The sequence below is a fragment of the Canis lupus genome, chromosome 24 (genome assembly GCF_011100685.1).
Source record: "Canis lupus familiaris isolate Mischka breed German Shepherd chromosome 24, alternate assembly UU_Cfam_GSD_1.0, whole genome shotgun sequence".
Taxonomy (NCBI): Eukaryota; Metazoa; Chordata; class Mammalia; order Carnivora; family Canidae; genus Canis; species Canis lupus.
In genome coordinates this window covers 33116152-33186967 of record NC_049245.1, presented here as the reverse complement: position 1 = coordinate 33186967, position 70816 = coordinate 33116152, and the positions used below count along the sequence as shown (strand labels likewise).

The window sequence follows — 70816 nt, the reverse complement described above, 5'->3', positions numbered from 1 at the left end:
TTAAAGTTATAAGAATTGAAAAGGAAAAAGAAATAAAACTGCCACTATCCAAAAGGATAATGAAAAAAATACCTACAGGTACATTATTATAATTAACAGGAAAGTTTATCAGGGGCCCTGAGTACAAAATCAGTATTTTTTAAAAATCAAGGATTGAAAAATTAATTATATTTCTATATTCCAGCAAGAAAAAAATTGAAGATAAAACATCTTACAGTAACAGGGAAAAAATCGAATTAATAGAGAATAAAACTAAGAAAAGATGTGCATGATCTCTATGTAGAAAACTTTATTGAGAAAAATTAAAGATCTAAGTAGAAAGAGAGATACATAGATTGGAAACCCTAATACTGTAAAGATGTACTTTCTCCCCACACGTTTATTTATAGAGTTAATGCAATCCCAGTCAAAATCCCAACAGATTGTTATTGTTTTGTTTGCTTGCATGTGTATGTATCTTGCAGAAGCTATTTTAAAAATTCATTTGGAAAAGTGAAAGGACAAGAATAGCAAAGACATATCCTTGAAGAAGAATATAAGAGTAAGGCAGAAATATTTACTTTACAAGTTATTAAGATTTTTATAAAGTTAGAATAAGTAAAATATTGTGATACTGGCCAAGGTTAGACTCATAGACCAATGGTGTATTAGCATCCAGTGAGAAGAGAGAAAGAACACAGTAATGTGAACAGAGCACATTTAATATGACTATTATTAACAGTTACAGGAAATTAACTAGAAGGAAATGAAAGAGTAGGCTAAAGAAAACCCTAGAGCTGAGGAAGGGTAGTCGAGGAAGGAATTAACTTTCAGGAGAGTAAATCCTCTCCACAGTTAGGAGACTCACTGAAGAGGGTGTGGTGGCAGCCTGTTGGTTGGCGGACAAGTTGGCTGGGTTGTCCCACACCAGAGCTGGTGCATGGTCCCTGGGCAGAGGCTAGCTGGAGTGCTGGAGAAAGCTCTGAGAAGCTGCCTACTAGGGGTGCTGTTAAACTAACTAGGAAACCATAACCAGGAAGTCACCAGGAAGCAAGCTGGGGTACCTGCAGGACTCACGCTTGGGAAGTCTGCCGGGTTATCTTAGGAACTCTTCTAGGAGTTGCCTGTGTGGGGTTCCACTGAATGCACCTGCTGGGTGGGCTCCACGGGTGGGGCTGTAACAGCACTCCAATGGGTCTGCGGGGTTAACTGGCTTCAAGCTTATGCACCTGCTGCTTGACCTAAGTCTCTCAGTCTGTTGCAGAACTAATTTTCCTTGAGATTTGCAGACCACTGGCCTTGAGAAGTGAAGGACCAAACTTTCCCAGAAGATAAGGCCTGACCACATTCAAAAGCAGCTGCTGCCCATGCCCAAAGTCTGTTCAGGGTCCTGTTCACAGCCAACTAACCACCCAAGCACCTGTTTTTCCACCCCTTTCCATGCCTTCCCCTTTACAACCCTCCGGCTTCCCCTGGACAGGAAAAATGGTCTTTGAGATGTTAGCCCACCATCTTCCTAGGTTGCCAGCTTCCTGGTTAAAACAACCTCTCCCTTTGCACCAGCACTTGTCTCTCAAGTATTGATTTTTGAGTGGTGAGCAGCTGAACCTGAGTTCAGAACCTGTTCTCTGTCTGGTAACAGTCACACACCAGGGCAGCAGTGCAGGAGGGAGAAAAAGGAAAGCATATCTGGAGCAGAAGAGAAGCCCTATCCTCCTCCAGTGCCTGTCCTGCACCCACTACTGACAAAGATTAACTACGCATCAGCTAGCGAGGGAGAAACGTTCCCATATTTCAAGCCAGCAATGAAGGATGGATTTGCAACTGAGAGTCAATAAATTGGAAAGCAGCAAAAACAGAATAGGATAAAGAACCCCCTGGTGCACCTGGGTGGCTCAGTGGTTGAGCATCTGCCTTTGGCTCAGGGTGTGATCCCAGGGTCCAGGATCGAGTCCCACATCAGGCTCCCCTTAGGGAGCCTGCTTCTCCCTCTTCCTATGTCTCTGCCTCTGTGTGTGTGTGTCTCTCATGGAAAAATAAATAAAGTCTTAAAAAAAAAAAAGACCCCCTCGGAGTTTCCCAAATATATACAGGAAGTTGATTGATGTCACAGGTTGTCTTGCAAGCCAGTAGGGGAAAGAGAGTCTTTTCAATAAATGCCACTGGGACAAATATCCATATCCATATTTTTATTTTTTTAAAGTGGGTGTGGAGCCCAACACAGGGCTTGAACTCATGATCCTGAGCTCAAGACCTGAACTGAGATCAAGAGTTAGACACTTATGTGACTGAGCCCCATATCTGTATTTTTAAAAAAAGAAAAAGGGAAACTTTTTATTTTTTTTTATTTTTATTTATTTTTTTTTTCATTTTTTAAATTTTTATTTTTTTTTATTATTATTATTATTTTTTATGATAGTCACAGAGAGAGAGAGAGGCAGAGACACAGGCAGAGGGAGAAGCAGGCTCCACGCACCGGGAGCCCGACGTGGGATTCGATCCCAGGTCTCCAGGATCGTGCCAAAGGCCAAAGGCAGGCACCAAGCCGCTGCGCCACCCAGGGATGGGAAACTTTTTTAAAAAGATTTTATTTATTTATTCATAAGAGACACAGAGAGAGGGGCAGAGACACAGGCAAAGAGAGAAGCAGGCTCCATGCAGGGAGCCCGACACGGGACTCGATCCTGGGACTCCAGGATCACGCCCTGGGCCGAAGGGAGGCACTCAACTGCTGAGCCACCCAGGTATCCCAAGAAGAGAAACTTGATCACTAGTTCTCATCTCATGTAAAATCAATTCCAACTGGTTGTAGACTTAATATAAAAAGCAAAACCAAAAAGATTTTAGAATGTCATAGAGGATATTTTCATGACTTCAGTCTAGAGAAAGTTTTCTTATTTCAAGTTTTTATTTAAATTCTAGTTAGTTAATAAATATGGCAAAATCGGTTTCAGGGATAGAATTTAGTGATTCATCACTTACATGTAACACCCAGTGCTCATCACAAGTGCCTTCCTCAATACTCGTCACTCATCTAGCCCATCCCTCCACACCTCCTACCATCAATCCTGTTCGTTCTCTGTCATTGAGAGTCTCTTATGGTTTCTGTCCCCCCCCTCTTTTTCCCCTTCCCCTATGTTCATCTGTTCTTTTTCTTAAGTTCCACATGTAAGTGAAATCATATGGTATTTGTCGTTCTCTGACTGGTTTATTTTACTTAGCATAAAATACTCTAGTTTCAACCACGTTATTGCAAATGGGAAGATTTCACTCTTTTTGATGGCTGAGTAATATTCCATTATATATATATTTCCATTATATATGTATGTGTGTATATATATATATATATATATATATATACACACACACATATATATGTATACATGCCATACTATCTTTATCCATTTATCAGCTGATGGGCATTTTGGCTCTTTCCATAATTTGCTATTTTTGATAATGCTGCCATAAGCATCAGGGTTCACGTGCCCCTTCGAATCTGTATTTCTGTATCCTTTGGATAAATACTTAGTAGTAAAATAGCTGAGTGGTAGGGTACTTCTATTTTTAACTTTTTGAGGAACCTCCACACTGTTTCCTTGAGTGGCTATACCAGTTTGCATTCCCACCAACAGTAGAAGAGGGTTCCCCCCTTTAGAGAAAGATTATTTAAAGAGAACACAAAAATGCTAATTATAAAGAAGTTTGATAAGTTTAACAATAATAAATTTTAAATTTCTGTTTAACAGAAGATACTGTTAAGAAAATAAAAAGGCAAACCACAGATGGGGGCATATATTTGGAAGCAGAATATATAGAAATAACTCCTATAAATAAATGTCAAGAATAATTGGTCTGGTAGAAAGATCTACTAAATACACAAATAACTTCCTCACACACAAAAATGAAATGCAAATATCCAATAAACATATTAGAAGCATGCAGCTTCATTACTACTCAGGGAAATGCAAATAAGAACCAAAAAGGAGACACTGCTATGTATCCACCAAATTGGCAAACATTGAATTGTTTGGCAACACTGAGTTGTTTCTTATAAGGATGAGGAACAATTGGAACACCCATCTACTGTTGGTGAGAGAGTGAGAGAGTGAGTTGGGGGCAATTCTTTGGAAAACGATTGGTTGTGATAGAATGAATTTGAGAAAATACATAGTTTCTGATGCAACAAGCCCCCAAATGAATACATTTACATGTGTACAAGAGAAGGTACGGAAATGTTCATAGGAACATCATTCAAAATAGCCCAAATCTGGAAACAACCTAGTTGTCCATCAGTATACACTAGGATGACGGGAAAAGTATGATGTATTCATACAGTTGGATATAAATGTAAATGGACAGTACACAGCTACATTCAACAGTTTGGATGGACTTCAAAGCATACTGGTAAGTGAAAGCATACAAATGACTTGAAAACATTTATATAAAGTTCAGCATATAACTAAAAGCGAAGTAGTGATGACAACAAAAATCAACTTACTGGATCCCTTTTCCTAAGGGAGGGAATTACGGCTGGAAAAGGCATATCTTGATCTGCGTGGGGCTCACATGGGGTTTGCTTTATAACAAATCATACCTTTACATATTTAGTTTTAGGCACTTTTCTTCCTGTACTGTATTTTACAACAGGTTATTTAAAATTAAAATTAAAATGTACTTAGGTAGGGACGCCGGGTGGTTCAACGGTTGAGCGTCTGCCTTCGGCTCAGGGCGGGATCCCAGGGTCCAGGAATCGAGTCCTGAGTCCCACATCGGGCCCCCTTTGGGGAACCTGCTTCTCCCTCTGCCAATGTCTCTGCCTCTCTCTCTGTGTCTCTCATGAATAAATAAATAAAATCATATATATATATGATATATATATATATATACACTTAGGTATTATGAGTATACTGGCAAATTATATGTCAAGTTTGTACATTGGAAGGATTAGAAATAAGAAGTTACATCAGACAGTGAAAAAATTGAAGAAATACAGAAAAATCTCAGAAGCAGGCATACACCACCCCCCACCCCCACCCCCCTTAAAGAGAACGCAGACATTCTCTCAGGCTCCTGAATGTACTCTGTCACATGAGAAGTTGTCCCAGTGCCATAAGCTGGAGCTGGACCTGGAGCTGGCTTCTTAGACAAACTCTCCTTAGAGGAATTCACTGATTGGGGCTGCACGGTCAACTGAAAAGAAGGACATAGGTTCCAAAAATGTAGACCAGCACTTTCTCCTTTAAGGGCCTCAGTTTCCCTGTGAATATACTGTGGAGACTGGATTACATGATCCCTGGAATAGCAACTGAACAAAACACAGAGGTGCAGAGTGTCTGAGTTGGGGGCGGCAGAAAGGAAGTAAGAAATGGGTAAGGGATGGTGATGGGTCACACCCTGGTGCAGAGGTGGAGAGATCGGTCTTGGAAAGGGCAAGATCTTGCCCACCCGTTCACAGGACATCAAGAGTGGGACAGAACCAGAGCCACAGTGCCAGGTGCCCCTTTTTCCTGACTCCACCAGCCTATCTGACGTGGGGAAGCTGAGGAGCTTGTTGTTGTCTAAGGCATGGTCCTGAGGAGGAGAAGGCTGCCAGGTTCCCAAGAGGTCAGATCCAAGATTTCAGGAGGAATCCAAGCCCCATTTTGTGGGAGCAGCACTTACTTCGGGGAAGGATGTCCCGACTGCCCTGTCCTTCTCTGTCCCACCCCGCCCTGGCACTACCTGACCATTGCTTTATCTGTCCCCTCCATTCTTGGTGAGGATCTGTAGATGTTTCAGTGCAGTCCTAATGAACTCACAGAGGTTCTAGGTAGGTGCTAACAGATTGTTTCCATCAAGCGTGGATCCCTGCCCTTGGAAGTCTGACTCCTCTTTCCCACCATATGTCTGAGAAGCTATAAATTCATGCTCATGTGGGGGTTTTTACTTATGCCTATAAGTGTGTTTCTATGTACCTGTTGTGTCTTTGTGGCATACCTGCTTGTCACCCCAGGGGTGGCCCCCAGGCCAGCAGCACCAGCATACCTGAGAGCTTAAGAAATATGGCAGCTCAGTCCCCATCCAAGACACACTGACTCAGAATCTGCATTTTATGGTTTTTGTGCATATTAGTATTCGACAAGCCTGGCATTCTTCTTTGCAGATGCCCAGGAGAGCATATGTTTCATGTGGGTGAGAAGGTCAGTACCTAGAGGTTGGGTGCAATTGTATTACACATCTGTACATTTACAGCCACACTTGTGGGCCTCTGTACGTAAGTGTTATGTGTCTCTTGTTCAAAGGTGGGCAGCGTTTCCTGAGGGCTGACTATGTGCCAAGCACCCTGTAAGTTCCTAACATGATCATTTATATCCTCTGCCTCTTTTGATTTTCATAAAGGCCGTGCAGGGAGCAGAAAGCGGGAATGATTTGTGTTGAAAGCCTTAAAAACATCCAAAGGCTTTGACCCAGTATATTCTACTTCTAGACATCTGTCCTAGCAGAAATACCTGAAATAAAGAAAAAATGATTCATGTACAAAAATTTACATATGCATGTAATCCACAATATAAACCAAGAACTGGGAACAACTGGTTTGCCCAGTGGAATTACAGAAATGATGACATAGCCTTGAAATGAGCAACAACGTGGCCATTAGCTGAGTTTAGCTGAGCCATACTTTCCTGTCCATGCCAAGTGCATGCTGTGCAAAAGGTTCATAGAGCAAATCATCATGTTCCCTGCTGTCACGAATATCAAGATATTTATGAAGTTTGTATAACACTGGGATATTGTGTTGTAATGCAAACCAAAATGTGTATCAGAGGCACCTGGCTGGTTCAGTCTGTTAAGCATACGATTCTTGATTTTGGCTCAGGTCATGATCTCAGGTTCATGAGACTGTGCTCCCCCCTCACTGGGCTCATGCGCTGGGTGTGGAACCTGCTTGAGATACTCTTTCTCTCCCTCTACCCTTCCCTCTAAAAAATTTTAAAGAAATATTTGAAATTGTGTATCAGGTGTAATCGCAATCAAGGAAAAAAAACTTGCTTGAATCAGAAAGAACAAGCCATATGCCTTCCCACCAGCCAGGAAGCAGAGAGGAGGCAGGTGAGCTGCCCGTCTGTACACATAGTCCTGTGAAAGCCTTGGCTTGTTTTCTGTCTTAACTATTTTCTTTTATTTTTTTCTTTAAAGATTTTATTCATTTATTTGACAAAAAGAGAGCACAAGCAGGGGGAGTGCCAGGCAGAGAGAGAAGCTGAGCAGAAGCCCAACAGGAGACTCAATCCAGGACCGTGGGATCATGACCTGAGCCAAAGGCAGGCCTTAACCCACTGAATCCCCCAGGCACTCACGTACAAACTGGGTTTTTTTTGGTGTGTTTTAAAATATTTTATTTATTTACTTATGAGACACACACACACACACACACACACACACACACACATACAGAGGCAGAGACACAGGAAGAGGGAGAAGCAGGCTCCTTTCAGGGAGCCTGATGTGGGACTTGATCCCAGGACCCTGGGATCATGACCTGAGCCAAAGGCAGGCACTCAACCACTGAGCCACCCAGGTGCCCCGGTACAAACGGTTTTTGATTCCCCATAGATTGCAAAAGTCATGATTTGAAAGGAACCAAAGGAATGCTTTGTGAAGTAATACCAATACTAGCTCCTTTGTAGAGAGGATGGCTTTGCAAATTACGGGAAAACTTTTAGGAAAATCTTTCTTTCTCTGCATAGATTTAGACTGTACATTATCTGTGAATTGTTTACACTTCAGGGGGTGTGTGTTGTTAAGTCTGTCATCCGATCCAGCCAATACTCACTGGATGCTTGGAAAGTAAAGATCACCTGCAAGTCATAGCAGGTGGAGTGCTCAAAAGGACTAACCATGTTATGTCAATGCCCACTCTGAATTGTTTGGGAACTTGGAATGCCAAAGACCTCCCTAGACCATCCTGCTGCACCCTTTCTTCACCTCCAGCAGGGGTTGCTCCAGACTGAGGAGCCCAGATGCAGGGAAATACAGTGCAGTGCCACGGTGTGCCCATGCATTATCCTGTAGGAGGGGGAGGCTGAGCCCTGAAAGGAGAGGAAGTTCTGGGCTGCACACAGAACACGTGCTATATAAGTGGTAATTGGCTCTTCTTTTTGTCTTTCTACTTCTCCAATTGTTTGGATAATGATTACTTTTTTTAAAAAATGAAACTCTTACCAATGAATTAAAAAATATTGAAAGAGTTGAGAAATTATATTTGATTCCCTGATTTTTTTAACAACAGTTTTTAAAAAGCAGTTTCAGAGTCCCAGCAAAATTAAGAGATAGAGATTTCCTGTATACTTCCTTCCCCCACACATGCATAGCTTCCCCCACTATCAACATCCCCCACTAGAGTGGTACATTTGTTGTAATCCACGGACCTGGGCTGATACATCACAATCATTCCGAGTCCATACCTTTACATCAGGATTCACTCTTGGTGTTGTACATTCCGTGGGTTTGGATAAATGTATAATGACATATATCAATCATTATGGTACTATATAGAGTATTTTCAGTGCCCTAAAAATCCTCCACCTATTTATTCCCTCCCCCCACCCGTAACCTCTGATTTTTTACTGTCTCCATAGTCTTGCCTTTTATGGAATGTCACACAGTTGGAATCATATAAGATGTAGCCTTTTCAGACTGGCTTCTGTCACTTAGTGATATGCATTGAAGTTTCTTCCCTATCTTTCCATGACTTGATAGCTCATTTCTTCTGAAAAATATACTATTGCTTGGATGTACCACAATTTATTTATCCATTCACCTACTAAAGAACATCTTGTTGCTTGCAGATTTGGGCAATTATGAATACAGCTACTATAAATATCCTTGTGCAGTTCTTTTGTAAGGACGTAATTTTTCTGCTCTTTTGGGTAAATACCAAGGAGCATGATTGTTTAATCATATGGTAAAAGTATGTTTAGTTTTGTAACAAATTGCCAAATTGTCTTCCAAAGTGGTTGCACCACTTCGTATTCCCATCAGCAACATATGACAGAGTTCCTGTTGCTCCACATCCTCACCAGCATTTGATGTTGTCAGTGTTCCAGATTTCAGGCACTCTAATATGTATCTAGAGTATCTTGCATTTCCCTGATAGCATATGAAGTGGAGCATCTTTTCATTCACTTATTTATTTGCCATCTATATATCCTTTTATAAAAAGATATTTATTTATTTATTTATTTGAGAGCGAGAGAGAGAGACCAAGCAGGGAGAGGGGCAAAGGGAGAGGGAGAGGAGGGAGAAGCAGGCTGCCTGCTCAGCAGGTAGCCTGGTGTGGGACTCCATCTGGATCATGACCTGAGCCAAAGGCAGACGCTTAACAGACTGAGCCACCCAGGTGCCCCACTATCTGCATACCTTCTTTGGTGAGGTGTCTGTTCAGGTCTTTGGCCTATTTTTTAATTGAGTTGTTTTCTTGTTGTTGACTTTTAAAGAGTTCTTTGTCTATTTTGGGTAATTGTCTTTATCGGATATGTCTTTTTATAATCTTCCTTAGGTCAGATGCTCTGGAAAATGGGTCAGAGGCAGAGATTTATGTGCAGGAGGTTTCCTGGGGAGTATTCTGAGAGCAAAATCTGTGAGAGGTAAAAGAAGCAGGACTGCATAGAAGGACAAGTGGATGTGCTATGCAGTTACAACAGAGGCTCAGCCGAGGCCCCCGTGAGCTCAGGAGCTGCAGGGACCCTTCAGAGGCATCCCTAATCAAACGAGGGAGGTACGCCTTTGTGCCCCAACACTGACCAGTCAGCAGAGACAGGTTGCCCCAGGAATGGGGTGTACCCTTGGATGTAGCTGCTCACTTTGGCCAGGGAAATTCCCAGGGAGAGACTCAGCTATGAGCATCAGCAGCCAATCTTCCCAGTGCCTGAAGGCATCGGCACCTCTGTCCTGTGGGAGGATCTGGACAGCACACCACAGCAACCACTATATCATCTGAAAAACAATAAACTTGAAAATAAAGAAAAAGAATGCAGGGCTTCAAGTTCCACAACTGACTTGCTGTATTGTCTTTTTGGGCCTCAGTTTCCCCATCTGTACCCTAAGAAGGTGTTACTAGACAGACAGTCCCTGACTTTCTAGTTGTGGCTAACTGGGACACTCATAAGTCACAATCACCAGGCAAGCAGGTGCCCTGAAAGCTGGCCACAGCCCCCAGGGAAGATGAGGCTAAGGTGAGGCCAAGAGGTTGAGGGAGTTCATGGATCTCAGGGAGTTCTTAGAAGAAGATGAGGTAGCCTATCCTGCTGGGGCTTTCCTTCAAAAGTAATCGATGAATCATTAGTTTGTCATTAGCAGAACAAAGTGGGACATTGAAAGTGGGCTGAACCATCCCTTCATTACACAAATGAGAGGTCATGCCCAATGTCAACACTGAGTCAACAGCCCAGCTGGGGACAACCTCTGTTCCTAAAGCCTGGCCAGGTGATTTCTCAATGCCCCTGCTGCCTGTATCTTGAGAGACTGAGTCAAGGTGTGTTTCAGCTGGAAGAAAGAGATACCCCATCAAGCTAACTTTCACAAAAGATCTATTTGAAAAGAGTCTGGATGAGAGAAGATTTTCTCCATCCTCTTGTTAAGAATGGGAAAAAAGGACCTGGAAAGAAGTGACTTGAGTACAGAGTTGTCAATCAGTGTAGGGCAAGTTCAAAATGTATCCAGAGTGCTGGAGGGCCAGACGCTCTCTTAGCACAATAAGGTCAGAATTAATAGACCCCATGTCATAAGATCAGATCCCTTCAGATGAATTTTGAGGGACTTTCAGGGAAAAATTAATCTTGTGGTTCAGATATTTGATTTTAGAGGAACTGGTTGAGAATGAGCTTGAAACAGGGTGGAAGACTGCAACTTTTTCCCCTCCTCCACCCCAAAAGATTGGTTTCTCCCTCCCCTCTTCCAGATCATCACTGCTCCACCACACAGAGTCAAGACCCTGAAATCTGAGTCCCTCACTTCCCCACCAAACACCAGAAGCATATATGTGAAAGTTGCTTGCTATTTAGTGGACTGGGGAGTGTAGATAATGTATTGATACATGGTATTCCTGTAGTGAGGGCTGACACCTTCAAGGAAAGAGGATTTAGTGACGCAGAGAAAGGAACTGCAAAAGAAAGGAAAAGGATTTGAAGAGAAGGAGGGAGATCTGAGGAGGAAGAAACAGTTGGGGAATCCTCCAGAGTTCTGAGGATGATCCAAAGGGATACTCCAAAAGGCCTGGAACCCAAAGCAGGGGCCAGGGACATCACAGTGCAGTCTCAGAGAGCAAGGAGGTGAACACCTGACTCTCCTCCAGCAGCTCTGCATGGCTGCAGATGGAAACGCCTAGGTGAGAATGTTCAGCCCTGGTCAGGGTTTATCGTGCATAAACTTGCATCAGGAACATTCTGCACCTGCAACTGACAATCTGGCCAGAGAGAGCAAAACTGAGGTTTCAGATTCTCCTCACTTCATTCCCCACCCCCAACCTCTCCCAGAGATGGACTAGAAACACCTTCATATGGGATCCATGATGAAATGAGGCATCATGAAGCCCTCAAAGGCAGAAAATGGAGCAAGGCCATCCAGTGGGCTGACATTGGACTCCAAACAGTGGTCAGTAACTGTACTACGCAGGTAGTACAAATTCCAAATTTCAGTGCCTTAGTCCCTTGGACATGCATTGCTTGCTCATGTCATAGTCCCAAGCAAGTGGAGAGGAAAGGCTGTGACCCACTAAGGAATTCAGAATCCTGGACTCCTTCCTCCAGGTCCTTGACATCCTTTCCATGGCACCAGCAGGTGGTTGAGAGAGTTTTATGGGCCAGGTCCAGAATTGGAACACATCACTCCCGCTCCCATTTCACTGACCAGAGTGTACAACTAGCTACATTCAGTTGAAAAAGGAGGTGAAAAACTCAGCCTAGCCCTGTGCCCAGGGAAAAGCGGACACCATCGATACTGGCGATTGTTAAGGTTAGTTATCTTTAGCGCCATCTGTCACTTGCTACGCTATCTTTCCTCTGGACTAATTCAGTTTTTCCAGATAAGGATCCTCTTGTTCTCTGCCTGATGGCTTTTCACCTCTTCCTGTCATTCGTGACAGTCGTTGGGCTACTCATTTCACATATTATACCACTCATCCTCAGCTTTATGGAACTGGCACTATTATTCTCCCATGTTACAGATGACAGAACTGAGGCTCAGTGGGACAAAGCCCCACAAATTTGCCCAAAATTACAAACCCAGTAATTGACAGACACAGAATTAAAAACCATATCTGCTTGGCTCTGAAATGCTCTCTTTTTTCCATTTCCTAGTTTAGGGGAGAAACCCTACACATGCAGACACATCATTCTTCACCTCACCCCTCATATCCTAGACCAGATGCAATGAGTCAAGGATAATGGAAATGCAGGGAAAATCTTATATATTTATTTATTCACTAACCAGCAGTCATTTAATCTCATGTGCCAAACCTCACGCCAGGTGCCAAGCACACACAGATAAAACAGGCCCAACTTTAGCCCCCTGGAAGTATCAGTCATGAAGACACACCTTCATCAAGACACTTTCATTTTTCCCAGGCTTGGGAAAAAAAGGAATACTCAAACCACACACGGACCAACAAGTCTTAATCTTATTGAACTGGCAAGAATACATCTGTGGAGAGAAAATAAAACAGAGCTTTAGCACAGGAACAATCCCAGTGACCCTTACATTCCTCCCACCCAAAGGGTCCTCTTGTCAGTGGGCCCTACATCCCTTGGGATAAGAGTTTTCAATTAGCAATAATCGCGCCTTGGATAAACTTCATTGGCTACGATACTGCCACTGCTCAAAGCTCCCTTGGGATAAGAAGAGAGAGAATATGGTGCTGGAATAGTCAAAACAGCACTGGTCTTCGATCTAGGAATCAAGAACAAATCCAGGTTGTTCATTGACAGCTTCTGTCTTCATTCTGGTAAAATCTGGGCATTGGGCCTCTCCATCGGGGCATCACACTGGGGTTTCTTGTGGTTCCAGGAAACCCAGCCAATCGAGGTCATAACCATAGCAATACTCTCTCATCACACACAGACCTCTGAGTTTTAAAAGTGTACTTTTACATTTAGTATCTCAGAGGATATGCTTGTGTCCATTTTACAGCTGGGAGCACTGAGGCTAAAAAGATATAGTCAGTTGCTCATAGTCACACAGCCAGTCAGAGGCAGAGGTGGTGTGAAAAGATATAATTCTCGCCTCTTGTATCATGGGTCCTTTCTCCTGGCTCATTTTGAGAAGCCTTCCTTCCCAGGACCCAGCACTACCAGTCACAGGTGACCCTGGGGATTGCTTGCTTAGAAAACTGGGGGTGCAAGGTGTTGAGGGGCAGTGGATCTACTTGGGGGGTGGGTAGTGAATGCATAGGGAGATACCAAGTACCCTCCTTCACATGGTAAGAGGGTTAAGGCTGTAGTAGGATCCTGGGGATGTGGATCTGAGCCAGATCTTACCTTTCACTGGCTTAACACAGGAATTCCCACACACTCCCTTGCAGCACTTGAGACTGTTCAGGCAGTGGCTGTCATTCAGGCATTTGTCTGTGGGGTTGGGCCTCTTGCACTGGTCAGTGACCAGGGGACACTTCCCAGGATTGACCTTAACTGGTGAGAACGGAGTCACAACTCAGAGGCTTGCCCTCCTAGACATCACCCTAGCTCCTACCCCATCTCTACCCCGGTGTGCCAATCACTTCTTCTCTACCTCGGCACCCAAACTGAGGCCAGTGCATGTCCTGTTGGAGTCCCCTTTCCACCGAGGGGGCTGCAATTAGGGTTGCAAGTGTCTGACAGAGTGACTTATTAGCTGAATGAGTGGCTAACTCCTGGACTTAGCATAAGCATAAGCATAGCAGTGAGCCCTGGCTCTGCCTCACCTTCCAGCTCAGTTCCCAGGAGCCCCCACCACTTCTCCCAGATGTGTGTCCTTAAGCTGAAATCTCCCTGGTCCCCTCTTCCAGGGCTTTGTTTCCTCACCAGGCTTTGATGGGTCTACAGGATCCACGCATTTGATGCCACAATATTCACGACAGCATTTCTGCTCCTTCGGACAATCCCAGTCACTCTGGCATTGAGGGGGTTCAAACACAAGGCACATCACACGAGGTGTGAAGGGGCAGGCTCCGTGCTTAGCTTTCTCTAAAGAGTAAGAACAAAGGAGGAAGAGGGAGCTGATTCTGAGTCATGACCACAATCCAGGACAAGGAACTGGCTTGGGGGGAGGGGCGGGGAGCGGAGAAACCTAACCCAGGCAACCGACCCCAAAGGAAAAGAGAGTGTTATTAGGATTCCTGTTTGAAGGCAGGTGTGGGGTTGTGCCAGGCTGAGCCAACCACTCAACCAAGAGGGAGTTGATGGCACAGAAAAGAAGGTATAGAGATGGTGGTGTGCAGGTAAATGTTTTAAAAGAGGCCTTTTTGGCATTAGCCAATTTCCATGGTGTAAAGAAGGCCACCATGGCTGATTTCAAGCTACCACATGATGTCAACTAGCTTGCAAAAGTCTTAAAAGTGTAACCTCCCGCTGTCGTGAGCCAGTATAAGCCAGCTCCAGCACACAGCTGGACAGAGCTCATGGTCAGGTGCGCCTTCCCCGGGGGGTTGACTGGGAGGGAAGCCAAGAAGGACCCCGGATAGTAGGAGAGGCAGCTCATCAGAGCCTGAAGGAAAGATTCCAGATCCACTGAGAGCAAATTGACCATTAAAAAGGAAACAGTAAGAGAAGAGAACATTTTGGAAAATTAAACAGAGAGCAAAATAATGCGACAGAGCAAAAGAGCAAACAGTAGAGAAGTTGCTGTAGAGAGGGAACAATAAGGAATACAGGGGCTGGGGTCACTGGGTCCATCTGGTGGAAGATGGGTCTCTGGACACTTCAGAAACTCTTAGCTGAAATCCTCAGAGGGACACTTGAAATTAGGGTCCTTGGGCCAGACCACTGGAGAGGTGGCTTCAAGGTCAGCTGCTGGACTAAGAGGAAGAAGCTACTCCCAAGCTGAACTTTCATGGACTCTGGCACCTGGATACCACCTGAGAGACTCCAACTCACCTTTGCTAGCACCTTCCACAGTCCAGGTCGTGAGGATTTCCAGGGCAAGGAGCATCATGAGAGGGATGACGCTGCCGGGTTTCATAGTGACGGCCCTGGTGCTGTGGTGGCTAGGGCCAGGCTCTCCCTTTATGCCTCCCCCAGAGGGTGTGGTCACCCCAGAAGTGCCCAGGCCCTCCCACCTGCTCTGTCCTAAGCCGGAAATTGGGAGGAGGACAGTAACTCCACTACTCAGAATATTGGTGGCAGGAGCCCAAGGCCTAGCAAGGGACATGTAGAAATCAGAGGAGCAGGAGGTGTCAGCAGACTGGTCGGGAAGCCATATGGAAGCACCTGCCTTGGGCCTTTGGCCTGGAGCAGGGGAGGGGCTCAGAAGGGAAGGTACAGGGCAGAACAGGAGGACATTTCAAAGGAATCTCTCTGCTTGCCTTGACTTTCCCTCACATGGTCTTGCTACCAATTCCCTGGGGTCATTCCCTTTCCCAGACTTCACGTGACGCCTCCGCCTGCGCCCTCTAGAACTTGTTTCCACCTAATACCTGCAGTTCCAGGCACTCTGCCAATCCCATGGAGCTTCTCAAAGAGCCCATGTGTCATGACTGGTGAAGAAGGGACAGCAACCCAAACCACGGCTTTGGGCCCCAGTCTTCCCAGCTGTGAGGTGGGGTAGTCATGTCTGCTTGGGCCACCCAGCAGGATTGGAGGTAAAGAGTGGGGGGATAGAAGGGCATTGCAGGGAGTGAGCACTCTGCCCCTGAGCACCAGGTGGAAGTGAAGTTGATGGGAAGCCCATTTTGAGTCCCTTTCCCTGAGATGAACCGATAAAACTCTTCCCAGCAGTCAACTGGGCAGGTGAGCCAGGAGTGCCGCTTGATGTGCTCAAAAAGTTTTCCCACACCCCAAATTATCCCCACTGCGCTCTCATAACTATAATGAAGGTTCTTATTTACTGAGCATTGGCTATGTGGCAAGCAGTTCATGGGGAACATTTCTAAATATCAAAAGGAAGCCTATTACAGCGTAACCAAGAAATAAAATGCAGGGGATAGAGAAGCCAGAATGTAGGGGAGGAAAGAAGGGAGCCCCCACGATGGTGTGACAAAAGATCCCGGTGACAGCTGAGTGCGGGAAACACAGGGCCACCAGTCCAGACTGGAAAGGGTCAGAGGCCTCCAGGAAATTCATCTTTGGGAGGTGAAGTGAATAGCATTTGGCGCATATGAACACAGAGAGGAGATTTTGGCAACCAGTGAAGAGTTTGTGGTTGAAAAGTGTTATGTGCCTACAAAACCAAGCAAACACAAACTTGACAATTTTTCATGTCAAAGAAAATAAGAAGTTGTGCCAGAAAGGAAAAGTAGTTGGTTTACTATCTACTTCAGCTGTGACGAGTGTTCACATAGTCACAGTAATGTAAACAACAGTGCTGAGCTCATCAGATTGTCACATAACTCTCTCTCTCTCTCTCTCTCTCAAATAAATAAACACATTTTTTTAAAAATGGGGTGCCTGGGTGACTCAGTCTCTTGATTTTGGCTCAGGTCATGATCTCAGGGTCCTGGGACTGAGCCCCACATTGGGCTCCCTGGTCAGTTGGGAGTCTGCTTCTCCCTCTCTCCCTGCCCTTCCCCCTACTTGCTCTCTCTCAAATAAATAAATAAATCTTAAAAAAAAAAAAAAAAAAAGCCCTGTCATGTAACTAATGGAAGGAAGGGGATGGAAGGGTGAGTCTGTATATTTTGCATAGGGAGCAGAGCAGTGATCCAAAATCTCATTTCCAGTCATGGGAAGTCAATAGATTATATCTAAGACTTTGAAGTCATGTGTAATAAAACATGAATATTACTTAGGGACAGGGGAATAAGTGACAATGCCTTATCTAAACTAAAAGTGATTTCCTCTGGGGGCAGGGGGTTGTGGTCAGCACCTGCTGTTTGTCACAACAACCTTTGTGAGATTATGTGACTCTCGAATCTCTCCACATGTATAACTTTGATAAAAATACAGAAAAATATGTAAAAAGAAAGCCCATTTTCTCACTTAGCTTACCACAAAGAGCTACAATCATCCAGGTAAAGCACTAAGTGTTATTCTTCTTCCAGTAGGGCTCCCCTTTGGACATAAGACTCTCTCTGAGTTGGGAGACCCTCCTCTGCTCCCCATCTTGCCCTGTACTTAGTGGTCTCTTGATGAGATCTAATGGTCAGTGCCAGTTTACAAGGATACTTTTCTGTGAGAAGATAAGGTCCTAAAGAGGAGAGACTGTGTGTCTGTTGTCTGTAAAATTCATCCGATTTAGTGTGTGGTTCTGAGTCATGACAAAGGCCTGCAAGTCCTGTAACCACCACCACAAAACCAAGGGAGAGAACGGTTCCTTTGCCCTTTTGAAATTCTCGTGCATCCTTTGGAGTCAATCTTGTATTCCAGCATCTTCAACTCTTGGCAACAATTGATGTGTCTTCTGTCCCTATAGTTTTGCCTTTTTTGAGGGTATTATATGAGTGGACTTGAACAGGCCTTAACCAGTTGAATCTGCTGCCTTTTTAAAACGATTTTATTTATTTGAGAGAGAGAGAGAGAGCAAAAACATGAACAAAGGAAGGGGCAGAGGAAAAAGCAGGATTTCTGCTGAGCCAGGAGTCTGATGCTGGGTCTATCCCAGGACCCTGGGATCATGACCTGAGCCAAAGACAGATGCTTAGCCAACTGAGCCACCCAGGTGCCCCTTGAATCTGCCTTATTATGCTTAGCAGAATGTCTGTATTCCCAGTTTGTTACTTTCTACAGCTAAGTAATATTGTGTTGGATGTAGGTTGTGGTGTCTATGTGGGGGTGTCTCTCGATCAGATGCAGGTCCCCAAATGTGGGGCAAAAATCAGGTGGAAGCTAATGGAGCGGGCATCAAAAGAATTCACCCATGGTGGAACAAAGAAGATAAAAGCGTAGTGAATACACTGCAAGGGAGCGGCGGGTAGGATAACAGAGGAGAGGCTGTCTGCCATGGGGTAATGGGTGGGGGCTGCTTTTAAAGGAGGGGGAAGATGGGATGCCTGGGTGGCTCAGCAGTTGAGCACCTGCCCCTGGCTCAGGGCGTGATCCACGGTCTCAGGATTGAGTCCCACATCAGGCTCCCTGCCTGGAGCCTGCTTCTCCATCTGCCTATATCTCTGTCTTTCTCTTTCTGTGTCTTTCATGAATCAATAAATAAAATCTTTTTAAAAAATAAAGGAGGGGAAGATGAAGAGATATGGCCACATATGGAATCTTCTCTTTTTTAGTAATCGTGCCTGGTTGTAAGTAAGCCCATTGGTTTTTTAGGGCCCACGGATATTTTGAGGTGGGTCGCCTAAGGGGTCTGTCTGGATTCCGTTGTTCAAGCCTGTTTGCCTAAAAGGGGCCTCTGCAGAAATGTCCAATTTGTTTATGCATTCCCCAGTTGAAGGATTTGGCGGTTGCTCTGAGGTTGTGGTGATTATCAATAAAACTGTTCTAAGTATTGGTATACAGGTTTTTGTGTGCATATGGTTTACACATCTCTTGGGTAGTATCTAAAAGTAGGATTGATAGGTAGTGTGGTAATAATGTATGTTAACTCTAATAAACTGCCAAATTATTTCCAGAGTGGCTGTACCATTTTGCATTTCCACTAGCAGGGGATTCCCACCAGAGCTCTCATTTCTTTGCCTTAGTGGCAGCACTTGGTATTGATGTGTGTGTGTGTGGTTTTTTGTTTTGCTTTGTTTTGTTTGCTTGCTTTTGGTCATCCTAATAAATATGTAGTGTATTTCATTGAACTTTTATCTTATATTTTCCTAAAGACTAATGACAAAGTGACTATTGACTATGACAAAGTGACATATGACTATTTCCATATGCTGCTTATTTGTCATCTGTGTGTGTTCCTTGGTGACGTGTCTGTTCAAATCTTTTACCCATTTTTATTGGGTTGTTTGTTTTCTCATTACTGAATCTTAAAGTTCCTTATATATTCTATATACCAATACTTTAACAGATATACATTTGGCCAATAGTTTTCCCCAATTGGTGGCCTGTTCTTATTTTCTTAACTGTTTTTCAAAGAGCAGAAGTTTTTAATTTCTATGAGATACCACTTACCATTTTTCCTTCATCATGTTTTTAGCATTCTATCTGAGAAATCTTTGCATAATTTAAAGTCACGAAAATTTCCTCCTTCTGTTTTTTTTCCTCAAAGTTTTATGGTTTTGATGTTTGCAATTATGTTTGTGATCAATTTTGAGTTAGTTTTTGTAAATGATGTGAAGTATGGATCAAAGTTCCTATTTTTATGTACAGATGTTTAATTGTTCTGGTATCATTTGCTGAAAAGACTTTCTCTGGTGAATTCTCTTTGTGCTTTTGTCAATGGTCAATTGACTGTATGTCTCTTTATGCACTCCCCACTGATCTATGTGTCTGTCTTTTGGCCAATACCACAATGACTTTATTACTGTAGTGTTATGGGCTGAATGTTTGCATTTCCTCAAAATCCATATGTTGAAGCCCTAATCCACATTGTGGTGGTATTAAGAAGTGGGTCCTGTGGGAGATGTTTAGGTCATGAGGGTGAAGACCTCATGAATGGGATTAGTGCTAATATAAGAAGAGATATGAGAGAGATGATCTCTCTCTCTCTCTCTCTCTGTCTCTCTCCTTCTCTGCCATGTGAGGACACAGTAAGAAGGTGTCCATCTGCAAACTGGGAAGAGGGCTCTCACCAGACACCAAATCTGCCAGTGCCATGATTTTGGACTTCCCTGGCTCCAGAACTGAACTGTACGAAATAAATTTCTGTTGTTTAAGCCACCCTGTCTGTGATATTTTCTTATAGCAGCCTGAGCAGATTAAGACCTGAAGCTTTATAGTACATCTTGATTCCAGCCCAAATTGTTTGGGCTGTGGTTTACCATCAGGTTTTATAGCTGACCCTGGCTGTGCTCTGTCTATAATCTCAGGGCACTCACCATCTCAGTACCTGCCGGTGGCATCTAATATAAGTACCTGGGCTACCCTGCCTGAGGATTTTCTCTCAGCCCAAGTCAGGGGAGCCAGGTGCCTCAAGGAGCAGAACCAAGTCAGAGACAGACAGGAGGTGGAGGATAAATACCGCATCTTTTCACCCTTGGATGGAAATTCCAAGGCAGTTCTATACTACATTCCAGAGTTTCCAATAGTTTTGAGCCCCAGTTGCAAGAGACCAGCAATCTTCTAAATTTTGCACCCTTTTTGGCTTCCTTCGGCCCTGTCTCACAAACCTCTTCTCTGAATAATGTTCCTTTGATCAACTCTCAAATAAATTACTGGTCCTCAAGTTATTGCCCCAAGGTCTTACTTCCAGGAGCACTCAACCAAAAAAAAATATATCCCAGCACCTAGCTCAATGGGGCAATTGTCGTCAGAGCAAAGACAATACCTCTCTATTTAGTCCAGGAACCTGACATGGTACATGTTGAATGAATGAAACAATGAATTATTCATTGAACAAACTAACAAAGAAAGCCAGAAAGAGCCATTAGCCAAGCTTGAATCCTGCCTTCCCAATTCATGGTAGTCCTTGGAGACACGAACCATGTCCAGATTTGTAATGTTCCTTTTCTTATATTTGGAAAAGTTTCTCTGAAATATGCCAGCAATCTCCAAGGGGAAGGGTGTATCCCTCCACCACTTGAGATTGTGACCTGGTGCCAACAAGATGGTGATGGGTATCAAGACAGAAACCTGATGGATGGAGCTAGAAGATAGAGATTGAGAAATGGGGTAGAAATAAGGGAGGGTCACATCAACACGCCCTTCCCTACCGATAATCTAATTGATAGCAAGAGCTGTTAGATCTCCTCTCATTGGAAATGTGATTTGATTTGAGAAATCAAATCACAGGAAATGAGCCTCACAGCTGATTTCTTCCTGCTGGGGTTTTCCCTACGTGGCTCTTCCTAGATGGGTCTTTTGAAACTTACAGAAGGTTAGAATGCCCTCTCAACATCCCCACTAATCCATTGAATCTGTGGAAATAAACTTGCACAATGCTATGCCATTGAGATTGTGCAATTGCTTTCTCATGCAGCACTAAGTACATAGATATTAATTATATTATGATTAGCTGAGTGCTTGAATATGTATATATAGCCTCATAAATAATCATGTATGCAAATCAAAAGAGAACATGTTTTCATACAGAAAATACATGTTTTCTGTAATAGATATTTTTTCAAGTAATAGGTATTTTTTAAATTTCAATCTGAGATGGATATAGATACAAATATGGATAGAGGTATTCGAAGCCCTTCATAGCCTTTTTCAACCTGGTTCCTCTGTGAGAGAATGAAGCCCCGGTGTCTAACAGTTACAAGTGTTATTGGACAGAGGACTGGTTCTCAACTCAGGTTCGACTGCTTGCCACTTGAAAATTGATACTCGAGAGACAAATGATGCTGGGAAAGCAGAGGCTGATTTATAGATGAAGCTGGAAACCTGGGAAGATGGTAGACTAATGGCTCAAAGACCATCTTCCCAGCCCAGGGGAAATTGGAGGGTTTTAAAGTGGAAGGCATGGGAAAAATAAAATAAGACCAAATCAGAGAAGGAGACAAACTATAAGAGACTCTTAACTCTAGGAAACAAACTGAGAGTCCCTGAGGGGAGGTGGGTAGGGGGATGGGACAATTGGGTGATAGGCATTAAGGAGGGCACATGATGTGATGAGCACTGGGTGTTATATGCAACTGATGAATCATTGAACTCTACCTTGAAACTAATACTACACTATATGCTATTTAATTGAATTTAAATTTAAAAAAGTAAAAAAGTCATCCGAAAAAGGAAGGGGGCTATATGCAGGAGAAGCACATGCCTGGGCTGCTTAGTTGTATGTCACCATGACCCTGAACAGATTTGCTGGCATCAGTGAAAGTTGTTTTCAAATATAGTCAGGCCTCCTTATCTTCTGGGAAAATCTGGTCCTTCACTCCTCAAAGCCAGTGGTCTGCAAATCTCAAGCAATACTCTGTTAGTTCTGCTACAAAATTACAGAGAGACTTAAAGTCTGACCGTACATTATTGATTAAGTTACAGGCAAGCAGAAACTAATATACCACTGGAAGGAGTACAAATTGGCCCATTCAGTTGGCAGAGTTACTTGTTTTCTATAAGAACACCTAGCCTTGCCAAAAGGTAAAATCTAGAAGCAATTTGAATTCTAGGTATATAGTTTAGGGGGAAAATCTGCCCAGGGGTATAAGGAGTCATGGTGTCAGAGGGAGTCTTTTTGCTCCCAGCAACTCCCAGGCTCCAGGCCAGACTCTGAATCACAGACCCTGGGTTATGCAGAGAGAAGCATGAGCTTTTATTCATTCTCAAATCAAATCACATTTTCTGTGCCCAGCCTTTTTCTGGGTTCCAGGGATACACTAAGGAGCAGGCATAAAGAAGTATCCACGGTAGGACCAAGGCTTCAGCTTAGAATGCCCAATATTTGGGATTGTGTGGAGAATGGACTCCCTGAACCACTCACAGTGGCAATCCTCAGCTTCACCACACTGGCCATCATCTATCTAGAACATTAAGTCAGAGCTTCTACCCAAACTGGGCAGCCCAGGTGGCTCAGACATACTCCCAGGGGAGGCCCCCACAAAGAACCCCCTCCCTCCCCTCATGTCCCTGGGATGCCCACCGAGGTGGAGCTTGCAGCTCAGCCTCCACCCTCAACTGTGGACAGAGGCTTGAATCCAGGGACTCAAACTCAGCAGGGAAGTACGACCTCCTTCCACAGCCCAGAACCAGGACATCGAAGTCCCAGGTATGAGAAGGAGCACAGGGCAAAGGAAGACACAGGACTTCACGGTGAAGTCTATGTGACTCTAAGGGCACTGGGGGCCCCGCCAATCACACCTTGGCATGGGCCTGTGGCCTCACTGGAGCTGTCTCAGCACCCCCAGCTGCCCAGGCAAACTAGGAGGCTGAGGTAGGGACCCCCAGCGCTGAGAGGATCTCCCCCTCCCGCTGACAGCCTGAGGCCCCTGGGAGCAGAGCCTATGAGTCTGACTACTCCTTACAGACATGTTCAAACACTGTTCTAAATGCTGTTGCCAGATAAAATATAAGACTCAATTAAATTTGGGGTGCCCAGGTGGCTCAGTTGGTTAAATGTCTGCCTTTGGCTCCGATCATGATCCTGGGGTCCTGGGATAGAGCCCTTGCATGGGGAAATCCCTGCTCAGTGGGGAGTCTGCTTCTCCCTCTCCCTCTGTCCCTTCCCCGCTCGTGCTCTGTCTCTCTTTCTCTCCCTCTCTCTCAAATAAGTAAATAAAATATAAGACTCAGTTAAATTTGAATTTCAGATAAATACCAAATAATTTTTTTAGTATATGTATATCCCAAATATGAGAAAAAATTCATTTTTAATCAAAATACTGTTTATCTGATGAACTGAAGCTCCAATTTTGCTGGTCAGCCTATATTTTATTTGCTAACTATAGCAATCCTAGCCCTAAAACCATCTTTCCTGAGTTCCTCAGTCCCCCAATTCTGAGCATTTCTGTGATTCTATAGGGCACACTGTTTATTTTTCATCAGTGTATCATGATCATTATTTTTTAATTTTTTCCCCTTTGTGAGTTTTCTACCATTCCTTTCCTTCTTCATGTGTTGTTAGCAGTGTTAACAACCTGGATAGCTCAGTCGGTTAAGCACCTGCCTTCAGAACAGGTCATGATCCCGGGGTCCCAAGATGGAGCCCTATGTTGGGTTTCCTGCTCAGCGGGGAGTCTGCTTCTCCCTCTCCCTCTGCCCCTCTTCCCCACTCATGCTCTCTCTCTCTAACTCGCTTTTTCTCAAATGTATAAACAAAATTGTAAAAAAGAAGAAAAGTGTTAACAACAATAGTATTAGAAGTTAAAAGAAACCCTCCAGGGTGGGCATCTGTCTTTTGTCCTCTATGTGAATGTAAGTGATTTCAGAAAGAAGAGGACAGAATGGTTTCATCTGCAATTCTGAGATCAGAAACTTATTTTAAAAACAACAAGCCACTAAAAGCAAAATATAGGTCTCCTTAGACAAGACCACATTCATTTTTGTCTTCCCCTCCCAGAGGAATCGCAAACTACAGAATACCAGCAGGGCTGAGGGATTTGAGAAATTCAAAACCTATAAAGAAGTAATCAATTTTCTATTTGCTTCCAGTGAATTCTATTATAAAAGTTTCCATAATTTGAGCACCTGGCTGGCTCAGTCTATAGAGCATGAGACTCTTGATTTGGGGGTCATGAGTTCAAGCCCCATGAGTTTGGTGTAGAGCTTCCTTTAAAAAAAAAAAAAAAAAAAAAAAAGAGGCAAACCAAGAAACAGACTCTTAACTATAGAGAACAAACTAATGGTTACCAGAGGGGAGGTGGGTGGGGGATGGGTGAAAGAAGGAGTGGGGATTAAGGAGTGCATTTGTGATGAGAACTGAGCATTGTATGGAAGTGTTGAATCACTATACTGTGCACCTGAAACTAATATTACACTGTACATTAACTAACTGGAATTTAAATAAAAACTTTAAAAAAAAGTTTCCATAATCAACTAGGAGACTTTGGGCAGATCCTCTGGGCATAAGACATACACACCAGGTTTGGTCTGGAGGGAAGAAGGAAAATGCAGAAAACTAGTATTACTGAAGGCCTCTAGGAGCCAATTACATAATTTGTGGGGCTCAGGGCAAAACATAAATGCAAGATCCTTTGTGCAAAAACCATTAAGGGGCAGCCCGGGTGGCTCAGCGGTTTAGTGCTGCCTTCAGCCCAGGGCGTGATCTTGGAGACGTGGGATCCAGTTCCACATCAGGCTCCCTGCATGGAGCCTGCTTCTCCCTCTGCCTGTGTCTCTGCCTCTCTCTCTCTCTCTCGAATAAATAAATAAAATCTTAAAAAAAAAAAAATTAAGGATTTTAAGATGGCAGCAGCAGAGTATTATTCCAGTGTGACTGTTCAGGTTCCCAACCCATGAAGCTGGCCCACCTTCTGGAAAATCCCAGTTCTACAACTAACGATCTCCATGATGCTGGAAAAATCACTTAGCCTTCTAAGATAGTCTCCTCTTGTCTGAAAGGAGGGGTTTACCTTCATCAGTTGGTAGAGTTGTCTTGACATAGAAAGTTGTCAGTGGATAGCGGGTGTTATTTTTATTGCCATTGGGGTCCTGCATACGTCACCCCAGCAGGTGCTGCTGGGCTGCATTTGGAGCCTCAGGCCATTGGGTCGGCACTGCACCTGTTCTGGCCCTTTCACTACCTGCCTGGTCTTGGATCTGTTTGTCTCTGCTCCAATTGGCACATGCCCTCTTTGCCTTGGATAAAAGTCCCCTCCTCACCCAGGCCCATCAACCTGGCTGTCCCCAGGGTCACCTGACCTTGCCCAGTTATTATTATTTTATATCATGCTATTTAAAAAGACTATTTGTTTTTTAAAAGGCAATTATGTCTATTCAGAGATAGGACAAGTAGAAAATTCTTCCTTTGGCTCAAGATCTGAGCAGACATGGAGGTTCCAGGAAAGAAACCTAGACCAGTGTCACAGAGAGATTTGGAAAGAGTGGAAAAAACAGGGGGGTCTGATAGATAAAATCCTTCCAACAACACTATATGTTAACTACACTGGAATTAAGATTAAATTAAATTAAAAATATAAATAAATAAACAAATAAATAAATAAATAAATAAATAAATAAACAAAATTATTCCCAGTAATTGGAGGGAGACAGCTGTGCCCCCAAGAACTCCTCCCATCCTCACAGCCTAATTCCCATCACCACAAGAGCTTCTCAGCCAGCTTCTTCCTGGCTTGAGTTTTAGAGGTTTTGACAATGCTGAATTCCATCCCTGGCAGTGTCAAAATTTTCTGCTGAAATGAACTACAATCCGTACCCAGGGGAGTGGCCCTGGAATGTGGGGAGGGTAGCAGAAAGCATGAACATCTGGAGAAGAGGTAGGGGAGGAAGGGAAGCACAGCCAGCTCCCAGGGCCCTACAACCCTCAATGTGGACACCCTCTGAAGGTGCCTGCAGCAACACTGGGAGGTTGTAACCGGTGGGAAAGTATGAGAGAAAATAAAACTTGCCAACTGTTTCATTACAGATACTTGATATTAATATTCTAATGTATTTATCCCAGCTTTTGTCCTGTGGTTATTTTGCAAAATTGGAACTATACTGTCTAGAATACCTCAAATTAGTTCATTTTTATTAACATAGCGATACATGTACATAGCTTGAAGATTAAAATAGTACTTGTTTCTTAAAAAAATATCAGTGGAAAAAAAAATATCAGTGGGTCACCTGGGTGGCTCAGTTGGTTAAGAGTCCAACTCTTGATCTCAGCTTGAGTCTTGATCTCAGGGTCATAAGTTCAAGCCCGAAGTTGGGCTCCATACTGGGCGTGGAGTCTGCATAGAAACAAAACAAAACAAAACAACCAACAGTACATTTAGGCCTCCCTCTAGAGTGTGCCAGTTCCCAACCTCTACCTCACTGCCTTTCTGCTCCCCCACAAGTAACTGCTGTCAACTCTTCTAGCTATTCTTTCTGTGGAATTTACTTTCGTGTTTTATAATTGTATGCATATCCTGCCAATTTTTACTTCTTCAGATGTAGATCTTATCTGCTCACTTCCTGTTATGGATTTTCACTCTTCTAAAGATCTCTATACGCTCCCAAAATAAATATATCACAATTTTGGTAAAATCCATATTCAAGGATAACACTATTACAACTCAGTTTAATGTCACTGCCGAGTCGAGTTGTATGCCATGATTACATTGCATTTATAGTTTTTGTTTTTTCCTGAGATGAATTGCCTTATTTCATTTTTCTTCCCCTTAAAGAAAAACATGCTAAGTCTGTCACTCTTCAATAATTCTGTAAAATGCTTCTTACCAAGACAGTGAAAATGTAGAAGAACTAAACAAAATAATTAATACAGTACTTTTATGGATACATGTTGAATTTTGGACACCATTAACAGAAACTATAGTGTTTCTCAAGCAGTGGAACATTCATAAGTATTCATGATATATCAGATCTCAAGGAAATCCCCAATATGTTCTCATAGAGAAGAGACAACAGAAACGATATTCTCTAGTAGCCATGCAATGTAGTGAGGGATCAAAAAAAAATTTTAAACTGTCTTTCTTCCCAGAAATTTAGAAACTCTTTATAAAACAACTATCAGGTCAAAGAGGAAATAAAAACTAGAATCACAGAATTTCTAAAAAATTACTGATAGTGATATGTTGCATGTAAGACTCTAAATGGGGCAGCCCGGGTGGCTCAGCAGTTTAGCGCCGCTTTCAGCCCAGGGTGTGATCCTGGAGACCCAGGATCGAGTTCTACGTCAGGCTTCCTGCATGGAGCCTGCTTCTCCCTCTGCCTGTGTCTCTGCCTCTCTCTCTGTATGTCTCTCATGAACAAATAAATAAAATCTTAAAAAATAAATAAATAAAAAGACTAAATGGGGGCACCTGAGTGATTCAGTGGTTGAGCTTCTGTCTTTGGCTCAGGGCATGCTCCTGGGGTCTAAGGATCGAGCCCCACATCAGGCTCCCTGCCTCTCCTTCTGCCTGTGTCTCTCATGAATAAATAAAATATTTAAAAGAGAGAGAGAGAGACTCTAAATGATGTGAATTAAGCAGTAATCAGGAGAAAAATCCATAGTTTTAAATATAAATAGCAAAAAAAAAAAAAAAATTCAAAGGGTGTAAATAAACACGGAGCTCAAAAAGCACAGAAGAGGGATCCCTGGGTGGCACAGCGGTTTAGTGCCTGCCTTTGGCCCAGGGTGCGATCCTGGAGACCCTGGATCGAATCCCATGCCCGGCTCCTGGTGCATGGAGCCTGCTTCTCCCTCTGCCTATGTCTCCGCCTCTCTCTCTCTCTCTCTCTGTGTGTGACTATCATAAATAAATAAAATTTAAAAAAAAAGAAAAAAAAAGCACAGAAGAAACACAAAGGTAAACTAAAGTAAAACAAGTAAAAAACATTAATAAAGATAAAAGGAGAAAATAACAAGTTAGGAACTTCAAAAGTAGAGTTGAACTAATAAATAAAATGATGTCTTCAGAAGAAGACCCATAAAAAATAAACAAATGGCTTGCTAATCTAATCAATAAAAGTAAGAAAGCACAAATATGCAATATAGGACATAGGAAGGAGAAATAGCTTTCCAACAGGGGAAATTTCTAATATCACAAGAAATTTATTTGCACAGAATTATGCAAATAGATATAAAATTTTGGGTTAAATAATTTCCTAAGAAAGTGCCATTTACCAAATCTTCCTCCAATAGAGATAGAAAGTGAAAGTAGATAGATTTCCCTAGAAGAAATAGAGACCATTGAAAAAAACACCCCCCTCTGGTTCCTCAGAGACTGCTCTCAAGCCTTCAAAGATATGACACATTAAGTCCAGTGTCACTTAAACTACTATTCCAAAGTACAGAAAAAAGAATTTTCCCAGGTCTTTTTATAAAGTAAGCGTAAAATTGACACCCATGCCTGGCAAAAGTTACATAAAAGGAGAAAACCACACATCAATTTCACTAATAAATACCAATTCAAAAATCCAAAATAAAATATGAGTAAACAGAATAGAATTGCATATTTAAAAAGTAAGACATAATGACCAAATGAGGGTTTTTTCCCTGAGGAATACAAGATGACAAAACATTAGGAAATCCTTAATATAATGTATATATAAGTATATTTAAGGAGGAAAAAAATGATAGGATTCATTTCATGGATGCTGAAAAGATCTTCCAAAAAGTAAACTCACTCTCATTTATTACTTTTTAAAAATGTACACACATTCGATAAACTAAAAAATTGACCAATACCTTCTTCATGGAGAAACACAAAGCCTCTTCCGTTAAGGTTAAGAAAAAAGATATCCACTAACTTCTCTACTACTTCATATTAAGTTGGAAGAAGCAGCCAAAAAAGAGAAAACAAATTTTTTTGAAAAAAGGGAAGAAGCAGCCAATGTATTGTACAAGATTTTAAAAATTAGACACAAAAAAATTCGAAATAAATAATTGAAATTATCATTGCAGATGACATGATAGTGTATCTATCAAAGCTGAAAGATTCCATGCTACACCTAACATAGAGAGGATTTTGTATTAAAATAAAAAAATCATTGCTCTTCTTACATGTAAACAAGAAGTTAGGAGATTTAACATGAGGGAACATTTCGTTTACGGTACAATAAACAATTTAAACACTAGAAATAAGCACCATAAGAAATTACCAAGATTTTAGAACATTTCTGAAATACTCAAAAGTATACTTAAGTTGGAAGACATCCCTTGTCTTTGGATGGAATAATCACAGCAAAATAAAAATGTCAAATTTCTTCATGTTAATTTAACATGACTGCAATAAAAGTACCAGTAAGGTATTTTTTCTCCCCCAGGCTTAGAAGAGTTGATTCTAAACTTCATATGAAAAGAAAACAAGTAAGAATAGCAACAAAATCTCTGAAAAAGAAAAGCATCAAAAAGGACTAGCTTTACATTAAAAGATACCATCATGCTTCTAGAGTTAAAGTAGTGTGGTATTGGTATGTGAATAGACAAATTGAAGGAACAAAGTAGAAAGTTCAAGAATAGAGTCAACTACAAACAGAAATATAATGTATGATAAATGTGGCATTTCAAGTCATTGGAGAAATACATACTTCGTAACAAATGATATTAGGAAAGCCATAATAACTTCTTAATGCATAGCAAAAAAGAAAAGAAATTATAGTCAATATCAAGAGACAGGAAAAGTTAGCTAATATCATAGAAAAACAGCTAATCTCCCTCATATGTAAAGAGCTTATTTTTATTTTTTAAAAATATTTTATTTATTTGTGAGAGAGAGTGAGAGAGCACCAGAAGAGGGAGCAGCAGAGGGAAAGGAAGGGGCAGGCTCCCTACTGAGCAGGGAGCCCAACGTGGGGCTTGATTCCAGGACTCCGGGATCATGACCTGAGCCAAAGGCAGATGCCCAAATGACTGAGCCACCCAGGCTCCCTGTAAAGAGCTTTTTAAAATAAAGAAGAAAACTATACAAAACTCATAGGAATGTGAGTAAAACACAGGAATAGAAAATTTACAGGAAAAAATTAAAATGGCTCCTGAAATAAGGAAAAAGTAAATATCAATATCTCATATAAGAAAACTACACATTGAAATTATATTCTGATACATTTTCTACCAGACTGACAAAAATCTAAAAATTTAACAACAAACTTCATAGGCACAGTTGTGAAGAAAGAGTCTTTCTCAGACATAGTTGGTAGGAATCCAAAACAGTGCTGTCTCTGGGGATGGGAATTTAGCAGTATTTAACCAAATTAAGTATCTACCCTGTCAGGATTCACATTCTAGGAATTTACCCTGAGGACATATGTCAACAGTCATGCTAACATAATTTATGACATTTGTAATAGCAAATGATTGCTTATTAATGCAAGACTAGGAAATGGGATAAATAAACTTATGACATATCCACACAATATAATATTATAACATCATTTTAAAAAATCAAGTGAAGGTCACTATGAGCTGAGATGAAGTAATCGTCAGTTACATCATTACGTGAAAACAGTGTATGTAGTAAGTTATCCTTCACATAAGAAACAAATGCAAAGAAGAATGTATATACATAATGAAAATGTAAGAAGGATAAAAAAATAGAATTATTACCTATAAGGGTTGGGAGAAAGTGGAGTAAAGAGCATAAGTATGGGAAAAAACTGCTATAAATATTAGCCTTTTATATAAATTTTGATTGTTCACCCCCAGCTTTATTGAGATGTAATTGACACATAACCTTGTGTAAGTTAAGGTGTACAATGTGATGATTGAATACATGTATATATTGTAAAATGTTTCCCACAATAGGGTTTGTTAACACATCCTTTATCTCAAATAATTACCATTTTTGTTGGCATTGTTGTAGTGAGAACATTAAAACTCTCCTCTGGTAGCAACTTTCAAGTATATGATACAGTTTTGTGAACTATAGTCACCATGCTGTATAGTGATCCTGAGAAGTTAACTCATCTTTTATTTCCAAACTTAGTTATCTTATGACTGAAAGTTTGTACTCTTTGGCTATCTCCCATTTCCACCACCCCTCTGTCTTGGCAACAACCATTCTAATCTCTGTTTCTATGAATTTGATGTTTCCAGATTCCATACATGAGTGAGATTGGACAGTATTTGTCTTCATCTGATTTATTCCACTTAGCTTAATGCCCTCAAGGGCCATCCATGTTATCACAAATGGCAAGATTTCCTTCTCTTTTTTTAATGGCTGAGTGATATTCCATTGTACATGTGTACCACGTTTTCTTCATCTGTTCATCTCTCAATGGACACTCAAGTGGTTTCCATGCCTTGGCTACAGTGAATAATGCTGCAGTGAACATGGGAAGGCAGATATCTTTTTGAGATAGTGGTTCAATCCCCTTTGGATATATACCCAGAAGTGAGATTGCTGGATCATGTGGTAGTTCTATTTTTAGTTCTTTCAGGATTCCTTATACTGTGTTCCATAGCGGCTGTATCAATTTACATTCCCACCAACAGAGCACAAGGGCTCCCTTTGCTCTACATCTTGCCAGCATTTGTTATCTCTCGTTTGTTTTCTGGTTTTGATGATAGCCACTCTATCAGGCATGAGGTGGTAGGTATCTCATTGTGTCTTTGATTTGCATTTCCATGATGGTTAGTGACGTTGAGTACCTTTTCAGGTACCTGTTAGCCATTTCTATGTCTTCTTTGGAAAAATGTCTATTCAAGTTGTCCAGATTATTATTATTTTAAGATTTAATTTATTTATTCATGAGAGACACACAGAGAGAGGCAGAGACATAGGCAGAGGGAAAAGCAGGCTTCCTGTAGGGAGCCTGATGCAGGACTCGATCCCAGGACCCCGGGATCATGACTAGAGCCAAAGGCAGAGGCTCAACCACTGAGCTACCCAGGTGCCCCCAAATGATGATAATGATGATGATGATGATGATGATGATGATGATGATGATTTTGCTACTGAGTTACAGGAATTCTTTATATATTTTGGATGTCAACCACTTTATCAGATATATGGTTTACAAAGATTTCCTCCCATCCTGTAGGTTACTTTTTCATTTTGTTGACTGTTGATTCTGCTGTGCAGAAGTGTTTTAGTTTGATGTAGTCCCAATAGCTGATTTTTGCTTTCATGCTGTTGGCGTTGTATCCAAAAAATCATGGCCAAGACTGACTGAAGGTTTTTCCCTATATTTTGTTCTAGTAGTTTTATGGTTTCAGGTCCTATGTTTAAGGTCCATTTCAAGATAAGTTTTGAGTGGTGCAGATAGGGGTTCAATTTCATTCTTTTTGCATCTGGATATCCAATTTTCCTAACATCATTTATTGAAAAGATTATCCTCTCCCCATTGAGTATTCTCAGTTGCCCTGTTAAACATTAGTCAACCATATATGCAACCATCCATTTCTGGGCTGTCATTCCATTGGTTCATGTGTCCACCTTCATGCCAGTAATATGTTGGTTTTTTTCTATGCTCAGTGTGAGGCTCAAACTCATGACCCTGAGATCAAGAGTCGCTTATTACACTGACTGAGCCAGTCAGGCACCCCAGCAATATGCTGTTTTTATCCCCGTGGCCTTACAGAATAGTCTGAAATCAGGAGGGGTGATACCCCTAGCTTTGTACTTTCTCAAGATTGTTTTGATTCTTCAGGGTCTTTTGTGCTTCCATAGGAATCTTAGGATTGTTTTTTCCATCTCTGTGAAAAATACCATTGGAATTTTGATACACATTGTTCTGAATCTGTAGATGGCCTCAGAGAGTATTTTATTTTAACTATATTAACTATATTAACACTATTTTAACATTTTAACAATATTAACTCTTCCAACTCATGAACACAAGATATCCTTCTGTTTGTGTCTTTCTCAATCTCTTCCATCAGTGTCTTATAGTTTGCAGTGTACAGATCTTTCCCTTCCTGGTCAAATTTATTTCTAAGGTATCTGCTCCTTATCCTTTACACTCCCCATGCTTTTGCAGGGAGGCCGCACAAGTGCCACATGTGCCGCACAAGTGGCACTTGCCACTCACTTCCTCCACCCAACCACTAGATCAATGAAACTGGATATGAAGAAGAAACACATTTACTTATTCATTTTCTAACCAATAGGCATTTCCAGAGTGTCTACTGTATGCAAGTCCTGTCTTGGCTGCTAAGGATACTCAGATGAATCAGGCCAAATCTGAACCCAGAGAAGGTACTGGTGATAAAACCATGTCTTCATCAAGGAGCTTTGGAAGTTCTTGGGCTTAGTGGGGAAAGAAAATTCAGAGAACACTTACACCAGAGATTAGTCTGTAGAGAGAAAAGCAGGTCAGAGCTATAGTGATAGAACTAGCCAGGTGACATCCAAGTCCATAGGCACCCCTAGCCACCAGTCCCCAGAATTGCCTTAGGTCAGGCAGAGATAGAGAATGATGGTGGCATAGTTAAATGAGCACTGTTCATGAGGTCAGGACACTGAGTTCAAATCCTGGCTTTTCACTGCATCAGGGCCTTAGTTTTCCCATCTGTAAAATCTGGCCATTGGACTAATCCAAGTTGCTATTTATATTCTGGTGGTCCTATTGGGTTTGTCCTTTGGTATCAAACTAGAATCCATTCAACCTGGGGAATAACCATACCAACAGCCCTCCATGTATAAGTGCTTTATAGCATACAAATTCCCTGCACCACTGTTACCTTGAAGGACATGGTTATGTCCATTTTAATAGTGAAGAAACCGATTGTCACTGAGTCTCAGAGAGGTAGGCCACTTGCCTGAGGCAATAGCAAGTCAGAGGCAAAGCTGACATTTAAACCTAGGTCTTTGCCCAGCTTCTTCCTCCCATGGCCCAGGTCAGAGAGATTCAGGCAGAGAAGCACTGGGGCAGGAGATGTGCTAGGTCCTGTGCCTGGAGGACAGCAAAAGGTGGTGTTGAAAGGCAGAGGTGCTGCCAGCCGTTGTATGTGAGGCAGGCCCCCCACCCCCGCCCTGCAGAGTGCCAGTGGATTTAGGCCACACTGGGGGAGGGTGATGTCCAGTGGGTCCTGCATCTGAGCCTACCTAGTTCGTCTTACCTTCCACAAGGACAATATACCACTTTCTGCTCTTGCCCTTGTACTACTTTAGGCTGTGCCAACCCAGAGCACCATTTTTGCATAAGTTTGGAGGGTTGGGCATCCTACAAGTGCGTTTCACCACTGAAGACTTCCCAGGCTTCACCTGAACTGAACAGAGCAGGTCCAGAACTCAAGACTCTCCTGCTGTCAGGGACCAGCCTCGCCTCACCCTTCTCCCTAGAAGCCAGTCCCTCTCCCCTGCCCCCAGGATCCAAACTGAGGCTGAAAAGTCTCATAAAGGAAGGCCTGATGCCTTTAATCCAGTGGGCCCCCTGATGGACTGAATGGTAGGTGACCCTCAGTCCACAAGCCATCAAGAAGATTTACTAAGTTGGCAGCAGCAGAGGCAGAGCCAGGTTTTGTCCCCAGCCAGCTTCAGAAGGAGTCCTGTAGCACCCCAAGACTCTCTGTCCTCAGTCTCAGCCTTTGGCCCCTTCCTTGTAGACAGAACCTTCTTACTCAGGTTTGGAACATTTGTAGGATTTCTGTACCTTATACAATAAGCAGTAGGCCAGCATTGCTGCTTCTCTGAGCATGGCTGGTCACCCTAGCACAAACCCAAGGGCTGACAGACCTGGCACCAGTCAGGGTGTTATAGAGGTGCAGGCTCTAGCTTTCTCTTTCTGTGAAGAGAGACAACATGGACAAGGAAGGCGTGCGTCTGACAAGTGCACAAGAGCCCATCTTCTCAGGAAGTGAGACGAGTCCCCAGAAGCCAAAAGGAAGGTGGCAGGGATGGGGGGCAGTCATGACCCAGACAAGGGCCAGGGGACAGTGCCAGAGACAGCCTCATAGCTAGGCAATGAGAGTCACTGGCTCAGAAGGGAACTATGCATAGGGCTCACATTCGGGTGTCCCTGGCCCCCGGGAAAGACAGACACACAGAACAAGGAATGGTGGAAAGAGAGAGGGAGAAAATAAAGACAAACATCTGGAAACCTTATGATGAAAACTGAGAGTTAGAGACAAAGGGTAGGGAGACAGAGAGAGAGAGAGGAAGATAGTAAGATACAGTAATAAAGATTAAAATGAGCCAGGACCTAAAAGAAATGCAGATAGCCATCAAAAGGGAACGAGGTGAGGAATAAGAGCACAAGGAGATGTAGAGCATGAGGGTGAGCAGTGGGTTCACAGACAGATGGACGGAATATGGCAGACAGAGCTGTTTAGTCAAGGGATGATTTCACGTAGTTTGGACAGGCTCCCAGATGGAGCCCTCAGTGTTTGCCTCAATTCCCTTTCTTGCTGTGCCCAATGGAAGGACTTGATTGAACTCCTGACTTAGGAAAAAAAGAAGAGGTCACCCCCAAGCTAGCCAGGAGCCCAGCCATTTCTGACCTATTATTCAGAGAGACACAGGACTCGGGTGGCAGGTGACACTCATTCAGGCGCTCTGTGTGGGTATGGCTGACCTTCTATATTGCCCTGTCTTCTGGAACTTCCTCCACCCCGCCCTACTCCTGCGAGGCAGGCAGCCTACCTCATGGCCTGATGGCTCTCCTCATCTCCCAGCGACCCCTCCCTGGCATTTCCCCCAATAGACTCTTTATGATCTAATCTCATCTTGACACCTGCTTTTCAGAGGCTCCAAAGAACATGCCCATCTATTTGCTGGGGCTTGAATTATTCAGGCAGTGAAGGGAAAAAAAGCGGGAGACACAAGAGTGTCAGAAAAGAAAGAACAAGTTTTTTCTCTGATACATATGACTACTGAATGAAGATAGTAATTAAATTCCCTTAGACACTTTAAAAATTAGAGTGAGGTCCCATATTTAAATAACAATTTTCATCACATACCTAAAATTTTAGCACTTGCGGTCATATAAACAATGACAAAATGTCAACTGAAAACCTTCTAGGCAATAGTGCCTTTACAAAAATTTGTTTCAGGTGTACGTGTCAAAGAAAAATAAATTTTTTAAAGATCACTCTCCCAGACCTGAAACCCTTGTGTGACCCCTAATTGAGACTGAATCACATAGCAAGAGGTGAGAAGATGCCAGGCTAAATAACATTTCATTATTAGGTAGACTAGGGGCTCAACCCCCAAACTAAGACTCACCTAAGGTAGCTAACCTGGGTCAGAGCTTTTCCTTTTCCTGATTGATGATGGTCCTAAATTTTAGACCCTAATGTCATAACTTAGAACTAAGGCATGGCCTGCTCCACTTCCAGCCCTAAATTCCGGACCTGGCCCTAGACCATCCTACTCCAAGTGTTAAGGCGGCCACAGCAGTACCACAGACGATGTAGCAGAAAAGCTTCCTCCTCCATCTCCAGGTAATGGAGCTACTGTTCACAGGATCCACACACAGAAGATATGACTCAAAAACATGCCCCTGGAACCTGACCAACAGAAAATCTGAGGGTCAGGAGACATTGAGAGTGAGAAACAGCAGAAAACGAGAAGTCAAGAACCAGCCAAAATTAAATATAAAAGGGCAGCCTGCTCCCTTCTTACAAACTCTAAAGGATCCCCCCAAAAGGCAGAAGACAGAGAAAGGGCAGGGTGGCGGGTGGATATCCAACAGTCTTAGATTTTCATGTAGATTTAAATAAGTCACACTTTATTTCTTTGCATTCTTTCATGTTAATAAGCATTTAACTCTCCATAAAAGGACGTTTGGTGAGTGAGGAGAGCCTGGAGGAAGAACTGGGGATCAGTTATCCAAGTCTGAGCCTGTCGGATGGGTCTTCTCAGGTCTGGTTAGGAAGGGGTTTCTACCTGGGGAGAGAGGAGGGACTCAGATGTGAGAAGGTGCAAAGGGGTGGGGGTGGAGGGGTGCAGAGGGCAGGAGGATGTTCACTGGATCCCAAGACCACCCTGGTCTGCATCCTGCTGGGTACCCTCCTCCCAGGAGCGCCCAGATGTGCTGCCCAGGAGTCAGGAACAGGGGACAGGGAATTCTAAGAGCCATCCTAAGGAATTAGAATCTTATAATCCCCTTACCTGGAAGTTGAAATGTGGAGATGAAAGTGATTCATTATCATAAACTGTAAGAAAAAAACAATGGCAGTTGAACACAATAAAAATTCAGTAACAGTCGAGGGATAATCTTGTGGATCATCTTGTCCGAACGGCCCCATCGTTCCGGTGCCCGTCACACGAAGTGGACTTGTGTGCCCTTTGGAGGAAGGGGCCCTGGGCAGGCCGACCTGGGCAGCAAGCCCAATCTCAAGGCCCACCCCAGCTGGGAAGAGCTCTGATCGCAAAGACTCCTAAGAGCAGCGTCAGTGCCAGGACACCTTGTTCTTCGGGAACATTCCCGGCGCAGCCCGAGGGCGGCTGTTGGGGGAGTGGGGGGCTCTCACCTCAGTCCAGGCTGAGCCAGGGCTCCAGACACTGCCGCCTGCAGTTGTAGAAGCAACACTTGCGGTCCGCCTTGCAACCTCTGTCACGATAGCACAGAGGTAAGAGGACGAAAGGGCACTCGTGTAAAAACTCCGGGCAATATCCAGGCTTCTGCACAGCTGAGGAAGAGGCCACAGGGTGAGTTGGGGGCGCCGGGGCGTCGTGGCCGGGCACCGGCGCCAGCAGGTCCCCGGGACCGCTCCGAAGGGAGCCCCCCCCCGCCGCCCGCGGGCCCCCTGCGCCCGGGGACACGCACCCTTCCGCCGCCCCCGGCCCCAGGGCTGCGCCGAGGGGAGGCCGAGGAGGAGGAGGAGGAGGACCGCGGGCAGCGCCGCCGGCCGGAGCAGCTTCATCGCGCCGAGCCTGTGCGCAAGGTGCGCGGGGATTCTTGGCCTATATCGCCTCTGGCGGGGGCCCGCCGGCAGGGGGCGCTGTGACCCCCGGGGTCCGAGGTCCCCGGTGCCTCCCTCCCACCTGGAAAAGGCGGGGGCTTCCTTCCCGCCCCCAGCCCCGCTCCAGGAGAGGCCTTGCAGTCCCCCGGGCGCATAGGAGGGTCGGGGCTGGCCTGGCCCTTAATACTTCTTGCTTTACGGAGAGGATTTTGAAGCCTTATAAGAGAGAACCGATTTTCCCAGGGCGATTCCTTAGGTCAGATAAACTCCGCTAAGTGTCCGGAACAATTTAAAGCCCAGCCCACTGGAGCCCCTGCCTTGGGCTCAGGTCACGATCACCGGGTCCAGGTCATGATCACGGGGTCCTGGGATCCAACCCCACGTAGAGTCTCCTGCTCAGGGGGCATCTGCTTCTCCCTCTGCCCCTCCTCCCCCTGCTCCTGTGCACACTCTCTCCCCCCCCCCAAAAAAAATAAATAAAATCTTTAAAAAATATAAATAAATAAAGCCCACCCCCTCCCAGCAAACTTCAGAAATGGGTACATTTGAAGAGCTTACTTTGAAAAGATGAACCTGTGAAACGCACACAGACACAAAGACAAGGCAAGAAAATGAGCTGTTAGCAAGATGCTATCTAGACCTACAGAGACCATCAAGACCATCAAGACCATCTAGACCTCTGGCGTCAGGCACCAGAGGCAGAGCTGGAAGTCGTACGATGTTTTGTGCCTTAACTCCTGTCTTTATGCCTCCATGACCTTGTATAAACTTCATTTGCTGATACGATCTAACTGGAGATCCCTTTGGAACCTGAAGTCCAGGCCTGAAGACCCTGCAAGCTCTCCCTGCCCTCCCATAAAAGTGTGTGTTGTTTCTGCTTGCTTGGTGGCAAAGAACATACCCATCTTAAGCAATGGGAAGAAACAGGTGTCTGGATGCTCACAGGAGAATCCGCACCAGCTGTGGGAGACAGAGCTGCTGAAAAGGCTCAGTCCCTGGAGCGGCAACTCTTTACATCTATTCCTTTCTTTGCAGTGCTATCTCATAGCTACCTCCTGGCATTTTTCCACTGTGCATCTTCCTTTCTAGCTCTAGCTTGGCCTATCCTCTGTGAAGTTTTTGTCCTCGTTTAGAAAAAAAAAAAAAAAAAGATTCTTTCCAATGGGTTTAGCAGGCAAATAACATAAAAGTGTCTGCATTTTTATTCTCAGGATTTTTGTTTGCAGTCCCACATGCCCACTCATGACCTTTCTATTTTTAAAGAAACTTGATATTCACTGCAGTTTTATGCTACCAAAACATGACAAAGGTATGACATGCAAAGGAAACTATATGTCAATCTTATTATAGATGTAAGGCAAAAACCCTAAGGAAAATATTAGCCAGTGAATTTTGTCCTATATAAAAATGGTGATGCATCATAAACAAGTGGGGACTTATTTCAATCATTTGTGGTTGATTTAACATTCAAAAGTCAGCCAGTGGAATACTCCTTACTAATAAATAAAGGGGAAATCCTATGATAATCTCCACATCAGCAGAATATGTAAAAAATCATGTATCTATTAATGATAGAAGAGTATAATGGTACAGGATTAGAAGTTCACTGAGTTCCTTTGATAGCAAGCCTCTATAAAATCCCTGCTACAGAATGATAAAGACTACTCCTCCATAAAAGCTGTTAGAATACTAACAAATATTGTCAAAATCAACCTTTTCAGAACTTTAGAACTTACCCAAGGCTTCCAACAATCCATGAAGTGTTTATTCAAGAGGAACAGGTGCATCTCAGCAAGAAGAAAGAGCTTTGTGGCAATTTGACGTGCCCCACTCATATCCCTTTCTTCCTGGCTGGGAGGTAGCCTTGAGGGCAGCAGGCTCGCATTGCAGGAGGTGTGAAAACGGGCAGCATAGCTGTCACCAAAGTACAGAGTACCTTTGATGCTACTCAAAAACTCTATCACCAAGAAATTGTCACAATTTGACCAGGCAATTTCATAAAAAGAGCCTTTTTTTATTTCACCCAACTCAGAGCTTTTCTTTGTGGTCAATCCTCTCCCTGAGTCAATTTGTTTGGCATTATGGCATCTTCAGACAGTGAGACCAATTGGAGCTAGTGAAAGGCTGACCAAAAAACATAAAAAGAAGTGGGGAATGAGATGTCTAGGAGGTTTTAAAGCTTTCTATCCTGTTCATGGGAATTCGTGGGAATTCTTGGGAATCTAGAAGGCCACAAACACATGTGGGATTGTGTATATGCCTAAGTGCTGTGTACATGTGATTTATATATTGGCCCCATCCTTCAACTTGATTAAGATTGTATGACTTATTATGATTGTCATGTACTTGCTGTTGGGTTGGATACAGTCACTACCTTGGGATCTATCTTGGTGTTTGCCTTGTGGTATATGATTGAGTGATTCTCTACCTTGATATTAGTCTGGCATGTCACTGCCCTTAGACTATGCCCTTGTTCTTGATTAGGATTTTTTGTCTGATAATGATCATTGCCATATACTTGCTTTATTTTATTTTATTTTTTTAAAGATTTTATTTATTTATTCATGAGAGACAGAGAGAGAGAGGCAGAGACACAGGCAGAGGGAGAAGCAGGCTCCATGCAGGGAGCCTGACGTGGGACTCGATCCCAGGTCTCCAGGATCACACCCTGGGCTGAACATATACCTGCTTTAAAGTTGGGGTATAATAACTGCCTTTGGAGCCAACCTCTTGTCTGCCTTTTTTGTCCAGAATAGTGTGGACCCTGTTCTGTTTGGAAATCTGTATAATCCATCTGGTAATTAATAATAAGAATGTCTGGCCTTAATAATCTCCAAAGTTCCCTTCCATCTCTTACCCCTCCCACCTGCTCCCCGCCAACTCATGATGTTCCCCCAGAGGGTTGTGGCTTGGGTTGCAGCAGCAGAATTCATTCCCATCGGGGAAAAGAATATGTGCCTGAATAGGTTCTCTGCTAGCACCCAGAATATCCTTAAAAGCCATTCTCCTTGACAAGCTTTTCCTCAAGCCCACCTCCTACACTTACCACTGAGTCCCATCATAGCTACTTGGTTCTCAAAAATGAGCAGAGAAAGGAAAAAGATAGTATACTTCATTTTGCCAGAAGAGCCTTGGCTGAGAGCTGAATTGGGTTTCTCATGTATGCCTTCCTTGATTGTATGTGCCAGGGGTTAGCTGAAGTCACAAAAGACATTGCCCTTTCTTAGCTTATCAATAAATGCTACCTTCCTCAGTCCTGCTCAATAGGGGACATTGTCAGAGTTCCCAGGGACTTTGTGCATGGACATGATGTCAGAGGCCTTTGTCTTCCCCTATAAGCTCCAGCAAATCTTTATCAATACTCATAGGTCATCAGGCTAAGCCTTCTGTATTTATAGAAAAAATTCAGTCCAGAGAAGAGAACTTACTTCAGGTTACAAAACTAATCCTTCCATGATGCCATCATTTAAATACTCCATCACAAGTATAAGCCTGTACTTCTCCTTGTTTCAAAATGGGCTTGAGATAACATTCTATTTTACCTGAGAAGGAATAGTCATAGGGAAGAAGATAAGTCCGCTTCACAAAATGCCAAGTCAGGCATTATCATGAGGTTGTGGTTGATTTAACATTCAAAAGTCAGCCAGTGGAATACTCCTTACTAATAAATAAAGGGGAAATCCTATGATAATATCCACATCAGCAGAATATGTAAAAAAGACATTGAAGACAGTGCAACTTTATGGAAGCCAAATAAAGAAGGTTTCAAGAAGCAAACAGTATGTGCCAATTACAAAACTGGCTGTGAGGGTCATCAGGACAAAGACTGATATGTACCCAAAGTTTTTACTGTCTTCGGTGGCTGCTAGTAACTTTAATTACAGAAGATTAATACTGTTGCTATGTTGAGTTGTCAGTTGGAAGATAGAGAATAGAAGTAGCATTTTCAAGAAGTCTGAATTTGCAATGGAGTGGGGGTCTGGACCATACCTGTAGATAAGGTGAGCTCCAGAGATTTGCAAAGTTTGGGAGGAACTTAACATGTTTTAGTGGTGATGGGAATGAGTGTTGGATAAAAAAGTAAGAGTGTTGGTTTTCTTATTGGATTCTTTTCAGTCTTTCCCCTTTTTTTTTAACCAAACGACAAAATTAATTTTTTAAAAGATTTTATTTGTTTATTAGAGAGAGAGAGAGACAGAGAGACAGAGAGCATGAGTAGGGAGTGGGGCAGAGGGAGATAGAGAAGCAGATTCCCCACTGAGCAGGGACCCCTGATGCAGGGCTTGATCCCAGGATCCTGAGATCATGGCCTGAGCTGAAGGCAGACGCTTAACTGACTGAACCACCCAGGTGCCCCCAAAATTAATTTTCTAACAAAAAATTTCCTACATAAATAGTAAACAGCTACAGCCCAATAGTCTGTGAGGAATATTTGCCACCACCAATGAATTCATTAATATATTGAGAGAGGATACAAAGAGAATATTCCCAACTTATCTAGAGAAGTACAGTTTTCTGCAAATGTGAGAAGATCTTTAATAGTCTAAGTGCATTCCTTTACTTTGACCCATGAAAATTGGCTTGTGGGCAGACCACAGGACCAGTGAAGCATCCCAAGAGTGACCTTGTATGCATTCAGAACACATGGAAGGTGGTTCTGGAGGAAGGATGGCTTGAAAACATATTTCCAATCATTCTATACTAAAATCCTAATCTCCCTGTAAGAAATGCCATGTGTAAGAGAAAAAGGGAAAGACCAACTGAGTTTTTATGTGAGGAACATAGAATAAAAATTTCTAAGTTGTCAGACATAAGGCATGTGAGCTACATGGTTCCACTTAGCCATTCCGAGCTCCTACCAAGGTTATGTGTGTGCCCCAAGGGTAGTAGTATCAAGAGCTGAGGGGCAATATTTTCCTGGGGCAGAGACCTGAGCAGATAAGGTTGAAATGTTCCTGAACTATAACTGCCTACAGTACCTACTGTGCCCTAATTACCTATGCACTCCTTCCCACTATTCCTTCAAGAAATGCCAGAAACCACTCTATTCCAAGCTGACTAGTAGAAGAAAAGATCTGATAGCATTAATCCTATTTATGGGCCAAAGAACAAAACCTCTGTCTAATCCTGTGTGCAGAAGATACAGATAAAACAGAGGGACTGAAGATTTGCAAAACAAACCAGACAATTGCAAACAAAAAATAGCATAAGATAATGATACTCATATTAGAATAGGGTTCAATGAAATTTGGGGGGAAAAGTATTTCAAAATTAAAAAGGAATATATTGATAAAAATGAAAGAGTCAGTGCTTTCAAAAGCAGAAAAATGGATAATTCACCTATGAAAATAAATAAAACTTGACCCATAATTAAAGAAGTTCAAGTTAAAACAAACATGATTCCTTTTTTTATTGGGGCCTATGAGACTGGTTTCCCACCACTGATTTTGGGTAATTCTATCTACCACTGGCCTCTGTCTCGGGTACTGTGAAATGAGTGGCTTGGTCTCTTAGGACCTTTCTTGCTTGAGAAAGACTCCAAGTGTCTAAGCAAAGATCTCTGCCTGGTGAGGAGCAAATTGGCAAAAGAAGAGCAGGAAGGTCATTGGAAGGACAATGAAATGATACAGAACACCTCATGATAATGGCTGACTTGGCATTTTGTGAAGCAGACTTATCTTCTTCCCTAACCTACATTGTATTTGACTCTGTGCTTTGGCTTGAGTCATCCCATCACCGTGGAGTGCCTGCTATGAACTTGATTTCTGGTTCAGGTAAAATGAATAGATCAGCAAGGGACTTTTTTTTTTTTTTTTTTTTTTTTGAAAGGCTAACCGTCTTCGAGGGTTTGTGAACATCCAATGGAAAGAGAAAAAAAAAAATAGTGCCAAGATAGGTAGCTCCCAGCCCAGTTGTGCTCTTGACTCCTAGTGTGAACTTTGATGGCTCCACAGTTTTCCCACCTGCAGGATGAGGGTGCGTATCTGGATTATGTCAAAGGGGACTTCCAACTCCACATGCAGTGGAAGGTTGTGGTCCAGGGCATCTGTGACAAGCTGAGAAGCACATGGTGTCTATACATGATCCTTGTCATTCATGAACTCCTCGGGGCAGACACACATGGCTGGCTAGAACAAAGTGTCCTCATCTGAGGAACTTCTGGACAAGGAGAGCCTAGGAAGTGGCCAAAGGATGTGCAAAAATGATCAGTGACTCTGGATCCTCAACCCCCAAAATGCACACAAGGCCTGCCGATATGATATCAGGATTTTATCTCAGCCCAAACCTCCTCAGCTGCAAAATGCTGTGTCTCTGGCAGAAGCATGTGAGCTGCTCCCAGTTAATTGCATGCCTTTTGACTAGGCCTCCCATTTGGGGCACGGCCACCAGCATCTCTGGGTAATTTCAGTAGTATCATGTGGCCTCCCACATCATGCTTGCTCCCTCTCCTCACCACTACACGTAAAGTTGAAAGTGTCTTTATGAGGCAGTAGGTGGTTTAGAGAATGCCAGCCCAGAGGCCTCGGAGGCCCTATTGCTTCAACCCCCTTCCTTTTTACATTTGGTTAAACTATAGGCTAGAAGCTGAGGCCAGACCCAGAGCAAAGGGGATGGTGCTCACAGTGGGAATGGGAGTGGTTTAGACAATGTTCATTTCCTGACAGCTAAGCATACAAACACCATTCCTATAATTAGGAAGTCTCCTGCTGGGCTAGTGATGGCAGTGGGAGGCTGAGCTCAGGTCCCCCACAGATGAAGGAAAGTCCGGATGCCTGCTCTCTCTGTCTTCTCTGCAGCCACCACATGTGCACCAGTACTGGTTCAAACAATGCAGGCACGGACTGTCATGTGAGGCTTAGTGGTTGTAAGCAGCAGACACAGAGATAGGAAGATGCAAGAATTTATTGCTGCAGCCGATAGCCACAGCATCTCACCTTTCAGGAAGGGGAGTGAATGTGTTGGTGGCCAAGGCTTTGGCAGTGTCCTGCTGACAAGATGTGACATCAGCTTGCCTGGAGGCCGCAGTGCTGTGCTTTATTGTGACTCGGGAGTAAAAGATCTTGCATGTTTTAAAAGTAAAAGACAGATGTTACTGAAGAATTAGTGTCCCCATAAAAACACTAGGTTACAGACTGGGGAAGACCAAGCATCACACAGCATGGAAAAATTGAGAATGTAACTGGAGTTAGAATAGGGTCAGAAAAGTGATTCAGGTTTATTTTAAGTGACTTTGTGAAATAAGTTACCACGGAGGGAAACACTGGTAACAGAGCTGTCTTGCTGTCTAGCTTAGTATGAGAAGGCATTTTCCCAGGATGTTCCCTTGGGGACCAGGGAGTGTGGTCTCTGTCGCCGAGGCTATAACATTTATGGCGTTCCCTTTGTGGGTGTCAGCTTAAAAAGTTGCATGGGGGAGTTTTGAACCTTATGGAAATCCACAGAGGAGAGGCGACTTAGTGTTTGTTGACTGCCCATTCTGTGGAATTCCCTTCTTATACGTTTGGCACCTTTCTTTTTGAGTCTGTTTTGAGTCTGGTTGAGAGCCAGAGACGCCCTCCCATGGTAGATAGTGAACAAACAGGCTCATTTTCATTCACCCCAGACACCTAGGGCTGCTCAGCAAATCTGATCCTCCCCCTGGCACTTCAGATCTCCCCGAGTGACTCCAAGCAGCAAGGATGAAGGGGGGTTCTTTCCCAGGGCCACATCGTCGCATTATCCACAGCAGCACGCGTCAGGGGCACTGGTGGCCATAGCGAGTGTGCAACAGCCGCGTGTCCACATCACACAGTCGTGGAGCTGTGCTTCTGGCTGTGGTCATGCTGCTGAATTCTTTCTTACGATACCCCCGAGCCTGAATTTTCATAATCCCTGGAGCCACGTTTTGCAGATTGGGTTCTTGGGGAAGCAGGAGCTGAGACAGAGCAAGGGGCTCAAGTTCCTTTGCAAAATGCCACCAGTGAAAAGTACCAGAGAGAAGCAGGGCTGGGCACAGACAGAGAGCCATCGCTATGCCGCCAGCCTCCCCGGGAGCTCTGGAGCAAGTGTTTTCCATTAAAGGAGTCATCGCTTGGGCAGAAAGCCCCAGGGCGTTACCCCATCCCTGGCTGGGGGTCCCCCACTGGAGCACTACGCCTGTGCCTGAGAAGTGCTCAGCTGTGCATGCTCGCTGCAGCTGGGAGGACAGGGGCTCCTGGAGGGGAATCTGAGCTGCACCTGTCGCAGTCAGACCCAGTCTGTGGGGTGCGTGTCTCTGCACACACGGGGGCACAGCTCCTTAGGGGGCCGGCGCTCTTCCAGCAGGGAAGTGGGGCGAATTTCAGCACCAGCCCCTGCAGCTGGCGCCAGGCCCGTAGCCGCTCCCCCTGGTTGCCCTGCTGGTCACTCCATTCCGCGGCTTCCTTGTCCTCAGCTGCCATCAGTGTTACACTCTGTGGCTTACCTCCAGGGGGTGTGACCCAAACCCTCCTGAAGGGTCACCACACCCAGCTCGGGCCAGGGCAGCTGCGCTTGTCCGTTCGCGGTGGCACAGGAAAGATGCCACCGAGAAACTCTGTTCTGTGCCTTTCCTCTGGGCAGCTTCCCTGCCGTTCGCTGGCTCTGCCTGTCCTGTCCTCACTGAGCTCCTGTCTAAGTTTAGGAAAAATCTTTTTGGATTGGTTTTGCAGATCAGCTCCTTAAGAGCCTACACTGGAATTCTGATGTTGGTGCCTTGCCCCACTCTCTAAAGCTGACACATCACCAGCCTTGAAAATAACAGCCCAGCCCTGCATCAAGGAAGATAGTGGCTGGTCCCCTCTGTCCTCACCCTAACAACCACACATGCCACACCCAGCAGCGTCCTCTCTCCCTCCCACCCCTCCTCACCCTCCGGACAGCAGCCAGAAAGGGGTGAGGAAAGAAGCTGGTCTGCCAAATGGTCTCAGGATGATTGTGTCTCTCTCACTACTGGTTTCTACTGTGGTGCTTCATTTTATTTATTTCTGCGTCCTTTCTTTTTATCTAGGATAAGTAGGTAGAGGTTTGTCTATTTGGTAAATATTTTTTAAAATAAGATTTTGATTTATTAATTCTAGCTACTGTTTTCTTATTCTCAACCTTATAAATGTATTATTTTACCTTTACTATTATTACTTTTTTAGGTGTCCTTTGGTTTACTCTTTTTTATTTAAGATTTTATTTATTTATTCATGAGAGACACAGAGAGAGAGAGAGAGAGGCAGAGGGAGAAAGAAGCAGACTCCACGCAGGGAGCCCAACGTGGGACACGACCTGGGACTCAAGGATCACGCCCTGGGCTGAAGGTGGCACTAAACCACTGAGCCACCCAGGCTGCCCTTTCTCGGCTTTTTTGATGTAAATTTTGATGTACTTATTTTCATCATTTTGTTTTATTGATTGAAGTATTTCAGAATACTCTCCTCTGATCTTCTGCATCCCTGTTTTTTTGTTGTTCATGCAAATAGTTTTACAGAGATAGTGTGTTAAATTCTAGTGCTAGTGAGCTGTAATCTATATCTCCTTTATATCCTATAGTTACTTCTTTAAAAAAAAACTGAAGTGTGGTTGACATACAATATAATATTAGTTTCAGGTGCACAATGTAGTGCATTCACAACTCTGTACATTATGCAATGCTCACCACCATAAGAATAGTCATCACCTGTTGTACAGTGTTACAAAAATGTTATTGACTATATTCCCTATGTTGTGCTTTTCATCCCCGTGACTTCTTTATTTTACACCTGGAAGTTTGCACCTCTTAATCTCCTTCCCCTGTTTTGCCCATCTCCCACCTGGCAACACCAGTTTGTTTTCTGTATTTATAAGTCTGTTTCTGTTTTTTTGTTTGTCCATTTGTGTTGCTGTAGTTACTTCTTTGTAAAGGAGAAGAGTATATGTGTTATGTGGTGCTTATATGCTTAAAATGCACATCTTTACCATGAATTGTGGTTATTAACATTAAAAGTATCCTTCTGACAATTTGAGTAACAAAATAAAATGCAACCAACATATAAAATGTCTGTAAGTCCACATTGATATAGTTAAGTGAAAAAACAAGAATAAACAAATCTCCCATAAAGAATAATTCCAAGTAATGTCTTGAGCTTCCTCCTCCTCAAGGAGTATATTAAGTGTGGGATATGCATACTAACTTTCTCCCTGAGAGAATAATGTGGAAAGAGGAAGGAAAAAGAGTGACTTTACAGTGTAGAAGCCTGGCAAACCAGACAGCCCAATGATCAGCGATAAGTCAAGTTGCTAGTATCTATCCTTTGCATGATGTGATGAGAAAGGCACTTGCCCTTAGTGGCCTTCCTTCAAAAACCCATAACCCCAGTCTAATCGTGAGAAAAAACATCAGACCTACCCAACTGCCTAATCAGTGCCTCTCTAAACTGTCAAGGTCATCAAAACAGGGAATCTGGTCACAGCCAAGAAGAGTCTAAAGACCCCCAATGGCTAAAGGTTACATGGTATCCTGGGTGGGATTCTGAAAAATAAAAAGAACATAAGGCAATATAAATAAAGTATGGACTTTAGTTTTCAGTAAAGCATCAATAATGCTTTATTAATCATCACACCTGTACAAGAAGTGTTTTGTTAATACTAGGAGGAACGGTGGGCTAATCCACAAGATGCTGTGCTCTACTCAGACTCTCTTCTGGTATTTTCACACTTAATGGAGACATCTTCTCTGGGAATGATTTTAGTTCAGTCCTAGGCCCTCCGCTTCTCTCCTCTACTTGACACAGATATTTCTGGACCTCACTTTGCTCTCTGAAATGGGTAGAGGTAAGAGTTCAAGAGATACCTCTTTGAAAATCAAGAGTCTTTTCAGCAAAGGCAATAGGAAAGTTTTGCAATTCCCTGACCTCTGACTATATTGATGCCAAGGGGGTTCTGTGGTTTTCTTTTTGTCGTTGAATTCTGTAGTTATGAAAGAATGTACTTGAGGGATGCCTGGGTGGCTCAGTGGTTAAGCATCTGCCTTTGGCTCAGGTCATGATCTCGGGGTCCTAGGATCGAGTTCCATATCAGGCTTCACGTGAGGAGCCTGCTTCTCCCTCTGCCTATGTCTCTGTCTCTTTCTCTGTGTCTCTCATGAATAAACAAATAAAATCTTTAAAAAACAAAAAAGAATGTACTTAAAGATTTAAATTTATAGGGATACCAGCTACCCTGGAAGTCTGGCAAGTTTTTTCCCCTAGTTTTAGTGAGATGTGAGTGCCCATTGACAGATGAGTGGATGATGGAATATCATTATATATATATTTATATATGATGGAATATTATCCAGCCATATAAGAACAGGAATTCCTGGATTTTTGACAGCATGGATGGAACTTGAGGGCATTATGCTAAATGAAATCAGTCAGAGAAAGGCAAATACTGTATGATTTCACTTAGGTGGAATCTAAAAATATCAACTCATAGAGAAACCCAGAGTAAAATGGTGGTAGCTGGGGCTGGGAGGGTAGGGGAAATGGTCTGGTCAAAGGGCATAAATTTTCAGTTAATGTGGAGCATGGTGAATACAGTCAACAATGTGCTGTACCCTTGACAGTCGCTATCAGAGAAGAGCCTTAATGTTTTCACCACCACAACAAAAAAATGGTAATTATGTGACCTGAAGGATTTGTTAGCTACCCTCATCGTGGTAAACATTTTGCAATATATACACGAATCACATAATCACAGGAACACCTTAAATTCCACCATTTGTTGATTTTATCACAATAAAGCTGGGGAAAAAAATAAATTGTAGAGATAAATGTTACTATCTTCACCATGTGGCATCTTCCTATTCAGGAGCACAGCATTTATTCAAGCTTTTTTATGTACCTCTCAAAAAGTTGCATAGGTTTCTTTTTTAAAGTTTCTGCCTGCCTCTTGTTATATTTATTTCAAGAAATGGTATGATTTTTGTTGGTATTTTAAGTGGAATTTTACTTTTTTTAATTAAAATTTTAGTTAACATATAGTGCAATACTGGTTTCTGGAGTAGAATTCAGTGATTCATCACTTACGTACAATACCCAGTGCTCCTCACAACAAGTGTCCTCCCTAATGCCCATCGCCCATCTAGCCCATCCCCTACCATCAACTCTCAGTTTGTTCTCTATTGTTAAGTGTCTTATGTTTTGTTTCCCTCTCTCCTTCCACTCTTTCCTTCGTGTTCATCTGTTTTTTTAATTCCACTTATGAGTGAGATCATATGGTATTTGTCTCTGACTGATAGAAGCGGGATTTTAAATTTTGTATTTTGATTATTGCTTGTTTTACTAAAAATTGGATTTATCATGTACAAACTATGTGATTTTGGATGGGGACTGCACCTCTTGTGGCTTCAATCTTCTAACAAAATTAAAGACATGAGATTATACCCATGTGAGAGGGTTCTTATCCAAAATAGATAAGTCGGTACATATAACACAGTTAGCATAGGATCTGGAATAGAGAAATTGTCAATACATGAACTAATCTGACCGCCAGTGGTTTATTTTGTACTTGTCAGGCCAGAAGCTTAGGCACTGTTCTTGGTTACTTTCCAGAATGTCCTAGTATCACAGCTCCAGGGCAGTGCAGCCAGTCCTCTGGAGAATGAGAGGGAGCCTTGGCTTGCATGCTTCTGGAAGGGGCAAAGGACACAGAGCTCCCTGCTCTCTTACCCCAAGTCTCTGCCCTCCACCTCCACTCACATCAGGAACCCAATACAAAAAGAAGAGTTGTCTCAGGGCCAGGATGTCAGGGACTAGACTATACTTCCCAAATAATTACACCCTACCCCCTCAAATTGAATAGACAACTGAGGTTCAGAGAGGGAAAGACATTTGTCTGAGGTCATCCAGCAAGTGAGGAGGCTGGGCTGGAATGAGAACACAGGTCCCCTGACTCCCAAGCCTGTGCTCTTTCAATTCCATCCCAAATTCTCCTCCTTTTGTGAGAGCGTTCTTGTTCTAGATTAGTGGAACAGGTGGGTCAACAGCAGAGCCACGAGGTCACTTGGGTTTGCCTAACACACACCCTCGACGATCTGCACCATACATGTCTGCCTGCCCCCACCCTGTACGTCTCTAGAGGACAATATTCACCACCCACACTAAAGGATCAAGGACTTAGTGCGTCCTGTCTCCTCACTCACACTTAAAATAGAAAGCTAGGAGCTTAACCCAAAGGAATTATGTGTCGATGGAGGCATCTCAAGCATGAACAAGTGAAATGCTTCCCAGGTAGGCATTTTCCAGCCTCTCTCTATGGCATCTTGAGAGGATGTGGGTCCCTGGGGAACACGAAAGGAAAGGAGGGAGCTTTATCCATAGGGTTGGTTGGTCATCCTGGCAGGTCTGGCAAGAACCAGATCAGGACTCAGTGGTGGACTGGAGGGGGAAGGAACGGCCTGCAGTTTGTGTCACGTTTTGTTTTTCAATTCTCTGGTCTCAGGCCAAAGGCAAAATCCCCTGGTGAAATGCAGACTCTGGTTCTGGGATCCATTAGTGGACTTCTAGTGTTAAGGCCTAGGAATGGGCCTCTTGTCTCCACCCCTGCTCTCTTTTCCATTCCACTGGGGAGAGGGAGTCTCAGCTCCTCACCATCTTCCCAGGGCTCCGCAGAGCACAGAAGTAATGGAAGCCACAAGCAAATGGAGCCAAAAGTGGTCTTTTATTGCCAAGTCAATGAGGGAGACAGCAAGCCCGGGCTTGGGCCTCCTGAGCGAAAGAGAGGCAGAATGGCCAGGGAGAGGACCATGCGACAGGGGTGGGGCCAGCAGCCCTGGGGACTTCACAGGTGCAGTGAGGATGGGCTCCACCTGGCTGGAAGAGAAGAGAACCAGAGAGGTGACACAGCAGGTCAGAGGGCTCAGAGGCAGGGGAGGCAGCCCTCTCAGGACTCAGTCATGGGCTCGGAGATGCTGGGTCTCTGGGTCACCTCCCCACAGCCTCTCTGTCACCCACGGGGTCATTCCCCATTGCTCAGCCTTCTCTGTGCCCTCCGGGTCCCCATCCCTCCACCTGCCTCTCACCTCACTGGGGCTGCAGGCAGGCCAGCCCACAGGGGCCCTTGCAGCACTTCCTGGCCCCTGGGCACTCGGTGTCGCTCAGACAGCGGTTCGGGGGGTTCAGCATGGCGCACTGGATCAGAATAGGGGGGCAGGAGCCAGGCTTAGTGGACACGGGACCTTTGGCTTTGACCGGATCTCGACCTCTAACCGGATCTTGTCCTTTGACCGGAACACGACCTCTGTCCGTGCCTGATCCTTTAGGAAGAACTGTTGAAAGAACGAATGTGGCCACATTGAGTTGCCTGGTGCCTGCTTCACCATCTAGTCTTCCCTCCATGGTCAGCCCCTGCTCACAGCAGGGTTTCCCTAACCGAGGCCTGAGGTAGGACAGGGTCACCTGGGCCAGCTGGGGTCTGTGCTCCAGGAAGACTGTGCTTGGGGATTGGGGGAGAGGGTCTACAGGCCCCCCACACAGTGCCCTTGGCTGTCCATTTCTCCACCCACACCCTCCATGTCACATCCTCTCAGGAGCAGAAGTCAGACTGGGGTGACTCCTAGAGCTGTCCTTGGGGTAGGGGGAAGAGCCTGAGACAAACACCAGGAGACCCCAGCTCCTTCCTGGCTCTGGAGATTGTCGGTTCAGTCAATGTCCTCCTTAGTAAAATGGAAGTGGGGAGGTGTCCTCCAACTACACGATTTCTGAAGCCTTGTTGGTGTGTAACTTCCTTTGAGAGGCTGATTTCTCAGGTGCTGTCAGGGTGCAGACAGGAAAGGGCCAGACCCTACACTCAGGCCCAGATTCCAGGGGCTCCTCCCTTCACTGTACATTCTGCCCAGGTATCAACACCTAAGGCCAAGACCACATAGCAACACTCCTTTCCAGCAATGGTCCTGAGATCTCAATCCAGTGTGGAAAGCACATCGATTCTACTGGACACTAATTGCTCTCTCTGGATACAATGGAAGCCATCACAGACCCAAGTGTGAGATCCAGCCCAGTCTGCTGGCCCAGAGTGCTCTCTGGCAGGACCCAACACAGCCTCTCCCAGGCCACTTGTCTACCTACCTCCTGTGACAGCTGCCTGTGCCGCCAAAGTCCCCAGGATAAGGAACACTGCCAGGACCAAGAAGCTGCTGGGCCTCATGTTGTCAGGAAGCTGTGTGGCTAAGAGCTGAGGCCAACCAGTTTTATGCAGCCCAGCATGGCCTGGTGCCAGGGGGGTGGGTCTGGGGTTATCTATGGGACAAGACCTACATTTTACCAGGAAGGATCCACCCCTATCCTGGAAGGGAACTTGGGACTTTCCCCAGGGATTGTTCACAGAGAAAAATGGCAGACACTGTGTTACATCACCTCTAACAGCCCCAAGAACTGTCCCACTTTCTCACAGAGGAGGAGGGCTGGGTGATGGGTCCAGTGTTCTGATTTCAAAGCCAGGATTTCCCCATTACTCTCTGTTCCCGTAGCCACACCCAGACCTACCCTAACAGTTCACCCCTCCCAGCATCCTTCATGCCCTCCTGGCCCTGAGGAAAACTCCCAAAGGGAAATTTGCCCTGAAAATCAAAGAACACATCACTATACTTTGTCATTTCATGAGTAGTCTCTGAGATGCATCATGGACGTAATCGGGAAGGCGGGATTCTAGATCTCACATAGCAACTCTAATTAAAATAATGCTGGGTGGAAATACAGGTCTCAAAAGAAAAAAGTTTGAATTATAGGCTTGTGTAAAAGGCTCAAAACTAAGGAAAACTAATAGATTTTCTAGGCAGACTTATATATGTGGTACAACTCATTTACTCAGGGGGTGGATAAAAATGAGGAAGCTATAAACATGAAATCTAGAATAGTGGTTAACTTTGGAAGTGAAGCAAGAAATGTTTTGGATGGGTGAGAAGGACTCAGGTTGGTTTAAGATCTTGGTTCTTGGTAACATTCTAGTACTTTGGTTGATTGGTGATTTCTCGTGTGTGTGTGTGTGTGTGTGTGTATTTTCTGAGGGGTAAATCATTTATGGATTACCTTCACTTTCCATAAACCCACACTCCTGTTCTCTTAGGTGGTTTCAGTCTTTTACTGTTACAAACTATACCTCTTGTGGCTTTTTGCATTAACTTGTAAGCTAGAGTCCTAGAAGTAGGTTTGCTGGTACAAAGATTAAATGCATTTGAAATTATTTCCCAGCTTATTGTGGTATGATTGACAAATGAATTACATATACATTTAATGTGTACAATATGATGTTTTAAGATGCATGCATATTATGAAAAGCTGACTACAATCAACCTAATGAACATATCCATCAACTCATATAGTTACCATCTTTCAAATGCTTTTGAAATTTTTATAGTCTTATCTTATGTCCCTTGATGGGGGTTGTGGATGAAACACCTGTGTACGTTTAGGCTCTGGCACAGACAGTGTGTCTAATTTGGAGATTTTTATCAGTCTGATAGGTGAGAAATCATACCTTATTGATGTTTTTAATTAGCATTTCTCTCACTTTCATTTTTGCATATGTTAGAAGCCACTTACATTTCTTTTTCTGAAAGCTTCTTTTCCTTTGCTTACTTTTTTTATAGATTCATCGGTCTCTTCTTCTTAATTCTTAAGCATTCTTTATATATTATGGATAAAGGTCTTTTGTGGTATGGTTTGCAAATAAAAAATTTAACATTCTGATACCTGCTCAGAACAGCTTGGGGTGGCCTCCTTTCCTCATCTTATCTGAACATTACCTCCTATCGTTTGGCTATTTTGCACATAGTAAGAGCATGTTTTTAATATGGTTATATTAAACAAATCTGGCTATGGTTATATAAAGGAGGCTGCACATCATATTAATACAGGTTTACTGAAAAGTTGATGGGGGAATAGACATTAAGAAGGTAGAAGGAGAAAAAAGGCAAATAAAAAAAAACAAAAAAAGTATTGCTTCACCAAAAAACTTATCATGTCTAATGTGATCCTATTATATTTATAAATATATTAGAAAAAGAATGAATATCACTAGATCTCTGTGTACTGAATTCTAGCACTATTCATGAATCTTACCAAAAGGAAAACAAGTTAGAAAGTAATATATGTGTTTGATAATACTTCAGTAGAAACACACACTGTTTATTAATGTATGAAGAGAAGAAAGGGGTGAAGGAATACACACTATGCTGTTAACATTGCTTACATCATGGTGATGGGATTGGGGAAAAAAACAGATGAGTGGATTTTGCTTTATATATACCAGTTTCTAATTTTTTCACTTGTCACAACAAAAAGTCACTATTGTGATCTGAAATATCAAAGAAAATTATAATCCGTAGAAAAAAGAACTCAAAGAATCCAGTGAATAAAGAAAACAGCATAATTGACAGTTATAGCTAAATAAACAGCTAGATACATGTAACCATGAGTACCAGTGTTCAGAAGGGATGCTTAATATTCAAGTGTCATAACGTAAAAATGTAATAGTGTGTGTCAGGTATGATTCAGATGCAGTCAAAAGAAATCCTTGTCAAGCAGAAAAAGAATCCAGCTATTTATTGTATGAATGCATGTGATTATAAAAACCTGAATCATGCCTGCAGTCCTGCATGCGGAAAAATCTGGGACAGATAGTCACTGACTTTCCAACTGCTGTAGGAAGATGTGCTGGGAGATTTGGAGAGAGAAAAGAAATAGGAAATGCACCCCAGAAAAGAGGAGGCATATTTAGGAGAGAGGTTATCATCTGGAAATGTTGGAGCAATATCTCCTTGGCCATGGCTGATGGTAGGAGCCCCCCTATTTCAGACTAGTACCCAAGGATCAGTCCAAGTATTTAAGGAACTGATGAGCACTGGGTGTTATTCTGTATGTTGGCAAATTGAACACCAATAAAAAATAAATTTATTATTAAAAAAAAAAAAAAAAAAGGAACTGCCCGTGACTGTAGCAAGGGAAGAGGGAGCCCTTGAGCTAAGAAACTAGGAAACCCATTCTAACTTCCACCACTCCTACTCAGGTAATATAGTCCTTTCGGTAGCTGGTCCGTGAAAATCTACTTATTTTTAAAATAAGAAAGAATTGAGGAAAATATTTTTTAAATAAAAGCAGGCTCGAGTCTATGTACTGAAAGTTCACACTGTAGTAAACACAAGAGGTATGTGAGTAAAATGTCTGGGCTGCAAAGATGGCTACAGAAGCCTCCAGGAAGCCAACGCCCCTCGAAAAAAACAAAAAGAGAAACACAATTGAAAAAAAATCAGACTGAAGGACAGCCAGGAAACAGCAGAGCAAAACTTAAAGGCACCCAAGGAAAGAAAGTATGCACTGAGGATTTTCTTTTTTCACCACGAGTTTGTCCTGGAAGTAAAAAGACTACAAGAATATATTTCTGGAAGTGCAAGAACACAAGTGATGTTATTTCTAAGAGCTTTCCTGAGCAGTTTCTAAGGGAAGGTTGGTAGAAATTACCAAAATGACAACAGTTGAGTGCTGGACATTTTAACTGTGAGACTAAGTAGTAGCAAATAGTATGTGGATATGCCAGGCTGTGAAAATGTAGAAACAGTACAATTTCTATCAAATAGGAGGACAAGGGAGAAGGAAGATGGATAAAAGAGTAAGCTCACTGATCACTTTATATATTACAGTTTCAAGTCAAAGGATATTTAAAACATGCTTCAAGAGAATTGACCACTTTTGTGCGTCAGTGTTCACTCTCGTTACAGTGAGAAGACCGCCTGCAGAATGGGAGAAAAGATTTGCAAATCAGGTATCTGAGAAGGGCCTACTATCCACAGTACACAAAAGACTCATACAACTCAACGATAAAAAAAGATAGAAACCCGATTTTGAAATGGGCAAAGGACTTGAATAGGCTTTTCTCTAATGAAGATGCACAAAAAGCCAATGAGCACACAAAAGGAACTGAACATCATTAGCCATTAGGAAAATGCACACCCAGACCACAAGATACCACTTCATACCCTTAGTGTGACTATAAAAGTGTTTTTCTTAATGGAAAAGGACAAGTGTTGGCGAGGATGTGGAGAAATCAGAACCTTGTATATTGCTGGTGAGAATGTAAGATGGCGCAGCATCAACAATCCCAAAGGTTTGAGAGATAACTAGGAGCTTGGGCCCGGCTGAACAACGCAGTCCATCTCCTCCATGAGACAACTCCCTGAAGACTGGGGGACGTGGCCCCTTTCTCTAGGGCATAGAAACTAATAAAAGGAGTCAAGGGAATTGAAGTCTCCACACTGGCCCTTGGACAGCTGGAAATCGCTCTTCCACATCCGTAGGCAGCTCCCATCTGGGCAGACCCACTTTCCCTCCAACCTCTGGCTCACCAGACAAATGCTGAGACCCACTCTGCAGTCCCCTTCCTTCCTTTCTTTAGGGTCTCCCAGTGGTGAGGTAAGCGGTAAGCACTGGGAATAGCAGGAAGCCATGCTGTGGCTGCCCCTGGGAGGCCCTCTTCCCTGCTATTAGAGCCTGAGATTCAACCTCCACTGGCACCCCCTCCCCCTGATTACACAGTAACCTCTTCCTGTGGTCTTTTTTGAGAAATAAATGATGAGGGCTGAAATCTTAGAGTAATTTAATAGACTGAGCAGTCCCCCTAGACACCGGTAATTTAGGAGCATGACAGACATGGGGTGACGGGAAACCTCAAACAGGGAAGAGGCTTCCTAGACAGACTTGGATGACCTCATGACTCTGCTGTCTATGCACCAGTCCCATTGCTCTGTTCCAAGGAAGCTCCAAGCAGGTCAAAGCCCCGGGATGAGCCACTTTGAGTGTTGTGGGAAAAACACTGGTCTGGAAGTTATTTCTAGTCTTAGTTCTGCCCCCTCACTTGCTGGGTGACCTCAGGCACATAGCTTTCCCTCTCTGAGCTTCAGTTATTTGCTTTTGTTTTTCATTGAACTTGAGAGGGTTGGATGCAAAGGGCCATACTAGCCCCGCCTTTATGGGATCTGAATATATCAACTCCTTTACTAAGAATAAAATTAAAAAAAAAAAAAAAAGAATAAAATTAACTTATTTTGAAAAAAAATTAATAGGAAAGAAATTCTATTTGAGTAAAGTTGACTCCCTCCCCCCACCCCACCCGCCTCGTTTTTACTGAGAAGTCATTGACATCCATCACTGTATAAGTTTAAGGTGTATAGCATGATGGTTTGATTTACATATATTGTGAAATGATTACCACAATTGGTTTAGTAAATATCCATCTTCCAGAGATAGAATAAAAAGAAAAAAATTTCTCCTTGTAATGAGAACTCTTAGGATCTACTCTCTCTACAACTTCCTTATACGTCACACGTGGTGTTAGCTGTAGCCTCGTGCTGTCCATTACATCCCTAGTGCTAATTTATCTTGTAACTGGAAGTTTGCACCTTTGGACTGTCCCTTTCCAATTGCCCGTCCTCCCCATCCCCACCTCTTGTATCCACAAGTCTCACCTCTTTTTAACGAGTTTGTGAGGGTTGTTTGTTTTTTAGATTTTACATGTAATTGAATATAAGTATTTGTCTTTCTCTGAAGTTGACCTTTTAAAATTTAACTTTCAGAGAGTTGGCTTCCTGCTGTGGGTGTGGGGTGGGAAGCAGAAGATGAAAGGTGGGGATGGGCGAGCAAAGAACCCCATGCCTCTCTCCCCCTGTTCCCTGGGGACAGAAGGAAGAAGGCAGGCTGGGTTGCAGAAGAACATTGGCACCAGAGCTCCTTAGAGTGTAGGCCAGAGCCAATGCCTGACCTGCAGGCCTGGCAAATAAAAAGATACCGTAAGTGGTGACCATGATTCATGTTTTTAAACATATTCTACGTTTCAGGCTCAGTAGCAAATACTTATATGCATTCTCTCACTTTCCCATTAGCAGCCCCTAGGGGGAGCTTCCTATTTTCCCCATTCTGCAAAAACAGTTTAGCTTCAAGAGGTTCAAGGATTATAGAAATTCTCTGGGTAAATAAGTCGGAGTAACTCATATTATTAAACACTACCAATAACTAGTTATAAAATAGCAAAAAAACTTCCTATTCAACATTTTCAAACATTTTTTTAAGTTTTTTTTTTTTTTTAAGAGATCTTATTTATTTATTCATGATAGACAGAGAGAAAGAGAGAGGGGGGCAGAGACACAGGAAGAGGGAGAAGCAGGCTCCATGTAGGGAGCCAGACATGGGACTCGATCCCGGGACTCCAGGATCACACCCTGGGCCGAAGGCAGGCGCTAAACTGCTGAGCCACCCAGGGATCCCCAACATTTTCAAAATCTATAAAATACCTACAAATAAACTCACCTAGAGTATACAGAAATTCACTTCAGCTAGAAGTGTACAGAAATTTTCTGGGGGAAAAAAAACTACAAAACTTTACTACATGTGTGGGACCCAGGAAATTTAACAAAAATCCCCTAGCCCTGGACAAGCAGAGCAGGACTAACTCCATTTTGTGCTACACCCGCCACCTCCCGTATGACCCCCACATGACCTGCTTATTGCTCAAGGCGCGGCCCCACCCTAGTCAAGCCGCTGGGCACACCCTAATCGGAAATCGGCTCATAACGATGTAACCCTGCTTTGTGCCCGCCAAAACTGTGCTCAGATTCTGACCAAAGTAATAGGGCAGCTCAAATGGATACTATAGGGTCAGATGTAATTCAATTGGCCACCTGCGTGTGGACCGACATGACTGTGCAACTTTCTGCGTATCCCATGGGCCACTGGCCCCTATAAAGCTGCTACGCTTCTTAGTCTCGGGGTCCAAGTCCCTGCTCCGCTGTGTTGGGTACACTTGGACCCAAGCTCGAGCTTGTAATAAACCCTCGTGTGTTTGCATGCGTGTCGGCTCCTTGGTGGTTTCTTGGATTCGCAATCTTGGGCACAACACATGACATTAAAAAAAAGATCTAGATACACTGTTTGAAATTTTCCCTAATAAAAAAAAAGATTTTTAAACATATGCTCTTCCCCAAATGGGAAGCCTCCACAAGTTAAGGATGTCTATCCTGGCTAACATAATTTATATCTTAAATATAATCAGAATCAAAACTCGATGGGTTTCTGCAATCCCTAGCGAAATCATTGATTCAGGCGATTATCATTCACAGTTTCTGAAATCATGAGATGGTTTGACTGGGACCAGACGTTTATAGGGTGCCTAACCATCACCCCACAGTCTATTCACTGTTTGTAAGTAGGGCAGCACAACTTTTGAGTGGCATGTAAGGAGACCCCTCCTACAATACACTGACCTATCTTCACCACACTAAATGTGGTTAATGAGGCCTGTGTTCCTCCTGAGGTGATGTGACAGGAAGCACACAGCATCACCTACCAGATGACCTTGACAGTTGAATGTGAACCCCATGAAGCCTCTAGAGCTAATGTCCATCTCTGGGAAATAACACAGGATAGAGAAGTATATTAAAAGATATCATGGGGGATCCCTGGGTGGCCCACTGGTTTGGCACCTGCCTTTGGCCCGGGGCCGTGATTCTGGGGTCCCAGAATCAAGTCCTGCTTTGGGCTCCCAGCATGGAGCCTGCTTCTCCCTCTGTCTGTGTCTCTGCCTCTCTCTCTCTCTCTCTCTCTCTCTCTCTCTATGTCTATCATGAATAAATTAATTTTAAAAGTCTTTAAAAATATATCGTGGGCTAGTGATGTGGGACACACTAGAGAACACTTCATCTGTTTTGTTCAACAAATAAATAGGATGAAGAAGGAGGAGGAGAAAGAGAAGAAAGAGGAGAAACAGGAGTTGGAAGGAATGCTCTACATTAAAACAAACTTAGGAGACATTAAAACCAATACGACATGTGCACCTTGCTTGCATTCTGATTTAAACAAATCAGCCATAAAAGTTATGTTTGAGATAAGAAAAATAGGATACAAATAGAATATTAGATGTTAAGAAATTACTGTTAATTTTGTTAGATATGACAACAGTATTGAGATTATGTGGAAAAAATGTCCTTATTTCTTTTGAGATACATACTCAAGTATTTAGGGGTAAAATGTGACATGCATTTGGATTTACATTAAAGATGTTTTTTTTATTTGAGAGAGAGAGAGAGCATGTGCAAGCGCGTGCACATGGTGGGAGGGAGAGAAAATCTCCAGCAGACTCCCCGCTGAGCGCAGAGCCCCATGTGGGGCTCCACCCCACACAACCTATGAGATCACAGCTTGAACTGAAATCACCATTCAGAGGCTCAAACGAGCGACCCAAGCGCCCCTTACATGGGATTTACTTAAAAATGTGTCAACCAGAAAAAGGATGGGGGTATACAGGAAGGAAGTGTTGGACAATGTTAATTGTTGGGACTTTTCATGTATAATATGAATAAGTTCCAGGGATCTAATGTACAGCATGGTGACAACACCTAACAATAGTGTATTGTATACTCGAAAGTTGCTAAGAGATTAGAGCTTTTTTTTCTTGCTGAATTCTGCTCACTCTCCCCCTGCCCAAGTTCTATTGGCATGCAGCACAATATAAGTTTATGCTGTTGGCATAATGATTTACCTTAAATATATCATGAAATGATGACCACAATAAGTTTAGTTAACATCCACCATCTCATATAGATACAAAAAAAAAAAAAAAAAAGAAAATGAAAAAAAATGTAATGTTCTCACCATAACAACCACCACAGAATTGTAATTGTGTGAGATAGAGGATGTGTTAACTAATCTTATCATGGTAAACATTTTGTAATATATATCACATATTGTGATGTATCAAATCATCATATTGGGCATCTCAAGCTTACACAGTGTTATAGGTCAATTATATCTCAACAAAGCTGGGGAAAAGTGTTAATTGTTGAATCTGGGTGATGGGTATACAAGGCTTCATAAAAGTACTTACTATTCTTAAAATATTTCATTTATTTATTTGAGAAAGAGAGGGAGAACATGAGTAAGCTGGAATGGGAGGAGAGGCAGAGGGAGAGGGAGAGGCAGGCTCCCCACTGAGCAGGCAGCCCGATGTTGGACCCCATCCCAGGACCCTGAGATCACAACCTGAGCCAAAGGCAGATGCTTAACAGACTGAGACACCCAGGCGCCCCAGTACTTACTGTTCTTTTGTGTAGTTTTGAAATTTTTATGATAAAATATTTAACAAAAAGCAACAAATTTGTTCTTGAAACTTAAAAAAAGATTATTACATTCGTCGGGAAGAATGGAATCCTTGTGCCATGGACAACTGAAAATGTAGATTAGCAAGGGGTGATGAACACTACTAGTCACTAAGATGTATTGTGAAATTTTACTTACAAAAGTAGTATTGGCAAAGGAATAAATAACCAAGGAGGAAAAAAAAAAAACAGAAAACCTGGAAACTGCCCCTGTTACAAATAAGACTTCAGTTTTTTATTTTATTTTTTTTTATTTTTTTTTTTTTAATTTTTTATTTATTTATGATAGGCACACAGTGAGAGAGAGAGAGGCAGAGACACAGGCAGAGGGAGAAGCAGGCTCCATGCACCGGGAGCCTGACGTGGGATTCGATCCCGGGTCTCCAGGATCGCGCCCTGGGCCAAAGGCAGGCGCCAAACCGCTGCGCCACCCAGGGATCCCAAGACTTCAGTTTTTTATAAAGTTCTGAATTCCAAGCAATGCCAAAGTTTGAATTACTCACTAAGCCATACCAGGGCAGCTGCTTAGTAACTTCGAAAAAAGGTATTTCTATATGTCACACTCGCTATCCCAACATAAATGTCAGATGGATTAAAGAATTAACATGTTTTTCAAAAACACAAAAGAATTATAGGTAAATACAGTGAATATTTATCTGACATCAGAGTCAAAAAGACTTTTTTCAGCATAAAAGCCAAGGAAGGAAATATAAAAGAGTGGTTTGACAATTCCCCAAATTTAAAACTTTGGTACAAAGCAAAAACAAGGAAACTGATATTTGTAGGATGGGATTAAAATAAGCATTTATCAAGCTCATCTCATTCAATCCCCAGAACAATTCTATAAAATAAATATTATCTCTATTTTGTAGATAAATAGATTGAAGTTTAAAAAAAGTTAAGTGACCTGTCCAAAGTCACACAGCTAGAACCTGGTGGCATTAGGATTCAAACTCAGGTCTGCCTGACTCCAGTTTACATCTGCTAACCATTTTACCATACTGCCTCTTGTGTATGACAAGTTAGTATCCCTAATATATAAACAGCTCTTACAACTCAACAATAAAAGTATCCCCAATAAAAATGGGCAAAGTGCAAAAACAGGCAATTCAAAAACAAAATACAGCTGTTCAGTATAAACAGATGAAGAAATGCTCTTTCACTAATTTCAGAGAAAGGCAAATTAAAATGAGATACTTTTCCATTGGCAAAGACTTTATATACTTCTCTTTAATATCCTGTCTTGCTTTGGTGAGTGTATCTGTTAAGGATCTTTGGTTGCAAGCAGCAGCAACTGAATTTCAGACTGTTCTCTTTATAGCCTCCTGCCTCCTAGGTTTGGGATTTGCATGGAGGAGTGGGCTGGTGAGAGAAGAGTCCAGTTATTCAAACCTGAGTCAAGTGCCTTCACTTGTGACAGGAGAAGTACTTGGTGATTGGCAGCCAACCAGAATTACAGGACTCAGGAGCAATGACTTCACAAAGGGAAGAGATATTTGGCAGACAAAGGCAAGAGACGTCTGCTGCAGGTAGAGGTAGGTAGAGGCTCTCATACACTCATTTACTTCCTTTCTGAAATGCAATTTGACCAGATATTCAAAACCTGAAAAGCAATCGCTCCTTTTGACCTAGCATTTCTTTTTATTTGTGTGGGTTTTTATTTTATTATTTTTGAAAATATTTTGTTTTTAAGTAATCTCTCCACTCAATGTGGGGCTCAAACCCACAACTTCAAGACCAAGAGTCACACACTCTACCAGCTGAGCCAGCCAGGTACCCTTGTTTGGGTTTCTAAAAATTGATTTTTAGTTTTGAGTTTTCTTATTGAGATAGAATTGACATATAACATTGTATTCATTTCCAATGTACACATAATGATTTGATATTTGTATATATTGTGAAATGCTCACCAAAATAAATTTGGTTAACATCCATCACCACATAGAGTTATCAACTTTGTTTGTGTGTGATGAGAGCTTTTAAGATCTATTCTCTTAGCTACTTCCAAATATGCAATACAGTATTATTAATGGTAGCCTCCACTCTGTCCATTACATCCCTAGGACTTATTTTTTTGTAACTGGAAGTTTGTACCTTTTGACTGACCTACCATTTCTACTTTGACAAATTTGAACTAAGAAAATAGAGATGTGACCCAAAATGTATATACAAAGATTGTTGTCACAGTTTTATTTGAGTGAGAAACAAACTGGAAACCTATGTTTCATAATTGGAAACTTTATGTATTAGCATATCAGTCCTACAAAATACTATGTAATCATTAAAAATGATGGTATTGTAGGATACTTCAAGACACAGGAAAACGTCTACAAAATCATCTCAGTTGAAAAAAGCATTTATTCAATATACATGTATAGTTTGTAGTCAGGAAAACTACATAAAACTCTCCTCCTATTGCAAAAGAAACATCAGATTATAGAATATAGGGTCCCTCCTTTCCTGAGAGCTTAGAAGACAGCACAAGGGATTCTGGTTAAACCCAGTGAAGAACTTTCCGACTGTGAGGATTGTCCTGGAACAGAAACCCCTCCTTTCTTAGGGTCAGGTGAAGTAATGCCTTGCTTCCAAGACCCAGTAATTAATAAGGATCATGGGGAGGCAATGATAGAAGTTCCAACTTAGTTGGGAATCAGCTGTGGGTCCTTGAGCCAGTCCCCTCCCACCTCTGGCCTATTGTTTCCCCATCTTTCAAGTGCGAGGGTGGCAAGGATGGTCTTGACCTCCTGCAGTCTTGGTAAGGTACTATGGTTCAGTGGGGATCTCTGTTTGGGGCCCCCTACGACCCTGAGCCCCAATACCTCATCCACCAAATGCAGGAGCCAGATGATGTGAAATCTAAGCTGCAGCCCTTGCCTGCGGTGACTTTTTTTCAGGATCTCTTAGGGCCAGGGAAGGGGTCCCAAAAGCCACCTACATCTGCTGCGACTGGAACCTCAGCCAGACAAACAACCACCCTGACAGCTGAGCCAGTCCTAGGCAAGGGGAGGTTCTATGATGCCACAGGAGGTGATTCACCAAAGGCAGGGCGGTCTCTCTCCCCCATCCACAGAAGTCCTGGAGGAGAGGCCACAGTCGGCCCCACTCACAGGGCCTGCCTGGACCCACATTCTCCAGCAGGGAGCTCTGACTTTAACCCTACTGCCTCCTAGGCATCTGGGACTCCGCCACCCCCTCCTTGCCATTCACAGCTGACTTCTGTCCCTTGCCTAAACCATTGCTGGGGCTTCAAGACCTTAGAGAGTCAGGAAAGGGATTATCTGTCCCAACAACCTTCATTCTTTATTCAGAGAAGAAAAACTGAGGCCCGAGGAAGGAGCAGACTACCTGAGATCAGAGCCTAAGTCAACAATACAGGCCGAACCGGATCCCACCCCCCGACACCCAGCACCTGCTCCCACCCCTCGTCAGTTCTTGCACAAGCACACTTGCACTGAGGCTCCTGGTCGGGGGTGGGGCCAGGATGAGGCAAACATGCACCATTCCATCCACCTCTTCTTCCTCCCCTGACTCAGCTACTCTAGCCTCCCTGGAGCTGCAGGTGTTAATTTAGGGGCCCCTGGGCCCTGGCCTCATTAAGAGCCGGCGGCAGAAACATGAGGGCCTGGAGCCTTCTCCTCTTGGTGGCCCTCCTGGTTGTGGGGAGCTGGCTGCCTGCGGCCTCAGCTAGGAGGAAGGGAGGTGAGTGTGGCTAGTTTCCTCTGATCCAAGGACTGGGTGGGGGTTTGGGGAAGGCAGGCCATGCAGTGTGATGTCTGTGTGTGTGTAGCTGGAGGCCTGCTTCGTGATGCTTCCAGCAGCTTACACAGGTCTGGGCTGCCAGCCTGTCCTGTCTGTAGCTGTGGATGTGTTCATGCCAGCTTCTTGGTGCTCATCTGTACATCTGAATGTGGATTGTGTGTGCATGTGTGTACGTGTGTATCTTTGTGTCTGCTTGTCTGTATGAACCTGTGTCTGCAGACATCGGTTTAGGCGTGGCTGCACACGTGTGTGTCTGTGTGCCCGTACCTGTGTGTCTCTACAGGAGGAGGGGGGGAGCAAACCTGTCCACACCTGCTCTTCCGTTGTTATCTCCATGGATTATTAGGATCTGTGGGCCCCCATGACAGCAAGATGAGCCTTCCTGTCATCTTCTGTTGCTAACAAGGCTGTGTCTGGTCTGCCCCTGTCCATCTGCTTTCTGTCTTTCTCTGGTCCTTCCCATCCCAGAGACCAATCTGTGCAAGGTTCTCCCAAACAGGATAGGGGGTGTGGTTGCCTGTTGGGAGGCAGCTTCACCCCTACCTCTCCTCTCCCAAGCCTCCTCAAAAAGCTGGGGCTGACCTATCAATAGGTGGGGGGAGAGGATGGGGCTGCTGAGAAGCTACACGGTGACTCCCCTCCTGGGCAAGGCCTCTCTTCCTGCCTTTTTGGGGCTAGAACACTGTGACCCACACACACCCGGCCTACATACACCTGTGCATTCCTGGCTATGCCCTGCGGGAAGGGGACAGTAATGGGGACAGGCTCCCTCCTCCACAGGCGCTGGGAGTAGTTCTGTGCATCCTCTCTGCCCCCTCTTACCTAACCTATGCCTTCCTCAGAGGCTGGGCTCTCATTCCCTGGGGTGTGAGCTGGTTTGGACAGGAGAGTGTTGAGGCCTAGGCTGAGGAGAAAAGGATACTGGCAAGTTCCAGGGCCAGAGCCCTACTGGGTATGATTCAGGTGCCCTCACTGCATTCCTCCTCACTGAGATGCTCTGAGATTGGTACCATTATTATCCTATTTTGCAGGTGAGAAAACTGAGCCACTTGAAATGCCAGTTCTGACTCTCTTCCTGTCTGTCTATTCCTCAAGGCTCAGCTCCCAGCCCCTCCACCCAGAAGCTCTCCCGGTTGTATGACCAGGTCCCCAACACACCACCCAAGCCCACAGGGAGGTGCCTCTTTGACTCAGGCAACTCCTCTCGGCTCACTCCCTGAGGCCCGAGCAGCTTTGAGCACCTTCGAGCACCTTCGGCCAGGGCTACCCTGCTGGATCTCGGAGCCTTCCCAGGGTCCCCCCTACCTCTAGCCTGTGGAGGAGGGGCTCCTCCTCCCAGGTGGCTCCTTCCCAGACTAGCTGCTCTTTCTCCAGCAGGGGGCAGCAATTCAGTTTAAAACAACCCAGTCAAACGGGTGAAGCTGGTTTTGAGTGCTTATTGCATGAGTAAGGTGCCTACTATGTGCGTGGCCAGCGTCCAGTCAGGAGCCAGAGAGGGAAGGTAGACACCAGGTAAAGTCATAACATGTATCCAGCTGCTGCTGCGGGCTCTAGAAACTTCACTCAGATGCTAAAGTGAAGGCCTGGGACCAGCCTCCACCCTCCCCAGGGCTCTGGTGGCCAGAGCAGAGGGGCTGGAGGTCAGAGGACTCAGAGTCCTAGCCTAGGCCCCTGTGGGTCTGGACATTAACTGTCCTTCCAACCTTTGACTTCTCGCTCTAACTGGAAGAAGATTCAAGCCTTCTGCATGAAATCTGGAAATGGCCCAAAATTCTAACAAGAAAAATGGCTAGATAAGCTCCGGAACAGAACATTCTAGAGCTGTCAGAGGACCACCTCAAAGATCGAATTACTACAGATCCCTGACACAAAGGCCACTTGCAGCAGGACGAGCACACAGTGCAAGTGTGGCTCATAGTGCACCAGGCTTGTGATGCTGGATTACCCTTCAAAATCCTTTCTTTCAAAGAGTCGTTGAGCTGCTGGTGTTTTGCATCAAGGACTGTGCATCAGCCTAATGGTGAGAGAAGCAGGTGGGGGGAAGCCTATTCTCATAGCCTCCAGCCAAGGGAGAGAAACAGACAAATAGATGCAGAGTCACAAACTCTGAAGGCAAGAGTGCGAGGAGGGGTGGGGGCCAACCTAGTTAGCCTGAGGTCAGAGAGGTAGGGTCTCCCAAGGATGCGGTGTTTCCACTGAGACCTGGTAAATGGGGTGGAGAAGAGAGCACCAGGCGAAGCACACAGCAAAAGCAAGTCCCCACGAAGAGAAGCAGCTGAAAGCAGAGCAGGAGCTCCAAATGGAAAAGATGTTGATAAAAACAGAGAGGTGGGCAGCCCCAGACCAGGCATGTCCTGCTGGCCCAGGTACAGATGTTGAACTTCATTTTTTGCTATCCTTCATGTCATCGGAATCTCAAACCAGCCCCGGGAGATCGGAGTCCAGCTTCTCATTCCACAGAGAGAAAACTGAGGCTTTCAGTCAAAAAAAAAAAAAAAAAAAAAAAAAAAAAGGCCGGCCATTTGCAACGACATGGATGGACTTTGAAGATGTTACACTGAGGGAAATAAATCAGCCAGACAAAGACAAATACTGTATGATCTCACACTGGATTTTTTAAAAAATCAAAACAAAACAAAAAACAAGCTCATAGATACAGAGAACAGATTGCTGGTTGCCAGGGGGCGTGGGTGGGAGGTGGGAGAGGTAGGTGAAGGGAGTCAAAGGAACAAACTTCCAGTTGTAAGAGACATAAGTCCTGAGGATGTAATGTACAGCATGGCAGCTCTAGGTAGTAATACTATATTGCAGACTTGAAACTTGCTAAGAGAAAAGATCTTAAAGTACTAGACACAAGAAAAAAATTTGTAACTATGTATAGGGACAGATGTTAACTAGACTTGTGGTGATCCTTTCCCAATATATAGAAATACCAAATCATATTGTTGCACACCTGAAGCTAACATAATGTTAGGTCAATTATACCTGAATAAAAAATATAAATGAGGGGATCCCTGGGTGGCGCAGCGGTTTGGCGCCTGCCTTTGGCCCAGGGCGCGATCCTGGAGACCCGGGATCAAATCCCACGTCGGGCTCCCGGTGCATGGAGCCTGCTTCTCCCTCTGCCTGTGTCTCTGCCTCTTTCTCTCTCTCTATGTCTATCATGAATAAATAAAAAAATATATATATAAATGAAAGTAAATAAATAAAAGCAACTCCAGGCCCCCCAGAAAACAAAAACAAAGAAACTGGCCAAAGGACAAGCAAGAAGTAAGGGGTAGAGAATTCAGATCTTGTGATTCCCAGATTGGTGCTTATTACATGAGTCGGAACTGCCTCCAGCTGCAAGATTTGGGGGGTTCTCTTACAGAGAAATTTGGGGGCTGCCCGCCGGACGATGGGCCCTGCCTCCTTTCGGTGCCTGACCACTGCATGGATGACAGCCAGTGTCCTGCAAGAATGAAGTGCTGCTCCAAAGCTTGCTTCCGCCAGTGTGTCCCTATGATTTCTGGTGAGTATCCCTGTCACCCCTGCTGAGCACCCAAGCCCCGAGCCCCAGGGCTGAACACAGACAGGGCTCACCAGGCTCCTGTGTTGCAGTAAAGCCGGGCAGCTGCCCCGAGGACCGCCTGCAGTGCCTCAGCCCTGTGCAGCATCTGTGCCACAAGGACGCAGACTGCAGGGGCTCCAGTCGTTGCTGCCTTGGCGCCTGCGGCCGAGACTGTCGCAACCCCATCCAAGGTATGGTTCCTATGCACCTCGGGGCAGGTTCTTTCCTCTCTTAGCCCTGGCATTAGACTCCTTCCAGTTCAATAAACCTAACAGGACACCTGCCTTCCCAGGAGCCTGGGGCTGCCCATGTCAGGCCTGGGGAAGAGGTTGGGGTAGGAGCGTTGGAGGAACCGTGGAGGAACTGGCGATCCTCCTTTCTCTTGCTGAACTTGCTATGTCACCTGGACCACAGCCCTCCACTGCCCTGAGCTTCAGCTGGCCCTTGTGAAGCAGGCCGGGCCATCCTGTCTTACTGGGCACCAGGGCTGGGTTGATGTGGTAGACGGGGATCAAAGTTTCTCAAGAACCCAGAGCCCTGTGATGGGGGTGTAATCCTTTCCTTCTCTCTCCCCAGGCTAATTCTGGCTTCAGATCTTCAGGAGGGGTTCCTAGCAGGAAGAGATGATGATGGGGGCCTGGGACCCTGCCACCCAGATAGCACTATCTCTACCCGAGGCAGTTTCAACCTTCTGATGAATACCGATCTGCTGTCACTTCCCTTGCCACCCATCCATCCACCCCTGGTTTCTCCTCCTGGGAGTCAAGGTGCACAGATAGACTCCTATCACCCTGTGCCATAGCCACATCTCTTTGTCTATGTGTTTCTCCACCTAAAATGCCCAATTCGGGTAGGCCTCTCTTTGTGGGGTCCAAACCCCTCCATCAGGCAGCCCAGCCACCTTGAAGGTACGTTCTAGCAGAGTTTTCCAGACGTGATCTGTTCGCATACTCCTTTCCACCATTTTTACCACACCCTCAAAACAGCATCACAATATCTTGCTTACTGCCTATACTACTGTTTATCTAATGTTTTTCTTTAAACGGAATCACTTTTGTATATAAATAAATCTATTTCAAAAGAAAATCTTGATATCATCAGTATAAATGCATATGCAGGATCACTTGCCATGAATAAAATGTAATGGTAAAAGCAAATGCAACAAAAACAGCGAAGGGCTGTTAAAGGAGATGTGTCAGATTAAACAATATTAAATAATAGTATTAAATTCTACCTGGATGCTGCCACCTGCCAACACTGGGAACCTACCTGAAGGCTGCTCTCTGACTCTGGTAATAAACGAA

The 70816-nt window shown here is 43.8% G+C and overlaps 4 protein-coding genes and 1 pseudogene across 8 annotated transcripts; 1 reads left to right on the top strand and 4 right to left on the bottom strand.

The window, feature by feature from the left end:
* Positions 1–12431: 12431 nt before the first annotated feature.
* Positions 12432–16004, bottom strand: LOC102151692 (antileukoproteinase-like). Its single transcript, XM_038571377.1, has 4 exons — positions 15084–16004; positions 14013–14174; positions 13491–13640; positions 12432–12657 (listed from the first exon to the last, which is right to left on the bottom strand). Exons 1-4 carry the CDS (start codon positions 15355–15357, stop codon positions 12635–12637), a joined length of 609 nt encoding a protein of 202 aa, XP_038427305.1. The 5' UTR covers positions 15358–16004; the 3' UTR covers positions 12432–12634.
* On the bottom strand, positions 12724–12840 carry LOC119865806 (annotated as a pseudogene).
* Positions 16005–36863: 20859 nt separating the features above from the next.
* Positions 36864–46481, bottom strand: LOC111092073. Its single transcript, XM_038572994.1, has 6 exons — positions 46279–46481; positions 39798–39975; positions 38620–38634; positions 37630–37788; positions 37268–37311; positions 36864–37042 (listed from the first exon to the last, which is right to left on the bottom strand). The coding sequence occupies exons 1-6, from the start codon at positions 46479–46481 to the stop codon at positions 37039–37041; spliced, it is 603 nt and encodes a 200-aa protein (XP_038428922.1). The 3' UTR covers positions 36864–37038.
* Positions 37492–70598, top strand: WFDC5 (WAP four-disulfide core domain 5). 5 transcript variants are annotated; one of them, XM_038572435.1, is made up of 5 exons: positions 37492–37728; positions 63624–63738; positions 69333–69473; positions 69563–69703; positions 70089–70598. In XM_038572435.1, the coding sequence occupies exons 2-5, from the start codon at positions 63675–63677 to the stop codon at positions 70091–70093; spliced, it is 351 nt and encodes a 116-aa protein (XP_038428363.1). In that variant the 5' UTR covers positions 37492–37728; positions 63624–63674; the 3' UTR covers positions 70094–70598. The 5 variants fall into 5 exon arrangements, with proteins under 5 accessions (XP_038428363.1, XP_038428362.1, XP_038428361.1 ...); XM_038572434.1 differs by having other exon boundaries at positions 63525–63738; XM_038572433.1 differs by having other exon boundaries at positions 37492–37807.
* Positions 51708–53226, bottom strand: PI3 (peptidase inhibitor 3). The gene is given in 3 exon segments (NM_001290099.1): positions 51708–51878; positions 52088–52333; positions 53133–53226. Coding segments are annotated over 2 exon segments (324 nt in total). The 5' UTR covers positions 53212–53226; the 3' UTR covers positions 51708–51878; position 52088.
* Positions 70599–70816: the final 218 nt, after the last annotated feature.

Bases quoted from the DNA above. Each gene is read 5' to 3' on its own strand.
- LOC102151692 (XM_038571377.1), bottom strand. From the start codon at position 15,357: ATGTCCCTTGCTAGGCCTTGGGCTCCTGCCACCAATATTCTGAGTAGT. The intron at 14,175-15,083 runs GTGAGTTGGAGT...CTTACTCTTTAG, and splicing joins TGTGGAAGGTGCTAGCAAAG to AGAAAGCTAAGCACGGAGCC. The intron at 12,658-13,490 runs GTAAGATCTGGC...TTCTCTCCACAG, and splicing joins CTGTGTTAAGCCAGTGAAAG to ATGTATTCTTGCCAGTTCAA.
- LOC111092073 (XM_038572994.1), bottom strand. From the start codon at position 46,481: ATGGCAGCTGAGGACAAGGAAGCCGCGGAATGGAGTGACCAGCAGGGC. The intron at 39,976-46,278 runs GTGCAGCTCAGA...CTTTGGTGACAG, and splicing joins ACTGGGTCTGACTGCGACAG to CTATGCTGCCCGTTTTCACA. The intron at 37,312-37,629 runs GTGAGAGCCCCC...TTTTTCTTACAG, and splicing joins CTGGCTCAGCCTGGACTGAG to TTTATGATAATGAATCACTT.
- WFDC5 (XM_038572431.1), top strand. From the start codon at position 65,818: ATGAGGGCCTGGAGCCTTCTCCTCTTGGTGGCCCTCCTGGTTGTGGGG. The intron at 65,903-69,332 runs GTGAGTGTGGCT...GTTCTCTTACAG, and splicing joins CTCAGCTAGGAGGAAGGGAG to AGAAATTTGGGGGCTGCCCG. The intron at 69,474-69,562 runs GTGAGTATCCCT...CCTGTGTTGCAG, and splicing joins GTGTGTCCCTATGATTTCTG to TAAAGCCGGGCAGCTGCCCC.